This window comes from Heterocephalus glaber, unplaced genomic scaffold (assembly GCF_053883595.1).
Source record: "Heterocephalus glaber isolate CG9 unplaced genomic scaffold, H.glaber_assembly_v1.0 deba00001461, whole genome shotgun sequence".
Lineage (NCBI taxonomy): Eukaryota > Metazoa > Chordata > Mammalia > Rodentia > Bathyergidae > Heterocephalus > Heterocephalus glaber.
The window spans coordinates 49,069,930-49,142,018 of NW_028258308.1; the positions used below are offsets into that span (position 1 = coordinate 49,069,930).

Sequence of the window (72,089 nt, forward strand, 5' to 3'; positions counted from 1 at the left end):
CTCCAAAATCAGAGGCTTAATTCCCAAGGTCAGTTAGAAAAAATGTTGTCAGCAGTTCACATAAACCCATGTCTATCCTCATCTCACACAGCTACTTATTTAAACTTATCAGGAAATTAAATCTTCATCCTTAATTGGTACATATATTGAAAGTATCATTTTTCTCCTTTGAATTGTTACAAATGATTATAATAATAACAAATCCAATAAGTTTATAATATTAACTTTATATAACATCGGTATAAATATTTATGTGTCTGCTCTTATGGCAATATGGATTCAATTATCATCACAATGACTCTACAGTGTAGGGTTTTTTTTATTTCAACCATATGTACAGACAAAAAACCTGAGATAGATGTCAGTCATGGACCCAGATTCACACTAAAAAGTGTCAGAAATATAAATTGGTCCCACAGAGTTTAATGAAAGAATCTGTAATTTTCCCAAAAATCTGCATTACCTTAGTGTTTAGCATAAATGAATTTAGTAAGGGTAAACCCTATCTTTATATCTCTTTTTCAAAAACTGAAAATTCATTGGACAAAGACTGTAAAATTATAGATAAGTAGAAGAAAAATCTTCCTGCCTAGTTCTAGCCTCCATGCTTTCAATAACTCAGGAAGACAAAGGATCAATAATGATAGAGAAAAGTCTATGAAGTAGAAACTGAAATAAAAAGGACTGAAAAGAAAAGAAGTAAAGGGTTAAATTGTGTTAGACAAATAATTTTGATACACACTGTGATTTAAAAAACTGATTCTCAGTACGAATTGAGACCACAGGGGTGGTGACCTCAGGCTGTGATCCAGATTCTAGATACATGAATTCTGCTATGTGGATTATTGTTCTACTGCTACTGCATGTTTTATGGGGTAGCTGCTATTTTCTGCTGCTGGAGGTGCATCGCCAGAGCCTCTCTTCTGGATAAGCCATCCTTCCTTTTAGAAAATGGCTCCTTCAAAATTCCAGGTTCCCGGCCCAGGACAACCTCACTGTAACCTGGATTTATCTTAGTCATGTGCAGGAGAGAGTCTTGGTGGTTCACCACAGGTACACTTGCCAAGGACATGGAGATTCCATCTGTCCCATAAAAGGGGAGGCATGCAGCTGGAGCAGGAAGTATTGAGGTTGGGGCACAAATGAAGTCAGAATGAGAGCACTAGTTTGTGGGAGTGAAATGGAAGTGCTGGGATTGTGGTTGAATGTCCTTGCCCAGAGTCACCAGGCTTCTCTGGTCCACAGTGGCACTTGTGGCTGGGTGGCTGATCTGTAGCCTTTCTGAGCTCCACCACAAAGCCTGGTCCTGTTCTAGATGGCTCAGCTCTGTCACTCAGGCTTCTGCCATGGAGTCATCAAGAAGGGAGATAGCAGGAACTCCAGCAGATGTGTCACATGACAAGAAGGAGACCTTGACTGTTGTAGCCTCTAAACTGTAAGAGATCATTTGTCATCATTAACTTAGCCGGTTGCCACTGGAAGGTGGGAAACTATTCCTAACTCCAATGGAGATGAGGGTAGATGTGTTCTTATGCACGGTGGTGGGAATGTTAAGTTTCACATATTTTAAAAATGGGATGTGACAATTTAAATCCATTAGAACAGAACTGTGTTACTAACATTTCTAGTAATTAGTTACTAAGTGAGCAACTGTATTCTCATACATTATGATTTTTTTAAAGGAGTATAAATGATTTGCATCCCCGTGGGACATATAAAATGCAGTTTATTTCAGAAAGAAGCCAAGATAAAGAGAGAGGTTATTATGCTTGGAATCTTGGTAAGACTTTGGTACTCTGGAAAGTAAAGAATAGACACAATGTGGCATTGGGGGCCTGCAAGGTCCGTCCAAAATAAAACATAAATTATTGAACCTTGGAACTCCTACCACTGAGAAGGAAGCACAGTGCCTGCAAAGACCTTTTGGATTCTACAGGCAAAATACAGATCCTGTAGATCCTGTTCTAGCTCATGCCAGGTGGCACAGAAGACTGCTACTGTGAGTGATGCAGGGAAAGCCACTGTGACAGGTGAGGCACAGAGCAGCAGCCCTGGCACTCGGGCCACAGGAGCACAGAGACTGACACCAGAGGTGTCTGCATGGGCGAGGGTTGGTGTGGGTCACAACCCATCAGCATCCTAGAGTAACCTTGTGCACCAGCCACAGAAAATGACTTTCCTTTTGTGAGAGCTCCATCCCTGATTGTCAGGGAAATGGAAACCAGAACGACAGTGACCCAGGATCTCACTCTAGTTAGAAAAGATATGTCAAAAAAAGTAAAGATAACAAGTGCTGTAGAGGGTGTGGAGAAGGAGCTCAGGCACATCACTGCTGGGAGTGTAAATTGGTGCAACCACTATGGAAACTGTAGGTTCCTCAAAAAAATTAACAATTAAAATGCCATATGATCTAGCAACTGTGTATATCCACAATAAATAATCACATTGAGGGGACATCTGCCAGCCATGGTCATCACAGCACTACTTAGGACAGCCAAGAAAAGGCCTGGGATTTAGCTCAGTGGGTCTGCTGCTTGCCTTGCAAGCACAAGGTCCTGACTTCAATCATCAGTACCAAAAAACAAAAAGGGCTGTCTAAGTGCTCTGAAACTGAAGAATGGATGCAGCCACAGAAAGAATGAAACCCTGCATTTGTAGCAATGCTGATGGAAATAGAGCTCATGATGTCAGGTGGAATATGCCAGACACAGAAAGATAAATGCCATACATCTCATGGAAGATAACAAAGCTGATTTTGTGGAAGTGGAGAGGGAAATGGTGGTTACCAGAGAGAGCAGAGGAGGAAGGTGCAGGACAGGTTGCTCGATGGTTACTAAGTTATAGTTAGTATGAGAAACTCCATGGTGCAACAGCACAGCAGAGTGACTGTAAATTATTACATATATTGTTATATGTATCAGAAATTCAGAAGAAGATTTTGAACATTTTCATCATAATTTCTGTGTCTAAAGAGTTCAATGTATTTATACTGACTTGAACAACACAATTTATACATGTATCCAAAATATCACACAGTGCCCCATTGATATGTACAATTTTATGTTTTTATGTATCAATTAAATCTGATTAAAATTTAAGAGATCTAAGCATGTTTGTGTTTGCTGGTAGAGACAGAACACTAAGGACCTTTGAGTGACATACTCCTAGATCTGCTCCCTGTGCCCTGTGCAGTTGGATACATCACATGAAATGGGGAGCAGCATCCCCTCCTAAACTGGAAATGGCCATTGGGGTAACCTCAGAACACAGGTTGTAGGAGGGCCAGCCTGAGGTATGACAGCCTAGGGAGAGAAGGAAAACTGAAGGTATTTTCTCTCCACACTCCATGAGTCCTAGTGGTGTATTAACTGCACCTGGAGAGGGTTGGAAGTTATGTAAATGAAGCAAGAAAATTTTCTAAAGTCATTAAAGTGAAACTATTCTTGTAGCTAAACATGAACAGGGGATTTTGACTATTTAGTGGGGGAATCAGCTGTGGAGATTTCCTAAGAGTTTATCCAGGGGAAAGGGAGAGGCATATAGGAGAGAGCAGAGGGGAGAAGGGAAGGATCAAATTATCCTGTAGGACCCACCAGCCCCAGCTGCTCAATGTACTACTGATACTGTTTTATTCTTCACTTTGGAGGCAGAAAAATTAAGTTTACTTGTGGATCTTATAATAACTAAGTATAGCAGACAAATACACAATATAATAATACTCATACTGACAAATATTCAGTTATGACATTTAACATATTCAAATAAATGGACCCTACAATTTGGTAGTTCAACAGACTCCGTTCCTCAATACTTTGTATTACAAAAGATGCCAAATAATCTTAATATTTGACTTTTGAATTCACCTAATATCAGTTAACTTTGAATTTCTTATTTTTACTTATTTAAAATTAATTTTATTGGCACATTTTCATTATACAATATAATGACATTCATCATTGGAAATTTGCACCTTTACATAATCTCTCTTGATTCTTATATTTTCTCCATTCCCCTATCCTCCCTTCAACCCCTCCATCCCTCCCTATTTACAAAGCTGAATTTCAAATGGTATTCCTATTATAAGTATCAAGCAGACTCAAGAAATCTATGTTGTTTGAAATTCAGAAATGAGCTTTTTTTTGTTGGAAATGTCTAATAACTTCAGAGATTTCAGACTAAATTTAATGTTAAAAATGAATACAGAATCTTATGAATACTTTCTAAACTTAATGGTGACCCCATGATATTTAGAAGAAAAACATGTAAGTCTCCACTGGAGATTGGAAAGTCATAACTGAAAAGTTCCATTTACATAAAGTTATCCTGGTTTCCTGAATGAACACAACACATGCTTTGTGTTCAGACTTTTATTTGCAGCTTTGCCTAAGTCACAAGCATGTCATTGTCACACAGAAGGGCCACTCATCTGCTCAAACACTGCACACCTCTGGGCCAGCATCCTGAGAGCCGCCACCACCTCCTTGTTCCTCAACCTGTAGATGAGGGGCTTCAGCATGGGAGTAAGGACATTGCTGAAAACAGAGAGTGCCTGGTCCTGCTCCCGACTGTGAGAGGAGGTGAAAGTCATGTGGATGAAGATGTTTGGTCCAAAGAAGAGACTCAGGACTGTGAGATGTGTAGAGCAAGTGGCCAGAACCATTCTCCCACCCTTGACCAAGTTCATGCAGAAGACAGGAAGATAAGCATGTAGGAAGCTATGACAAGAATGAAAGGGATGAGGAGCCAAACAGTGCTTATCACCACCATACTGACTGGAACACAGAGCCGTCCTCACAGGAGAGCTTGATGAGCACTGCAACCTCACAGAAGTAGTGGATCTCCCTGGAGCCGCAGAAAGGAAAGGGCATGGGATAAGTGCTGTGGATGAGGGAGCTGCCTGAGCCTGCAGGACAGCACCCAGCAACAATGTGCAGGCAGACATGGGTGTTCATGAAGGTGGGGTAGCACAGAGGGTTGCAGACAGCCACATAGCATTCTTAAGCCCTGAGAGTCAAGATGAGGCACTCTCTCATTCCCAGCCTGAGGAAGAAGAAGCTCTGTGTTCCACAGCCAGTCCACGAGATGGTCCTCTGGCCTGTGAAAAAGTTGAAGGCCATCTTTCAGATGATGGTGGACATCAACATCAAGAGAATAAGGGAGAGCTGGCTGGGGAGGATGTACATGGGCATGTGGAACCGAGAATGGCCCCAGATGAGGACGATCAGGTGCCTGTTTCCCAGGAAGGTGAGGGTGTAGAGCAAGAGGATCACAGATTTGAGGATGATGGAATGACTGAACTTGGGGAAGAGGCCCAGGAGGAAAAGTCCATCCCACAAACTTGTTCCTAGGCATCAGACAGGAAAGGCACTGGGTTGGAATAGACAGGCAATGGGTCCATCCCATGAGGTGGGTAAATGAAAAACAGGGATGAGATTCTTGGGTTTTGCAGTTACAACCTGGTCCTGGGAGGGTACAGGAGGACTGGCCCACCTTGGTGATGCAATGCACTCCATCTGAGAGGAGGTTTAAACAGGAGGAGGGAGGCTGTGCAGAGGGCAGGACACTGAGGGCATTCAGGTCTGGGACTCAGTTTCTCTGATGCAGCAGCTCAGGTCTTTTGCTGGGAGAAAATTCAGCAACAGTAAGGGAGGGTGTTGAGGAGACAAATGAGGTGGTCCTGGGGGAGACAAGTGAGGTGGTCCTGGGGGAGACACTGTGGGGTTGTTTCCTCCTCTGTGCCCACCCTACACCACCCTTAAAGCACAAAAATAATTTTAACATAAATCAAATAAAAGCTTCATTTAATTGTAACAAGGCTGCGGAACAAACAAAACGGATTGGAAGCGCTGACATTCAGCACAGGTTTTGTGTCAATCTGTGGGTCAAACAGTTTAACCTTCTCTCTCACTGGGGATTCTCAGTAAGTGCCCCTGTCACATCAGAGGCATTTTACCATATATTGCAAACAGCTGCCTAAACTCTTATTAAAATGGAGAATATTGAAAAGAATGATCAACTTCTCTGCCTCTTCACATCCATATAGTGTGATTTTTTTTAAATTGGAGAACCTTGTAAACTATGGGTCCACTTTATACAATTATAAACCTAAAATTTTAAAAACCATTTGAAATCACAATATTCAATGAGATGATGAACTTACAAATTTTTGGAATTATAACTTTACCTTCATAAGGTTATGAACTTGTAACTAAAGAATAAAACTAACAAAATCTCAAAACAGATAAAAGTGTAAAGAAGCTAATGTTTAAACATTAAAACCTAAACTGCAAAAAAAAATCAAAATGTGTTTAACTCATTTGTTTTCATTTAGTAGTCATTATTTTTAAAATTTCACTAAATATTTTGCATAAATGTTAACAATGAAACAAATGTCCAAACTACACTGCATGTCACTTTTTTGGAAATAAAAGTTTTGAATCATAGAGAAAACTATAAACTGAAAATATTATTTGAGTAGAAATACAAATTGTCAATATAAAAAATTCTCAATTATCTATTAAATTGTGCCCACAAAATTAAGAAAATTTCATAATTTAGTTTGATGGAATAAACATGCATTCAGGGCCAACTTTGAACATATTTCCATTATTTCCTTAGTAGATATTTTGAGTAGGTGGGTCTACTTGTCTACTCAAAATGAGGAGAACAGTGTTATGCATACTAATTTATAGGATTTTACTGACCTTTGAAAAGTCTTCCAGATTAAAATGATCTAGTTCATTTTGGAGCACCATGTGACCTTATTGTTAGAATGAGTTGAGGTTGTGCCAGGTGTACATACAAGGCAGTTTCAAATACACTCATCATCAGAGTCATAACTCAGTAAGCAGACAGGTTTTCTAAATTCAAAAGCACAAATTCAGGGTAGAGTGCTGCTTGGTTACTGAGTTTATCTACATGGTGGTGCCTACTCCTTATTATACAAGGTTTGATCAGACAAAAATCTTATAACACTTATTTAATTGCTGTGACTGGTGTAGATAGTCAAACAGAAATGAGCCTTGCAGTTTTCCCACACACCTGAATTCTGAGCATCCTAGCAAACACATATCAAAGACTGCCATGGATTGTTTTTTTTTGCCAAACCACCAAACTCCAGCATCTGTGAGAATTAACAATAGCCATAGAAATTCTCTGCAGAATCAACTTTACCAGGAAAAGTACAGGATGTGCTGTACCCCAGTTTGACACCTAGCTTAAATTCTCTTAATCACCACTCCCTCCTGTGGCTTAGAGTTGCTGATGGCTAGATTTTCTGTGATCAGGAGTAATCTCTCCCTACTCAGCATTAAGCCTTTTTTACATTAAAAAATGAATGCAGTTGGTTAAGGGTAGGTGGGCAGTCATAAATTTTTGGAAATGAGTTCAGTAGCTATGATTCACTATTACTATTGAGGTGTAGAAACTGGTTTGTATGTCAAGTAAGATTTAACTTTGCCCACTGCTTAGTAATCCATCATTAATGATTTAGAAGTCTTTGGAGCCAAAGACCCAGAAAGACAGAGTCCCCAGACTTTAATTAGCTTTGATCTCAGACCAAAATATTGCACCTCAGAAATTAGAGGTAATTGTGTGATGCAGATGGTCCTCACTACAGAAAATATTGAATTGTTTCCAAATTCCTAGTCCTATCTCTAGAGTGCAATGTTGACAAATGACAAGGAAAATGACCAGATGCTCTCAGGGACATGTAATCTATTCAGCTGTGCGAAGACAGATGTCCCATATCATGTTAGATTTTTTCGCAAATTCTGTTTTTATGTTGTGTCAGTTGCTTCTTTTTTGTTTTATAAGTGTGTGTGTTTGTAATATGTAATAGTTGTATTTGTTTTTGGAAATTGATGTGAGAACATATTTTTATAGTTTTCTATTCCTTTGTCATTCTCCATTAAATTCCTCTCCCCTGAGATCTTTCCCCATCTCAAAAAAGCCTGATTTTTTTTTACCATCTTTATTTTACTCTATTTGTATCTTGGATTTCTCATGTAAAAAATTGTTGGGAGAAATTCTATATAATTTTGGTGAAAAATCATTTGATTAGGCCTTGTTCTTCTGTCTACAGGTCAGCTGTGGGATTTCAAGACAAAACTTCATTTTGGCCTCTGGTCACAGCTGAGACCTCAATGGTTCAGTGATGCTGTGATGCTTCAGGACAAGATTACACCAGCTGAAGTCATCCTGGGAGGAAGAAAATCCTCATCCACTCAGTTCCTCATTGTTCTTGGATTTCCACTGTCCCCCAGTCATTTGTTACACTTTGTTTATCCTGTTGTACTGAACTCTCTGCAAGTCATTTGTTACACTTGTTTCTCCTGATGTACTCAATAAAGGTTCAGTAAGTTGGGTGGGGGTGGGGGTTCATCTTTGCCATCCAGAGCAGCCCTGATCAGGCCCAATGCTCAGCTTCTTGTCAAAGTCTCATTTTTTTGTACCTTTCCTATATAATAAATTAAATTGCCTTGTGCTGCCTTGGCTTGCAAGAGACTAGGACTTATTGCAGTGGTTCTGGTTCCCTACATTTAGTGCCCAAAGTGGATGTGAATCAGTTTCGGGGTGAACTCCCCTGTGAGACAAACTCGGATTAAAGAGACACCACTTGGTTCTCAGATGATTTCTGGACTCAGAGGAGGGACACTGGCGGTAAGTGTGTCTAGCTGGGGGTAATTTTCTATCTTTGTTGAGTTACAAATATGTGTCAGTCTCTGTTATCAGAGCAGTTTACCTTCGCCAAATTACTTAACTTGCTGTTAAATCAAGCTATGTGTTTGGTAATGAAGGATGGTGGATAGATTTGTTGAAAGACATACCAATGTACATCCCATCTTTTCCCCAGGAAGGGACAACTAAATAGCATGGGAATGTGGAGGTACCATTTTCCATGAAGCCAGGTGAAGGGGTGATCATCTTTCCCCCTACACGCTCCCCACTTGGGTCTTAGTCCACTCTGCTGTCAATTTCTCTCAGTCAGTTCAGGAGACCACGGTTACCCCTTCCCCAACCCGCCCTTCTGCCCAGGCTCCCCCTTGTTTGGCTTCCTTCCCCTGTTGTCTTTCATCTCACTTTGGCTTCAGCTCTACCAGCACAGCAGGCTAAAGGGACTCTAATTCAGTAGCTCCTCAGCCTCCTTGGAGGTCTTTGAAAGGTGTTGTTGTCACTCTTTTGAAGCCCACTTCTGGGGCCACTCTGTATTGCTGTACCATGCATAAGGCTATGACATCGAGCAAGTTGTTTGGAGACACTTTGTGCTTTCCTATCTCAATTTTGCCTGATCCTGAGAACTCAAAGGTGGACAGGTATGTTCATGCCTCATTTACTTTTAACATCCTAAAGGACCTCAGGCAGAGCATGCTAACTAATGGCATCCAAAACCCCTAGACAGTGAGTGGGCTTGTTGGACATGTGCCTGTCCCCCTCTGAGTATCTATATTTTGAGGTAGAGCTGCATTCATTAATCAGGGAACAGGCTCATAAGAATGCTCAGGGAGATACTCAGTGGAGAGAAGTTACTATTGATATGTTATCTGGCATGGGTGACTTTTTGGTTTAACCAGGCAAGACGGTTGCCCAGTGTTACTCATTCACCAGTTAGAGGAACCTCCTGCAGATAGTTGGGATTCTGTGCCAGATGATGGTGTGCTGATGCAATCTTTTACTCAAATCATGCAAGGGCTATTAGAAAATTACACAGATTTTGTAGTGAGATTACAATAAATTATTAGAAGGCAGATTTCTAATTCTCAAGCACCAGACATCTGATTTTACAGCTAGACTATGAAAATGCTAATACGGATTGCAAACAGGTGATAAATCTTGTTTGCTCCTCAGAAGATCTTGGAGCGTATACTAAGGCATGCCAAAATATTGGGTCTCCTATATACAATTTGGCTCTGATGGCTCAAGCCATCTCCCAACGTGGAAACATGGGCCATCTCAGAAAAAACTGCAAAGTGAAAGTGGCTTTACAAGCTGACCCAGAGCCACTGGGTCAGACATTCAGTGAAAATAAGTTACCACCTGGCCTTTGCCCTCGATGCTGAAAAGACATTCACTGGGCTAAAGATTGAAACTCTAAATATGATAGGGATGGTTAATTGCTGCTGGGAAATGGAAAACGAGCCCTTCTCCAGGCTTGGGAAACAATAGGGGATTATGGCAGGGGGCTCCAGTCCCCTTGAGTCAGCAGTACCTGTTTCAGACCCATGCACAAGTACAAAATCAGATGACATGGGTGTCCAGAGGGACATTTCTTAACCAGTCAGGGGAACACTTGGGAGCTCAGGAGTAGATCTTCCTACTGCTCAGAGAGTTCACTTGATGACAGGTGAGACTATTATATCTGTCCCCACAGAAATTCATGGACTCCCCCCCCAGAACAATTTATTTGATACTTGGAAATTTCTCTCTAACTTTGAAAGGCATTACTGTTATTCTGGCTATTGTTGATTCTGGTTGTAACTCTGAATTGTGTGTTCCTGTTAGTTCTACAGGATGTTAGATAATAGAACAAGGAGATTATATTGCACAATTGTTGCTCTAGAAGGGTTGGCTTATCATGTGTTGGGGCCATTGATCAAACCAAATGGGATCATTTGATTTCCACTGCAAAGGCAAGGCTGCTTTGGGTGGAGAGACTTCTTCAATAGCTCCAACTAAAAATTTTAATCATATCAAATTCCAAAGCAATAATTTTTCTTTTGCTGTTTTATAGTCTGTATTCTGCCCTGAAGTTGTTTGCCTAATCCTTTTACTGGTTCATATCCCATTTTAGACATCATTTATTTACCCAGTGGGGTTTCAGGGGGCAAAGTAGTCACTATAACTCTCCATTCTTCCAATAAATTTCTGCCCCATAAATTTACAGGTATGGGAGCTATGTTAGGACAAATATGTCTCTACTGACAACCAGACCCTTCATAAGGCAGGGGAATGGAGCTTTTCAAAACTTGTTGGGGGGGCGCCAAGGCCTACCAGAGATGTTTTAGTTGGTTTTTTGCCCCAAGATGATGGATAAAACATGTGCCAATCAAGGACAAGTCTGAACTCATGTCTATCAGCCCTGTAAAGAATTAGTCATTTAATTTAATTTTGCACATGCAGTGGTTTTTGGAAATCTTTTAGATGAAATACACTTCTTCTTGAGGAATTTCTGGCTGAAGATCCCCTCAGGAATTTTTAAAGCTGATGATACTCAGAGATATGAAGCCAAGCAGGGCAGCTGAGGAAAGACTAAAAGCACCAGCAGGCACTGTGGAGCTCTGTTATGTGGGCTCACTGTGTGCTGGTCAGGGCTCTCCCTGGAACATGATGCTGCATCTGCCTCATTGGAGAGCAGCCCTCAGGCTGAGTCTGCTGTCACCTTGGTCCAATGGAAGACTGTTTGTCATTGCTTAATAGAAATTCTTTTCAGACATAATTTGTAACTGATCAGTATTTTGTGTGCAGGGGAGACAGTATGTTTTCTGTATATTGTATAAATTTTTTTAATCTTTTACCAAAGCACTAAGAAATAGTACTTTGAATGAATAGAACATTAATTCCTAGGCTAGATGACTACTACTATATCCCTTAGACAGTATTCCATATCAACTATTTTAAAACATGAAGATGTTATTCCACACATATTATGTCTTTTCACTGCTTGATTTCTGCTTCTCTTGTTAAATTGCAGTGCAGCTGACTGATTGACAGTAGCAGGAAGCTTTTTAAACAAGTTACTTGGCACCCCAGTAAGTCTGATACTTGAAATTTTTATGACAGAACTAATAATGATTGTACCAAGTAATTCATTGCCATTGAAAGTTTATTAAAACTTCAAAAAATTACAGTAGTGTTATCATGCAACTTGTAGGTATTCAAGCAGTTGTACTATCACCAAAGATTTCCACATAAAATATTTTCCAAATGTTTTTCAAGGGGAGGCAATTTCATGCTTTATTTTCTTTCATTGGTGTTACAGTTAAAATTGACTTAAATAAATTTTACTATTATTATATATATATTATATGATTATAGCAGAGAAAGTGGATAAGCTGAACATGAAGAGTAGTAGGGTTCACAGCAGAATGACCCCTAGTTAAAACAGAATTTAATGTGCTTGATATGCTTTATCCATAAAATGAGATAACTCTAGTAGAAAATATCTAATAATGGCCAAGTTAATAAATAGAATGTTTTAAGCACTCACATAACTGCTAAATGTTTGGCAGAGTTGGGGTGTGTGCAGGCCATGGTTAAGGGGCACACTAAGAGGTGAGAGTGTGGCTGTGTCTACAGCTAGGACTTAAAGCAAAACAGGGCTGATGGTTAATGCAGCATTTGCACTGTCCTAGCCAGGACAGCTTGATTCCCTAAGTGGAGCAGATACATTATGTCCTGTGTTGTTTCACCCATGGGGATCAAACAATGCAGCTCCCTGAACAAATCAGCTGAGGAGATTGGCTAAGTAGTGAGGAGAGCCTAAGTCAAACCTCCTCCCTCTCTCCTCCCTCTGTCCCTCACTGTCTCTGTCTCTGCCTCTCTCTGTCTCTGTCTCTCTCAGTCTCTGTGTCTTTCTCTCTCTCTCACACACACACAAACACACACACAAATATTGAAACCAACACAGTCTTTTGAACAATGTGTGATATGTTTAGAAAAAATAATTATGATCTATTCAGCTTCATTCTATTAAACTTTCATAAAAATTCAAATATCAGACTCCCTACAGTGTGATTGAATTAAAAGCATATCAGTGGTAATTCTTTCAGGCAGATCACATTTTAGTGAGAGAAGCAGAAGTGCAACACTGAGTTGACATATGATGCATGCAAGAAAGTCAGCATTTCCTGGGAAGTACTTTACAAGACTGTGATGTAATAGATGAAAGAAGGGATGTGTAGTCTTGGAATTGGTGTGCAATTGGCTCACATTATATTTAAATATAGTACATTGACATCCTATATTATCATTTTTCTCCATAATACAAGCCTTGTTTTCTTAAAATAAATTGGCATTGTAAGTTCAAATAATTTACATGGAGAATAATACACACTAATATAACTTCAGACTGAAGTGAGTGTTTCTTCCAAGTGATGAATCTTAAGATTTACATAAATAGATGGACAGACACTTTGAAAATGCAGGTATACAAATTTCTTAAAAGGGAAGCATTCAAAAAATTCTTGAAAAAGTTAACACTTAAAATTATATGGAGGGCCTGGGGTGTAGCTCAGAGGCTCCATGCCTGCCTGGCAAGTGCAAGGTCCTGAGTTCGACCCCCAGTACCAAGAAGAAAAGGAAAACAGTATGGAAAGCACATTCTCTGATTAGCCTCTAATCATAAAGTGGAGAATGCAGGGATTTTCCAACATTTATACTAATTACAAGGAATATTTGCAACTAGAAGGAGAGAAACAAACAACTCAGGAAAGAGTTGTACACATGCTATATGACACATTTTCTTTACTTTTAAGAATTAAGCTCACTGCTTAATATTTCTCCTTGGCCTCAAGTGCAGATTTTTTGTATTCTGGGAAATCTTTTATTAGTACATCTTTGCTTCTACATAATGTTGTCCTTCCTGTGGGCAGCTGGGGCACATACATACCTCATCTTAATGGCCCTTTCAGCCCCTTTTGCTTCCCTCCCTCTCTCCATCCTTCTCTTAATCCCATTCCATTTTTTATACATTTGAAATACATAATGTTTACCTTCCTTGGGTGGAGTTGGCACATGTGCATAACACATTTTATTTTCTGTTTTTATCCCCTTTCCCTCTGTTTACCCCTCCATCTCTTGGCCCTTTTTGCAAAAACCACCAACTCCTGGGTGGCATAGAACATCCAGTGTAATAATTCTATCATCCTGGGAGTTTATTCCAGATCCTTAAAGTCTGATTGTGTGAGGCCATAAAGGAAATTTAGCTGCCTCATGAGAGTGTGGATCAGGTGGTGGAAGACACCTAGAGAAGTAGAAAATACATTATTTGTTTCTCAATAAAGAGGAAATATAAGCATGTAGACAATATGAATTCTGTAAAAGTGTAAAATTAACTAAAGTAACAGAAAGAAGAGGAATTAATGAATAGTTGAACTGCTGTTATAGCTGAACCCATAAAAATAAATGAACTGTTCCTGTATTAAGCATTTAATAAAAATTACAATGGGCCAGAAATTCTGCTAAACATCAGGAATCCAGTACCAAACATCTGAAATGACTACAATAAAGAAAATAATTTATTGAGAAAGGAAAACCAGAAGGATAATATGGATTCAGGGAGTAAGAGAAAGTTAACAACTTTGAGTAAAATATTAGTTATAGTACCATAAGTTAAACATTTATATGTGAATTGTGCATGGATGTAAGGATATATTTGTTTTAAGGCAGAGATCAAAGACACAATGTGTGAAGAAATTAAGTAAAAATTTTAGGAAATACTATTCAGCTATAAATAATATCAACACCTATGATTCTCTATAAAAAGAACTATCACATTATAGTTTAATTTTGTAAGAGAACAGAAAATAGTAACGTATTCTTGAACATGTGTTGTTTATTTTGATTGAATATAGATGATTTATTACATATAAAACATGGATATTTGAAAGTATAAACATTTTACTATAACATTTTATTACTTTTCACTTTTCAAAACTTAGATATCCCACATTTCAATGTCTTTAAGTATAGGTTTGAGTGCTGTTAAGAAAAAATTAATCTTTTTTTTTGTACTGGGGATTGAATTTGGGACCTTATGCTTGCAAGGGAGGTGGCAGAACCACTGAGCTAAATCCCAGGCCCAAGAAAAAATTAATCTTCTTTCTTCTAATTTTTACTTATTGCTTTGTTATAGTGGAAGTAGAGCTGGAGGGAATGATAGCACAGGCTCAAGAGGAAATTCTCCCTGGTATGAAGAACTTACTTTTTTTCATTAATTCAATAAATATTACTGAACAACTCTTAGGAACCAGGCAATGCTCTAGGCATTTGATTTCCACCAGTGAATAAGGCGAAGATATTCTAAAAATGTTGGTGGAGAGAATGATAGTGAAGGATAGACCCAATTTGTGTGTATTATTTAATATGATGGAAGGTGGGATGAGATAGGCAAACTGTGAAGTGGAAACAGGATGGAGGACCAGGAAAGTCAGGATTCAAGACTTTTAAAGGTGTGCAGGGTTGGCCCACTACAGGCCACATGTGAGAGATAACTGGAGCAAAGCTCACAGAATTCAGTATGACCTTGAGACTCAAAGTAGAGCCATTGGCGCATTCAACATGCTAGCTCTCCCCAGGTGAGGGACAACCATAAACACCCATACTGTAAAACAAAGGAACTCATAAAGTTAGCTGAGAGTCTTGAGGATGATTAGAAAATATTTGTCACTAGCTCTTATTTCATTTAATAGATTTATGTAAAAAAGGTTGACACTTATGTGCTTTTTCTTCTTTTTGTATTCATTTTTCAATTTATACTTTCATTTTGTGTAAAACACGGAAATGGAAGATGATCCCTGAGAATCAGACTTCCAGCAGTGATTTCATTCTTCTGGGATTGTTCTCTTCCTCCCACACCAGCCTGGTCTTCTTCTCTCTGTTCATCATTTTCATCCTGACTGTCACAGAAAATGCCCTCCTGATCCTCCTCATCCAGAGACTCCTGCCTCCACTCTCCAATGTACTTCCTGCTCAGCCACCTCTCCTTTATGGATATCTTGCACATTTCCAACATCTTCCCCAAAATGATCACCAACTTCCTGTCTGGCACCAGAACTATCTCCTTTGCAGGCTGTGGATTCCAGATCTTCCTGTTCCTGGCCCTGCTAGGTGGCAAGTGCCTTCTCCTGGCTGCCATGTCCTATGATTCCTATGTGGCCATCAACCACCCCCTATGCTATGCCATGCTCACGAGTGACAGTGTCAGTGTGCGCCTGGCCATCAGGTCCTGGCTGGTGGGGATCCTGAACTCCATAGTCCACACAGTCTACATATTTCACTTTCCCTTCTGCCAGACTAGGGTGATTGATCACCCCTTTCTCCATGATCTCAGTATCTTATGTCAAAATTCTACATACAGTCTTACAAACCAAATCCTCAGAGGCCTCGAAAAAGTCCTTTTCCACCTGTTCCTTCCACATGGTTGTGGTTGTTGTGTACTATGGGCCACTTATTTTCACATACATGAGACCTAAATCCTACCACACTCCAGGACAGGATAAGTTCCACTCCATATTCTACACCATCCTCACACCCACCCTCAACTCTGTCATCTACAGCTTCAGGAATAAAGATGCTCTGAAGCCATTGGAAAACATGCTCAAAAATAATTTTCATCATAAAAAATAGGTAGGGGGCTGAGGTGGTAGCTCAGTGGAAGAGTGCTTGCTTAGCATGCACAAGGTCTTGGGCTCAAAGCCCAGTATCAAAAATAAAAATTAGATAAGAAAGATACTTGAACTTGTTATATTCACATTTAATGCCCAGAGTGTAGTTATTACTTGTTTTGAAAGAATATAAATGCTGTATGTCTACACTATGGGGAAGAAACATATTCTAAATCACTAATTGATGAAAAAATAATTTGGAAGATGTTTTGGATATTGAATGCATGCTTTTAATATATACCATGACATGATATGAAACAAACTCATCTTGTATTTATAGGCACTAAAAGAAAATAAAACAATGCTTTGAACTTCTAATTAAATGGTAAAAATTTAAGAGAAATACCTTAAAACACTAATCCTGTATATATTACCTGAGAAACATATATCTATATTTCTGGTATTTTTTTGAAACAGAGCAAATTATTTTTTTCAAATTTTACAGTCTGCTATTTAAATCCACAAATTGAAATCCCTTCTACACTGCTTGCTATGTACTAATAATTTTATTTATTAAAGTGAGAAATACAAATATACACATATAAATCTTAATATTCAGGAGAAATATTAGACATATGAGTTAGGAATTAAGCTAGAAAAATAGAAGCCCTTATGCCAATACAGAGAAAATTCCAATTTATGTTTTCCCCATGAGGGGACCCTGAGTTAATCTAATGAAACTGATTTATTAAGAACACTATGACAGGATAAACTTTTGAGTTTGGGAAGATGAACAGTGAGATGTGGATTGAGCATCATGTTATGAAATATTAAAGGATGTTTCAGAACATGCACTGCAGGCTCATCTACATCTGCTCCTTCCCAGTGCTTTGCTCCATCCCAGATCTCTGCCCCAAAGCTCCCTCAGAGTCTGCTCCCTCATGAACACTGTCACCCTGAGGAGATAACTTCGATCATGGGCATATCACTGCCCTTGTGCCATTCCCCACTCCTGCCCACCCGGTGTGAGGGTTTGGCTTAGGTAAGGTCTTTGTCCCTTATCCCAGGAGTCCAGTCACTCACTTGCAGATGCAGAGGGTTCCTCCACTTCTTCCCGCTGAGCTGCACTGTGAGGAAGGACATTAGCCTGGGCACCAAGTCTGGATGTACTGCTCATTCCCTGAGACCTTGGGGTAGGAGGGCAAAGGGAGGGTGAAGAGAGCTCAGGTCCTCCAACCAAGGCATTGAGGGAGACTGCAAATAATCACTTCTCCAGACAAGGTCAACATTTTAGAGACTTTTTTGTGGATCTGTATGAGGTTCATGCAAAACAGTGACCTTTGATGGACTTTTCTCAAATGAGCAGATCAACAGCTTCAGTTTGGTGTGGCAAGAGAGCCCAAGAGGCTGATCTCCTGTGGAGCCCAAGACCCTAAGCCATCACATGAGCTTTGTTAACTCTTAAACTTGGACTTGCATTATTTTGTAAATAATACAATAATAAGTTAAAATACAATAAGGGGAATTTTGTTACTTATATACTGCACATATTCCATATCTTTTATGTGGCTCCACACAACTTCTCTTTACTGTGACTCAGTCAAAACATTGAATGCACCTGGAAACACAGCTGATGTGGATGATATCATCAACGTGAAACTTATGGGAATGGAGTAGCACCTTTAGGAAGAAACTGGCTGCCTGGTGTTGAAACATTTCCCTGAAATTATAGAATTAACTGATTGTCAGGAAAAATAAGACATTTACTGAATAAGGTTAATGGTCAAATACTGCATGGAGCATCTCTGTCTCCTATCAAGTTTACAAATGAATCAAAATGATATTAGGAACAGAATCACTGTGCATCTTGGCTAAAATCACATAAATAAACTCATCTACTGTGAACAGAAAGTATAATATTGACAGCAAATGATGGCCAGTCTTGGGGGCACATGCCTCTTTCCAGAGACACAGGTGGCTGAAGAAGGAGGATTGTAAGAGCTAAGCCAGTTTGCACAACTTAAGAAGATCCTGTCTGAAAATTTAGAATTAATAAAAATAGTAATGCATAAGGCAGCAATGTAGCACACTGTAGAGCACTGTCCTAGCATGTGCAAGGTCCTGGGCTCCATTCTTAGCACTACAGTGACAGCAGCATTAAAAGGAAGGATGGCAGGAACTCCCTGGAGTATGGAGAATCCAGTCTGCAACTCTCTGAGCATGCACAATGTCCAGTGTGTCCCTGAGGACCAGTCCTGCAAAGAGGCCACTGGTGCCCCACTGGGTGTCACAGCAGGGCCAGGAGGACACTTGGTGACCTTGACCCTGTGGTATCCATGGATCTTGGGTGGATGTGTGCCCTTGATTCACCCACTAACCCCTTCTCAAGTGAAAGTCTGGCATTAAAGCCTCTGGTCATGTGCTTAGGCTGTGGCTGAGACAGGTAAGAGATTATTTGAGTCCTAACAAGGTACAGGAACTTCTACAGTCTAAGATGTGGCTAAAGAGAGAGGAAATATGAAATAAAGTTAAATGTTCTACATTCCCTCTGCTGAATCAGGTCTATGTCCTTTATTTGGGGGCCACTATGAGTAAAATTTGGGAATCTATGAGAAGTGTCACTTTTAACATAGATGCTGATCATTTACATGTGTGATTTAGTGAACAATGTAGGTCGACTGAAGACAAAAATTTTACCCAGTTGTAAACACAAACACACTTATATATATACATGTGCACTCACACTCACACACACTGTCATCATATTTATTAGGTCCCACACCCTTTAGGGAACAGAATAGACCCATTAGGAACAGAATAGACAAAATATATGATTGTAATTAGAATGTTGTCCTTCTAGTCTGAAGGTTTTAGTTGTGGGGATGGGATTTGGGTTACTCTGACTTTAGAACTTAGGCTTTGGGCAGACTCACTTGTATAAACAAGCCCATTGTGGGATTAACTCTTCACAGCCTGACTTGGGCATAATCAATATTATGGTCTTCTGTACCACTTCTCCTTAAGTGTTACAGAGCATAGGTTTCTTTATTCCTTCAGTTCACTGTTTTTGTTTTGTTTTGTTTTCCTATGAGTACAACAAGATCTCAAGGGAAATGCATTTTTATCTCCACAGTATTTTAACTGATGTAAATCTGTTGAATATAAAATATTTTTCATGTATGTTTTGTAAAACACTATATGATGAAACTCCACTAAAGCTTTTATGAGTTATTAATTTCTAAATACCACATTCAGATGAAATAGTAATGGAGTGAGAATGAATTTTTTAAATTTAAAAATAACTATTGAAAATAATTTAGATTTTCCTAGGAATCATGGATGTATCACAGTCATCCCTCTTTCTCCACCCACCACTGCCTGATTGTATTGCTTCACAGGTCACATTAGCAGTTTGTGGCCTTCACTGCTCCACAATCATCTCAGTTGTCAGGGAAATCATAGCAGCACCTGCACAGACACCTGTAGGTGTGGAGAGCTGATGTAGGCCACTGCAAGCCTGAGGCCAGCACTGGGCATACAGCCCCACTAGGGACATGCAGACTCTCCCCACATGGACAACCCCAGTTCAGGGTCACCCACTGTGCAGGCTGGGAGGAACCTGCAGGTCCTGTCCACCAGCACAGTGCACTTCCGTGCTGAGTGGGAGAAGGGGAATTATGTCAGACTCTGTGCCCAGATTGTGCAGAAGGGCAGCGTGAATTCATCCCAGCCTGACCCACATTCACAGGAGGAAACCCAACACCTGGCTGCCTGCTTAGGTTCCACCTCTGGCTGATGCTGATCCATCCTCCTGGGGTTTCCTGGGTGTTTATGACTTAGAAGGACACAGTAACATGCACCCTCACTGCGCACTCCAAATCCCTTCAACTCCTACATTCTCTGTATGGTCTCTGTATGTTCCTACATGGCTGAAAAAAACCTGCTTATCATTCTGAAGAGACTATCATGATATATAATAAAACCATACTAGAAATTACATTCTTCTTTTTTTACTAGAATCTGGTATAAAAACACTTGAAGGAAGGAGTCATCTCATGAAGGACTCAGTTCCAGGACACTGAAGAACAATGCTTGAATATTCTGCAGAGGAGATTTTCTTGGGTCACTTGGCTTCAATTTTATAAGACTGTAAGGTCACATACCTGCTGACAATTTGACTTCATTCTTGTAAGTGGGCATGCAGACACAGGCATGGTCAGAGTTTCAAAGCCGAGACACATGTGCTGGGAACCAGTGGGTTCCATGTCCTGGGAAGGCTGATCTGGGCCTGGGGTTATAAGGTTTCTGCCTGCCCTGACTAGGAATGGTCCCTCTGCAAATCTCTGAGTCATTAGGAGAAGCTGCAGGGCATGAAAACAGAAGAAATGAGCTGTTGGCAAAACAGGATGGAGAATTTTCTTGGTTTTTTATGCTGTTTTCTTTTTTGATATTTATATTCTTTTAAAAGTCTAACTTTGAGTTCCTAATAAAATTTTTAGTGAACCAAACTTAAAAATTAGTATATAAATGCTAAAAGTATATAAAAATCTGCTCTCAAATGGGAAGTAAAAGCATCACTAGTGGTCATGAACAAGTATTAAAATTTGGGTCTACAATTGAGATATTTCCATTCATTTACATATGTGCACCTTTCATGTAACTTTTCTTCTTGATGAAATCTGATTTTATAAGTGGACAAACTATCTGAGTTTCAATAAAAGCATTAGAGAAATATGTTATTTTGATAAATATACAGATTTAATATATTTTGTTAAAATATGTTTTGCTATCCTCAGGCAAATATGTGAGGTAGAAAATGGAAATCTTTTTTTCAAAAATTTGTTCTTTATTAAAGAGCTATAATAGTTGAATATGTCAGTCTTAGTAAAGTAATGAATTGAAATAACTTCTTATTTATATGTACCACAGCACTGCAGGCACTCTCAGGAAAAGCTAAGCAAATGCCTGATGGAAAATTACAATGAGACCTCTACTGAATTCATCTTCTTGGGCCTGTTCCCCTCATCAAGCCTTGGCTTTTTCCTCTTCACTCTCACCATCCCCACATTCCTGATGGCCCTGTCTGGTAACCTGAGCATTGTCCTGCTCATCCTCCTGGATGCCCAGCTCCACACACCCATGTACTTCCTGCTTAGTCAGCTCTCCCTCGTGGACCTCATTTGCATCTGCACCACTGTGCCCAAGATGGCTTCTGCTTTCCTCTTTGGAAACAAGTCCATCTCCTTCATTGGGTGGGGGGTTCAGTGTTTCTTTTTTGCCATGTTACCAGGTTCAGAAGGACCTATTTTGATGTCTATGGCCTATGACCATTATGTGGCTATTTGCTTCCCTCTGGACCACCCCATCCACATGAACAGAAGAGTTTGTGTGCTAATGATCCTGAGATCCTGGGGAATGGATGTTGTCAACTCCTGTGCTCACATAGTCTACATCCTCTGTATCCCTTACTGCAAGTCCAGGGCCATCAATCATTTCTTCTGTGATATCCCAGCCATGGTGACTCTGGCCTGTGGGGATACCTGGGTCTATGAGTACTCTTTGTTCCTCAGCACTGTCATCTTTCTCCTGTTCCCATTCATGGCCATAGTGGGTTCCTATGTGGGAAATTGCTCCTTGCTGCCTACCCCATATGCTCATAGGAAGGCAGGAAGAAGGCCTATTCCACCTATAGTGCTCACCTCACAGGGGTGACTTTCTATATTGCACCCTTTTCTTACACATCTCCACCCAATGTCCTTCTGGTCTCCAGCAGAGGACAAGGTGGTGGCTGTCTTCTACACCATCTTCACCCCAGTGCTCAAACCTGTGATCTATAGCCTGAGGAACAAGGAGGTGCTGGGGGCCCTGGGAAGAGTGGCTGGGAAGTTCCATTCTACAAAAATGTAGTTAAATTTCTGCCTCAGTGTTATTGAGCAGTGGATAGGAACAAGAAAATTGTTTAATGTTGAGGCCTCAAAAATTAGAATTAAGGTTTAAGTTTTTTAAATTTTGAGGTATGATATAATAATTATGTGTTCTAGTATATACAATTTTGCCTTCTTATCTCATCTTTCCAATAAAAATATTGGGCATGAAGTTTTTTCATTTAGGGGCAATATTTTATTACTACGGACATATTGAAATGGAAAATGTGGAAAACTTTGCCCTCATTTTGAATGTGTTGCATGATTGAAACCTTTGTTGAATATTTTAATTTTAAAGTATTACTGCATGATCAGGGATTTAGCTAAGTGGCACTGTGCCTTCACAGAAGCGAGGTCATGAGTTGGATCCCCAGTACCAAAAAGAATTTAATGTAAAATACACATTGCTGTGAATCCCACTCAAAATACTCACACTCCTTTGAACCCACTTATCCCATTGTCCTTGCTACTTTTCTTACTCTGACCTCTCATAATTTATGTGATCAGATAAATCATGATATTGAATTTTCTTGTGTGCAGTGGAATATATAAAGGAAAGCTTCAGGAGTTCACATCTTCACCTACACATATCAATTACTACTGTACATCCAGAATTCACACTGACAGAGTATGATGGCACAGAGGACAGAAACTTCCTCTACCTCATGATTACCTGTAACTCCCATCACCTGCTGACCCACAGGATCTGTGTTCTCAATGCCTTACAAATCTAAATAATAATTCCCATCAGCATATAAGATTCCCACCTAAAATGCAGTGTTTTGAGTGACAATGGATAAAAATGGAGCATAATCCATGAAAAAATAGAATATTACCTGGGAATTCTTGATTCTTCAATGAAATATAACTGCACGGATGACCATTCATTAATCACAGAAATCCATCCATGTCCTATTCAATCTATGTAGGAATGGTTTGTCTTTATTTCACATATTGTCCACAGTGTTTTTGAAATAAGGTGTCACTGTTTTGCCCAGGGTAGCCTTTAGCTCCTGAGCTCAAGCAGTCCTCTTGCCTCAGCCTCCTGAGTGTCTAACCCATAGGCATGTGCCACTGCAGTATATAAACTTTTGTCACCCAAGTCTTGCTCTTTACGATGCAGAACAGGCTTCCTTTTAAAAATGGGTATTATTGTTCATCTAAAGAGCTGTGTGCTGTAGTAAATAATTCCTGTGTGTGAAAGCAAGACATTCAGAGATGATTAAGAGCAACAGCTGCATTTTACTCAAGGTTTGACTCCCAATTTCTTTCCACTTGAGCCCAAGCCCCTGGCCATCTATGCTCACTGCAGTCACAGTGTGGAAGGTGAAGGCTGGGTCCTGGCCCCTGCACAGCACCCTCAGGATGACAGCACCCTGTGTCTCCTGGGACAGGTGGGCCTCAGAGGGTGCCCTGGTCCTCCCATGTCCTGGCTGCCTCACCCTGTGTCACCCACACAAGAGTTTTGGCTCCCTGGAGACACTGCTGCCATGGTCAGACTGAGGCCCAGGGTCCCACATGCTCAGCTTCAGCTGTGTCTCCTCCTCAAGCTCCAGGCCCTGGTTCAGGGAGCTGGGTACACCACTGAGAAAGCCCCAGGTCATGGAAGCCTCCTCAGGCCCTATTCAACATCCAAGGTCTCTCAGCTCCTCCTCCTCACAGTTCAGTCTCCAGGGTCCTGGAGGGCCAAACAGGCCCTGCTGTAATACCCAGGTCAATTTGCTGAAGGTGACAGAGAGGAGCTTCAGCTTACAGACACCAGGGCAGTCAGTCTGTGAATTTTAACTTCAGGAATCATTTTGGCCTGGAATATCAACAATTCAAATATTGTTAAATTCTTATACAAAAATTTGGTGTGATGTTATTCATTTCTGAAGAAAATGCATAAATAACTTCTTAGAAGTGAGAAATTTGTGAACATGATTAAGCTTCTTTGTCACAAAAGCTAATTATTGAATATTTTGTGAATAATTCCCTACAATCTCCATAATAATATTTTAATTACCAATTTTAATAAGGATAAAATTGTTTCATAATTCAATGGACTTTTCCAAAGGAAATAATTGGAACCTTTAGAATAATGTTTATGTGATACTCTAAGATTTTCTACTTATATACTTTTATTAAATAGATTTCATTTCATGCAATTTCTCCCAATACAAAGTGAGAAATAATCAATACATGCAGGCACATCATACCCATGCATGCACTGAGCTACAGCATTAATACAGAGGCTGCCATGATAAACCAGAGCAGGACAGCCCAGAAAGATCCCCAGGAACCTGCCTGGTCCTCCTCAAGGGAATTTGGAGAGATCTCAGGGCCCCACTGGGGCCACAGCCTCAGGCCAGGCTGTGTCCTCCATGACTGGCTCCCTCCTGTCTGTCTCAGTGGACATTTCCCAGGGAGACAGCAGTCCTGAGACTCAGTTGGCAGCTATAGGAGGACAGAATCCTGGTGGATACTCAGTCTCCTGGAGGTCCCTGAAAAGCCAGGTGAGGAGTGAGAGGTTTATAGGTACACTTGTCAGGACAGAACTCAAAAGTTTGACTGAGAAACATGACTGTGTTCTCCTGTGACTGTGGGCTCATTGTCCACTGAGTGGATCAGGAGATCTGAGAGAGGTGGTCAGGGCATGAGGTGAAAGAATGCAGTTTGGACTGGCCCACTGATGTTCAGCTGAATTCTGGCAGAGGGAGGGTCAGTTGGAGGTGGCACTGATAGAGCTTAAGTCTCTTGCTGATTCTCCTTCCGACCCATTCAGCTCCCTGGCCACCTTGACCTGAGCAGCTTTGTTTCTCCTGGCCCCTCCTCTATGAGCTTTCTGACTTGTAGCTGGCTGCCCATCAAATGCAGTCCAGAGCCAAACTAAACCTCTGTTCTCTATGACATGGGTATTGAGTGTGTCTTCCAGCAAGTTGAAAGCTGATCAGTGCAACAGCTAACCGAGGAAGTGAGTGGTTCAAAGTGGGGAGGAATTTTGGTAGGGATCCTAATTTTACTTTTATTTATTTTATGGAAGGAGAAATTCTGTTGTGTGCTTGAGAGAACTTAGCTTTAGAATCAGATTGGTATTTGAGTTTGAGGACCAGCCCTTGTGCAGCAGAAATCCTAGGTTATGAGGTGCAGACACCAGAAGCTAAATCAGCTCATCGTGACCTGTTCTCTGGATGGGGTGGCAATTATTTCATTATTCTCTACTGCTTTCTGTTTTACTTTACATGAATCCATTATATTGTGGTCAAATACCTGGAAATTATAAACCTTATTTCAATATGAAAATATGTAATGAACCTTATGGTAAAAGGAATATAGTACTGGTTAAATTACCAAAATGTGAAATAATAACTTAGTTTTCAAAATTTATAAAAGCCTTTTGGAAGTGATGCAGGCAACATGTGCATAGTAGCTGTATAGTTATCCAGTTTGTATTTAAATTCAATTTGTGCCAAATTGAGTGCTTATAATATTCATTTACTAAACTTATTTATCATTTTGCTTTCTGGACAGAACACACACTTTCAAAAAAACAATAATAGTATCTGCCTTAGGGACCAGCAAAAGCTTTTTGTAGAACCAAATGGGCCTGGTTCACAGAGACAATCTGAACTCGATGTCACTGTGCAGTCATAGTTGAAAACAATCACATTATATGGATGCTGATAATTTGGTTATGGAGATGGCAGCATTAGTGGGTGGAGACTCTAAACCCTCACCACTGTCCAGTGCTGTCCTCAGCCAAGTCACGGCCTGAATGTGCACACTGTGTGTTCCCATGGGCAGCCTGTAGGTGTTCATGTTTGTGTCTCTGCACACTCAGAGAGACCTGAGCACCCCATGTTTACCTTTCGGAAGGTCAAGGCCTGGATTACATGCAGATTTAAAGCTCATCTTTCTGCTGTGAACATGTACAATAAAGCAGAAGTCATTCTCAGTCCAGAACAAAATTCAAAGCACATATTAATGCAATTGATTTCTGTGCATCAAAAAGTGTCTTTCCACCTATTTCCATATTTGTTTTTTAAATACTAATTCATCCTTGTGGAACTTCTTGGAAGTATATAATTTAGAAACATCCAAGTACACACAAAAAATAATTACCAGGTATTGTAATCTTCTTAATACGATAAAAATAGTTCTTTGTCCTATTCTAGACAATGGAAAACTAGCTGTTGCAAATGTCCAATAAGATCACTTAATATTAGTCAGTAAAATGACACAGAACACTGTACACTTGCCATACCTCCTCCAGTGGAATCTGTCATGAAACTGCAGAGAAGGGGAATCACACTGGGTTTATGCACACACTGTGAGAATGCTCCTCCCTGACTTCTGAGATTCTACAACAGTCATTTTACAGTGTGGTGAATTCTAGTTCACCGGGGTGAGTGCAGAATATTTCTCAATATAGGTAGGGAGACTCAGGCAGGACCAGTGTTGTACATGGAGCTGTGGCTGGCTTTCCTGAGTCAGAAACTTCAAGGCTCTCCCCACATTGCTGCCCCCATCCTCAGGTTGACTGGTAAGCCAGGAGAGTATGGAATCCTGAGAATAGAAAAGTGATTCAGATTTCTCCAAAACAGAGTAGATGGTGTCATGGATGTGAGAAATAATATTTATTTATTCAATTAGTATTTAAATCCTTGCCAGTTTGTTTCATTTAGAGGCTTTAAATTTCAATCTGAGCTTCTTTAGAAAACTCTCTGCAATGTGAAATTGAGGAAATGTATGTTTTGATAAGTTCAGGGTCTTGCTCCACCTCTATATATGATTAGAACAAATGCAAAGAAAGCAGCATTGCTGTGTAAAGTTCTGTCTCAGAGAATCCTCTCATCAACAGGCAGCAGAGTGGGGGAGCCTTGCTACCACGGAAACTGCAGGGTACAGACCCTTGTGGGGGCTGTTCCTTGGTTCCTAGCTCTATCACTTCATCCCTCTATGGGCACCAGTGACTCAAGTGTCTGTGTTACTCCTATTCCTGCTATTACAAGGTTGTTATGTTTCAAAAACTCTATGGATTTTATTACAAGAATCACAAAAGGGATTTTTCAGTATCTTATTTTCAACTCTAAATGGAAGCATAATGAAGGGATGCAATGCAATGATGCATGTGGACTGTAGGGAACAGGGAAAGGGGACATTACTAGAACCCCTGCAGTGAGTCATCGTCCCCTGGGAGCCAGTGAAGCACAAGTTGAATTGACTTATTATACAGGAAAGGTAGAAAAACATCAGACTTTGAGAAGAAGCTGAGCTTTGGGCCTGACCAGTGCTGCTCTAGGTGGCAAAGACGAACGCCCTCAAGCTTGCCACACATTTTATTCAGTACATCAGGAGAAGCAAATGTAACAAATGACTCAGGACAGAGTTCAGTACTTGAAGAGAAACAAATGTAACAGACAACTCAAGACAGAGAGTTCAGTACATTGGGAGAATCAAATGTAACAAATGACACTGGACAGAGTGGCACAGGAAATGTAGTACATTGGGAGAAACATATTACAGATGACTGGGGGGTGGTAGAATTCCTAGATCAATGAGGAATTATGCAGATGAAGGTTTTGTTCCTCCCAGGATGTCTTCAGCTGGTGTAATCTTGTGATGGAGCATCACAGCATCACTGGACCATTGAGGTCTCATTGGGACCAGAGGCCATAAAATGGATTTATGTCTCAAAATACCATAGCTGGCTGGTAGGCAGGAGAACTAGGCCTAATCAAATGATTTTCCCCCCAAATTATGTAGAATTGCTTCCACCCATGGACTACAGCACATAATTCATTGTAATGTGTGGGCAGAACTTGGAGAATTTCACTCATGATGTTGAATATGTACCTGTTTTATACTGGAGATCATGAGGATGACTCTCTGCTGTCAAATTATCCTAGTAGGGACATTTTGTCATGGGAAATAATATATAAATTCCCATTTAGTTTTGAAAAAATATTTTTCTATGACAGTATTTATATTTGTTCCTGGGTCAAGTGGTAAAACAGTAAAACCTGGTGATGAAACACAAGATGCCCACATGCTTAACTTTAACAATAAAATAGTGTTTGTGTTTAAAGAAATTTTAACACTCTTTTAAATAATTTATCACTTGCATAAAATTTATGTTTTAATATTCTTTCTACTTTTTGTTTTCAGTTTTGTTTTGGGTGATTAAAATGTGAACATCCCTTATTTTAGGATCATTAACCAAAGATAATTGAAAAATAATTTGACCAGGTAGTTTTGAAAGGTTTAAATATGTTTGTACTTATTTCTATAAATACTGTACAACCGCTGTGTGCATTAACATGTACACATTACAATTGCACATGCACTAAGTTATACATTATGGAATCTTTATATATGCTTCCATACAAGTGCATGGACATTTTGATTGCTGGCATTCTAGGATGGTTCACTTAAAATCTCTGAATCTGAGCTGCATCATGGTAGATAGCTACCTGAAGAGACTACCATTAGGGTTAAATTCACCTGTGTCCTGGACAAACCTAGAAAGTTTCCTGGTGGCAATGTGTGAGGACAATCAATGATTTCCATGCCTCCTCTCCTCTCAGGTAGGACAGTTCTGCCCCAAGGCCTCTGCTTCTTAAAGTCAGGACTCAATCCTGATGGAATAAAAGTTGCTCCAACATAGGTCAGTATACCAAGGCTTTAACTGCCTTAAAACATATTTGGAATAATTTTAGTAAGTGTGGGTTTTGTGGCATTTCTGTGACAGTAAAGATGTGTGAGGTAAAGTTTGAGACTTTACCATTGCTATAGCACAGTGGGAAGGTTCTGCGTCATCCTCCTGTGACAGTTATCACCTCTCCATCTCCAGATTGTCCCACCACACTGATCCAAAACTCTGTATACATTGGATTAAGTATGTCTCAATTTCTCTCCATTCACAGCCCATAGCAAGTGCCATTTCCACCATCTCCACTTTCTAAAGTGCATTCATGCAGTATTTGACCTCCTGTGGTGGGCTTATTTCATTTAGTGTGACATCATCAGTGCTCCTCCATGTTGTAACATGTGTCAACATGCATCCTCCTTAAGAGATTCAATAATATACCCTGGAAATGCATATCATATTTTTTGTGGATACACTGTGGATGAAGAACTAAGGTGTTTCCACCTTTCCTGTGGCTATTGTGAATTATGCAGCTATGAAAATGGGCATAAAACAGCTAATTGAGTGTCTGCATTACCTCCTAGCCATACACAGCAAAGGTGGAATTACAACTTCATATTCAAATTTTGTTTTATTTTTGAGGCATCACAACATTATTTTCCATGTTGGCAGCATCATTTGAAATGACTACAAAAAAGCACAAATATTTACAAGTATTCCATATTCTTGTCATAAAATATTTTGTTTTATTTGTTTCATTAATGAATTTTTCCATACTGAATGTACAAAAGTATCTCATTGTGATTTAACTTTACATTTGCCAAGTGATGAATGACCCTGGCATCTTTTAAAGTCCTTGTTATCCACCTTTCAAATCATACAGAGCACTATTCATGTTCTGATATTGAGGGAGTTGTGGAAAGTGAACGGATAATGGTCAATCTTTAAACTCAAGAGTAGGAATTACTATGACTTTGTCAAAGAGGTATGTGACAGTAAAATTACATTCCGGATTTCTAAGCAAAATAACATGATAATGACATTTGATGTCATCCACATGTGAGGAAGTTTCACATGGGGATTATTGGACAAGGATCTCTAAAAAGGAAATATCCTTTTTTTTAAAATAGTGAGTTTGATGAAATATTACAATCACGTATGAAGAAGTAAATATGAATGCAAGAGACATACCATGAGAGAATTAAAATTTTATTCATGATATGGATCTTAATGTACATTTACTTTCATTTTCTATACAGGTGTTTTGAAAAATGTAACATCAGAATTTGATGATTTCTAAGTTCACATGGGGAAATAAATTATTTACACCTTCTTGAAGGTTTAATAGAAATATTATTGTTCTGCAAGTTTGTATATTTAAAAAAATATTTTCGGTAGTAGATGCTTCATAAAATATTAATTTTTCAGGAGAAAAATAACATTTATTTTTAAATAGGTGAGAATGAGTATTATTTTTAAGTTTTACAATTTTAAGAATGATTTTCATGATTATTACCTTAAGGAGTTTTTCAAAATTGGCTAATGATGATGCCTATCACTGTTGTGTTTGTCTTCAGACAAACCATATGAGTGCATCATAGAAAATTACCGTGAGACCGCTATGGGCTTCATCCTGGGCCGGTTCCCCCATCAAGCCTTGGCCTTTCCCTCTTCACTCTCACAGTCCCCACATTCCTGATGGCCCTGGCTGGCAACTTGTGCATGGTCCTGCTCATCCTCCTGGATGCCCAGCTCCACATACCCATGTACTTCCTGCTCAGCCAGCTCTCTCTCATGGACCTCATTTACATCTGCACCACTGTGCCCAAGATGGCTTCTGATTTCCTCTTTGGAAACAAGTCCATCTCCTTCACTGGGTGTGGTATTCAGTGTTTCTTCTTTGTGACCTTAGCAGGTTCAGAAAGACTGATCCTGATGTTTATGTCCTATGACTGTTATGTTGCTATTTGCTTCCCTCTGCACTACCCCATTCACATAAACAGAAGAGTGTGTGTGCTGATGATCCTGGGGAATGGGTGTTGTCAACTCCTTTGCTCATACAGCCTATGTCTTCCATATCCCTTATTGCTGGCCCAAGGCCATCAATCATTTCTCCTGCCATGTCTCTTCCATGCTCACTCTAGCATGCATGGACACCAGGGTCTATGAGTACACTGTGTTTGTTAGCACCGTCCTCTTTCTTGTGTTTCCTTTCCTGGGTATTCTGTGTTCCTATGGTCAGGTCAATCTCACTGTCTACAGCATGTGTTCTTGGGAAGGCAGGAGGAAGGCCTATTCCACCTGCAGTGCTCACCTCACTGTGGTGATGTTTTACTATTCACCACTTGCTTATACTTTTCTCTGGCCAAAGTCCATCCAGTCTCCAGTGGAAGACAAGGTGGTGGCTGTCTTCTACTCCATCCTCACCCCAGTGCTCAACCGTGTGATCTACAGCCTGAGGAACGAGGAGGTGCTAAGGGCCCTGAGGAGAATGAGTCAGCACATCTGCTCTCTGAAAGTGTATGCAAATATCTGTCCCAGGACTCAGGTGCATGTTGATGTTGTAATGTACAGACATTAAAATGTTATTTTATACCTAATATTTAGAAAGTAAAATTTAGAAGGTAAATTTAAGAAGTTTAGAAAGTAAAAAATTGCTCATTTCTGGAAAAAATGCCTTACAGAAATGAATAACTATACATAACCATCTTGTAGTGTATTTTCTACCAATTTTGAATGTATTTATTTTTTGCTAATCTGTTTTCATTGAGAATTTTTTTTAAATAAAAAGTAAATTATCTATCTCGAGTTGCATTTTGGATAATAATTTTACTATGGTCACCTTGTAAGATTTTTTAGTTTTTTATTTTTTACACCAACAATAGAAAAAATGTGTTCTGAATGAGAATATCTAATCAGATGCCATATGATTTCTCTTTTTTGGTCATTATTTTAGAACTTTAACTACTTTGTACCAGATCCTTCTCCTTTCATGTTAGTAGAGTGTTTTATCAGAGCCCTTAAGAGAAATTCTGAAGTCCTTACTCTGGATGGCATTTGACAAATCCATACTGCTTTTAGTGGAAAGAATCCTAAAGGAGGGACCAATGGGAGGACTGAGGGTTTCCAACAGATATCAGAGATAATAAGTCACTTATAAAATGAATATGTCAATTATTTAGTCTAAGGGGCAGGAATTAGGAATAAAAATCATCCTCCCCCATGCCCATCACACTCTAATGATACCCATGCAGCCATTGCTGTGTATATATTAGACAATGTCTGCCCAAGTAGGTTTGGTTTTCCACTTGCTGCTTGTCCACTCTCTATGAAAATAGATTACAGAAGTACATCTGTGAACCAGTTTTATTCACTTATATTACTTCTTTATCATATCCTTAATCAGGTCTGACCATGAGATGCTGTAAAATGTTTCAGCATAGGGCATTTCCTGCACAGAGTGCCACTGCTCTTCAGCAATGAAAAGAACAGAAGGATGTTACTCTGGAGTGGTAGAAGAGAAAGGAGATGGAAAGTTCCCAAAGAATTTGAAAGATCCATGATAAACTTAAAATATGAAGCCATCTTTTTCAAATAGCACAATGTACCATTTAATGTACCATTAAATATAAAGTGTATTGTCTTCAAAGTTACTAGCTATATATTAGAACTGCAAACAACATTTTGCTATTCTCAATATATACAATAACTAGTAACATTTTATCATATAGTACGTTTGATTTTAAGACCTGTGTGGCTTATTTTCCTCCAAATTTACTTACCAGATCACACAAAGTTTTACTTTGAGCACCTTCCTTTTCAGTCCATAAAACTGAAAGTAGAATCTCATATTTAGAACATGTGATGACACTATTAATTTAAGAGAGTTTAATACGAGGATCATGGTGATTGTGTTTCTGGAGCTTTGAGGAATATGTTCAGCTGCAGAAACATGGGGCTAAGTTCTGTTATGTACCTATGAATTCACACTATCTGGAGTTGTTAATTCTTGTGAAGCAGTTTTGTTGAAAGAGAGTCACCAAAAATGTGACTCTTTACATAAATGATTTTTCTTTTATTGTGAACTTAAATTTAAACATTTGTATATGAGTGTATTTTTTTCTAAGTTGATAGGAATCCAACGCAAGATCTGTTACATGCTAGGCAAGGTTTCTACCACTGAGCTTTACCCCAGGCCAAAATTTGTATATAATTTTATTAATAACATTTTGCTCATTGTATCCACATTTGTGGTAACTTGTGAATTTTGTTTAAAAAACAGCCCATTTTGGAGACAAGCTTTAAATCTCATGTATGTTTTCCAGCATTTTATATTAAAGTTAAGGGAAATTCATTTTAAATTTTTGTTTATTGTTAGTAATTGGTTTATGGGACTCTTCATAATAAAATATTGTTTCATATATGAAATGATTAGTTTTAATTTTCAAACTTTTAAAAGATATTTCAATTATCTGTCTAGTTTTGACCTACAGATGTTCTGCTTATCATGGTGTAGCAATTTTTAAGGCCAAACATTCTGAAATTAATAAACTTTTACAAATGCCTGTTACTTTTTCTTGCAATGATCATAAATACAGATTTATTTTGTAATAATTTACTGATAATGTGTCATCCCTAAACTCCCAGTCATTTCAAGACAGGCAGTGAATGCTGCGTAGACCTCAGAGGGCTGGGCTCAGAACAGCTGTGAATCCACTTCCATAGCTGCTCAGTGGTGCTCCAGCAAGCGCTCTGCCTTCTCACCAGGAAAGACCCACATTCACCCCTCCAATGCACCTGTGGTTGCTGCTCCCATCACTACACTGATGCAACCCATGTCCGGCCTAGTCACTCCCTGGGGATGCTGTGGTGCCAGACTCTTCCAGGGTAAATGTATGTGCACATAAGGAGGACACACCAGTTTCTGTGTAGTTTCTATTCCACTTGAAAATAGATGTAAAACTTTGTTGCTGGACCAAAACTATGCTAATCCTCTCATCCTGCATAGTTTCTTGGTTTCATGTCTGCTCTGGGACACAATTATTAAGAATTTCAGTATGCTGAGAGCAGAGTCTGTAACTGAACATGTGAGATTTTTGAGTGTGGCACCCTGGGCAAGTTCACAGGTCACATGATGTGAGACCAGTTCTCTAAAGGATGGGATGCCTGTGCAGTAAGGGAAGGATGTCACACAAACATGGAAAATGAAGAGAAATTCAGATGGCAAAATCCTAACTTTCCAGTCATGGTGTTAAATATAGAATATCTGGGTGTGATTATGAAGTCATGAGGGAGATTTTTACCATGAGTGGGATTGTTAGTTTGACTTTATTTGACTGTGCAGTTCAGAAACCTTTGGAACTCGTTTGCAGGAAGAGTTTGGAAAGGTTTATATGCACAGGCTCCAGAAGGCCTATAATTCTGTGAGCAATGTTTGATGGGTGATGCTGGTCAGAACTCAGAATATGAGAATGCTGATAAGCAACAGGTACAGTACAGGTCAGGCTGAGGAATTTTCAGATGGAAACAAGGACTCCAGTGGCAGTTAAAGTTGAGGGCATGTTGTTACTCTTTGGCAGAAAATTTGTGTAAATTTTTCCCATCAATTGATACCTGAGGGAGCCTGGGACTAAAGATAGTGGACTACATAATCTAAAGTAGAAAATTTCAAGGCATTCCATCACTGAGGCTGTGGCAGGAGTACTGCGGGCCACTCTCACCCTGAAGAACAGTGAGAATCAAGAGCAAAAAGCAGAGAAGAATGATGTGAAGCTTGGGCAGAAAGGAAATACCTATAAAGTTGAGGCAAAGGTGGTGTGATTTCTTAAAAAGCAGCCAAGTATTTGGCATCAAAAAATAGGAAAGATGGCTTGAAGGCATCTCAGAAATTGGCCAGACCTTCACCACTGTAGGCTCAAGGTGGAAAAAAGAAAACTCCTTTGAAAGACTTAACTTTGAAAGGAAAATATCAGGATCATTAGAACAGCACATCCTAGTAAACATTGCACCAAGATCAGCCATTCAGGCACTTGGAAGCTGCTGAAGATATAGTCCAAATGGGAGCAAGTACAGGTCAAGCTGAGAGCAGATCTTTGTGCCATCCACATTACCATGGATTTTCAGGAGCTCTGAGTGGAAGAGATGTTGAATCACAGAGATTTCCACCCAGATTTCAGAAGAAGGCTCTGGAACTTGTGTCTCACCACAGATTGCCCTGCATTCTGGGCATGCAACTACATAATTGAGTGATTGCCTTGCTGGGTTTTGGTCTTGTTCAGTTTGATTCTTTTGTATCTCCCTACTCAATCTTTTGATAGTAGAAATGTTTACTCATTGATGTTATAGATTGGAATCATATAATTTTTTCACATTTTACAGAGATGTTCATAGATAAGAGCTGGCTTGAGTCTCAGAAGAGACTTGGGCTTAGGCTTTTGAAAAATGATGACATTTTTGAGACTTTGAGGAATAGATGATTTCCATTTCTGGTTGTATACCTGATAGGTAGAACTATAAACCTTTGATTGTCTATTTGGCATTAAATGCAGTTTAAGATGTGTCCAGACTTGCATTTAAGATGTTTTTCAGACTTGTGAATGTCAGTTGTCAAAGAAACACCTCACAGATTAGTAAAGCTCAGTCCCAGGTGTGTCTAGGTACATCAGGGAGGTAACCTTGGGTAGTATATAAGGTCCCTCACCTAGTTTCCTATGCCACCACTCCAATGTTTGCTTTCATTCCTCCAGGAAATCTCTCCACACCACCTACAGTCAAATGCTGGTTGATTGCATGTCATTATTCATGTCAGAACACTCTCCTGGGTCCCTTTCAACTGAGCAGGGTAAGTATGATCCTAAATGCCTAGCATCCACTGTCTCCCTTTTCTTATGCTCTGGTTTGATCCATGCTGTTGCTATTTCTTGGCCTCCATATGTGAGTGGTTTTGCTCTAATCATTTGCTTGCAACACAGTAGATCCTGGCTACATGTGGATTTTCATAATTGAAATGTGTATAGTACAGCTTTTAATGTATTCCAACAAATAACATATGCAAGAATGATGAAATATAATAAAAACAAAATATATGAGCAGAATATTAATTCCACATCAATTATATAGAAATCACAATGTCAATATAAGCATAAGTAATCTTACATAAGAATACTATATGCACAAACATATGATAAAATATATTTAATTATAATTGTAATTATAATATAACATATATTATATAATATAATATAACATTACACAATTCTTTTAATGTTAATATGATTATAATATCATTTTGAATAAAAATTACTACAGTATTATAGAGGAACTAACACATTATTTGAACTAACTCTGTGTTTTAATGTGTCACTAAAGATTTTAAGTCACACAGGTACAACATACCATGTTTCTATCAGACATCACTCTTTCACAGTGTTCAGCTAAGCAAAAAAATGAGAAGTAAAGGAATCAAAGTAGGGCCTGCAGGATCATTTCTTCTTGGAAGAAAATATCCCAAACACTCTCTCCAGGGCCCCCAGCACCTCTTTGTTCCTCAGGCTGTAGATAAAGGGGTTCAGCATAGGGGTGAGGATAGTGTAGAAGATGGCCAGGATCTTGCCTTCTGCTGGGGAGTGGAGAATCCTGGGCCGGAGATAAGTGTAGACAAAAGGAGCATAGTAAAAGGTCACCGCTGTTAAATGCATGGAGCATGTGATGAAGGCCTTTTTCCTTCCCTCTTTGGAGTACATATGGAAGATAGCAAAAAGGATCTGTCCATAGGACACAGGGACTCCAAGGAAAGGGAGGAGGAAGAACAGGCTGGTGCTCACAAAAACCATGTACTCATAGACCCAGGTGTCCACACAGGCCAGGGGCAGCATGGCTGGGACATTGCAGAAGGACTGATTGATGGCTCTGGATCTGCAGTAGGGAAGATGAAGGGCATAGACTGTGTGTGCCAGGGAGTTGATGGAGCCCAGTGTACAAGATGCTGCAATCATCTTTGCACACATCCTTTTGGTCATGTGGATCGGGTAATGGAGGGGTTGGCAGATGACCACCAATTGGTCATAAGCCATGGAGGCCAGGAGTAGCCCTTTGGAGCATGCCATGGTCAGGAAGAAGAAACTCTGCACCCCATACCCCAGCAAGGAGATGCTCTTCTGGACAGAGAGGAAGTTGACCACCATGTTGGGGACAGTGGTGGAGATGTACATCAGGTCCATAAAGGAGAGCTGGCTGAGGAGAAGGTACATGGGTATGTACAGCCAGATGTCCACATGTATGAGGTGAATCATGACTGAATTACCCATGGAAATGAGGCAGAATACAAAGATGATAAGCAACAAGAGATGTAGGCCAGTGTGATTAGAAGAAACAGCCCTAACAAAATAAAATCATGTGATGTTTGATTCCATTTATCTGTGAAAATATTCTTCTTTAATTTTTTTTGTATTAAATTCTTTTATTGGTACATTGTAGGTATACAACACAATTACATTTCTCATTGGGAATTGTACCTTTACATAATGCATCTTGGTTCTTATTTTTTCCCCATTCCTAGCCCTCCCTTCATGCCCTCCACCCTTCCCTATTTACAAAGACCTTATTTCCATTTTTTCCATTTCTCATCATTTTTCCTTTCCCTTCTTTCCTTTCCCCTGCCCCTCCCACTACCCCTACCCTTTGGACCTTTTCTTCCTATTTTACATTATTGATTATTCATTCTAATAATTGGTACATTTTAGGTATACAATATAATGACATTCATCATTGGAAATTTGCACCTTTACATATTCTCTCTTGGTTCTTATTTTTCACCCTTGCCCAGCCCTCCCTTCAACCCCTCCAGTCCTCCCTATTTACAAAGATTTTGTTCCTATTTTCCATTTTCTCATATTAATCCCATTCCCTTCTATCTTTTCCCCTAGCCCTCCCACTTCCTTCCCCTTTGCCCCTTTTCTTCCTATTTCACATGACCTATTATACATTTAGTCCTTATTTACACTTTCAGTTTCTCACACCAGAGAAACTATTCGGTATTTACACATGTGTGTCCTATTTATTTCACTTAAGAGTATCGCCTCAATGTGCATCCACTTAGCTATAAATGTCTCTAATTTCTCATTTTTTATGGCTGAGTAGTACTCCATTTTATATTCTTCTGTAAATTCCTTGAAACAAAAATAAAAATACAACCACTAACCATAAACATGAAATGAAACAGAAGAGTAGAATTAAAAAAGAATGTATTTTACTAATGTTTGAGTAGAATGAATTGTTTTTCCTCCAACACTTTGTTGTTTGTTAATTTGAACTTAATATCTGAATTGAAGGTTTGTTTTGTGATTCTTTCTGGTAACCATCAGGAAAATATATATATTATAAAGCCTAGAAGCATGGGCAGTAATCATCAGTCACAGACCTCCCTTCCTTCCTGGAAAACTCTTGGCTAACCCACTACTCAGGATCACTACTAAGTCAAAGAGATCAAGGAATGGGAATTCCTAGTCACTTCATTTCACCATGGTATATCTACAATAGCAACTCATGTGTGTGACTCAGAATCTTTTGGTGTACAGAAATTCTGAGGTGTCAGATATCTTGTTTTCCTTTACTTTAAAAAATTCCTTGTGTTTCCCATTCCTATGATCAGAGCTTGATAAATCTTGATCCTCTCTTGGATTTTCTACCTATCAGATTCTTTAAAGACTTTCTTCTGACCTTTGTGAAATGTGTGAAATTTGTCCCCCACCAAATTCCGTCCTTGATCTGTCAGTGTATTGTATGCCCTACAAGATCAGTTCTACTTTTAGCATATTATTTCAGTATGCTGTCATTCCTAATGATGTTTCTATTTTTGAAGCCCTAAAATCTCAAATTTGTTTGCATAGATTTTTATGCTTATTTTTCTTTTTTATGTAAGAAATTTATACCATGTATTTTTCATTTTTTCACAGGTCCAAACTATAAGTACTATAATGGTAGAAATATGACATGGATATGGGGGTTAAATAAAATACAGACCAATGTGTGTGTTGTTCTTTCAATGACTTCATTTGTCATCATCAATCCACAGCACAGATTCTGCAAATTTTGGCATAAATTGCTTCTTTTCCCAAGTATGAAGGCACTGTTCTTTAATGGAAAGAAAATTTTTCTGAATTACAGTTAGGGCTGGAATGAGACTGGAGCCTGTGTGGTGGCTTAAGTTTCCAGTATTTCTGGTAATTTCTGGGTGAATGCATTCCTTTCCACTTGTGTGAATGTGATGCTTCTGCAAAGATCACACGTGATTCCGTACATCTGTCCAGGTCTCTGCCTGTGGACATGGGGGCACTGTGCCTGTCCTGCTCAGCACACATCTGCACACATGGAGGCAAGACTTGGGCACAAGGCAAAGCTCCTCAACTAGAAAGGGAAGAATGAGCAGTAGCACACTCTCAATGCATAATTCTCCTACTCAAAAAAAAATTCTCCTACTCAGATCTAATTAGTTAAATTGAAACAAAATAATCATTAATAATTTATAGTAAAGTAAGAGAAAGAAAAAAATGAATACATTTCTTCCTGATAATTTTTCTCCTTTCTATGGCCTGGGTTTTCTTGGGAACTTTTGTCTGTAACTTAATTCCTGGTAGCCTCTCTTTCCCCTTCTCCCATCTCAAAACTGGTGATCCTTTCACTCCCCATGCATGCACCAGCCCTTGCTGCCTGGGTTTGACTTCTCCTCTGGTTCCACCTCAGTCTGAGGTTTCATGCTGACTATACACATGCCCTGATCTCCAGAGGAAAACCTGATGCCACCCACGTCCTGGCCAAGACAATGATTTAGGGAGGAATCAGGCATTGATGATTTTTCAGCAGGAGAAAAAAGGCAAGAACAGTTTGTTCCCATTAGATACTTGTAGTAATGTGAATCAGCTGTTACCTCATATGTCTTTGCTAATCATGCACCCATGCATGAAAGAAAGTTCCACAGGAAAATGGAGATGCGTCTTTATTGCTGTTTAATACAAAAGTACCACCACTGAAAAGCACATGATCAGAGAGCTGACAAGTACATGATGCCATGGGACATCTAAGCTAGCTGAGGTCATAGTCATCCTCTGCTTCGTACCATATTTGGGAAATAAAACTCATGACCTGATGGGTAAAGAAAAAACATAGGAGCACCATCACCATGACATATTTATCCCTTCAAATTGTATTCAGTATTTGTTTCATGTAACTAATGCACAAGTGCATATGATGGGCTGTTAAAATTTAGTGGGTAACTCAGAAGATACAACAAAATATTCACATGTACAGCATGATGTTGTGTGGTCATTAGGACCACAAAGGAGACTGGGGGTAGGGGCAGGGAGATGTTGGAGGAAGTCTCTGTAATGGCCATTGTGTGCCAATGTTTTGTAGTCTGAGTCTGGTTATTAAACATTCTACTTGGGAAGAACAACAAGAGGGAAGTCATGAAGCAGCTTTTCTGGGCACAAGGACAACAGTGATGAGATGAGGAGAGTGTGTTTATAAAGCACAAGGCAGAAGTGGTTTTGTGTGGGAGGAAGTAAGGCCTCAGAACTTGACCCAGGTATGATGAGCAGCCAGTGGTGTGCCATGGTCCCGGGCCTGTTTCCAGACCTCACACAGTACACTCAGCTCAGTGGGCAGAGCTGGCGAGGGGTGCATGGAGAGCAGCACTCAGCAGACAGAAAGAGCAGCTGGAGATTGCTCTGGATTGAAAGGATAAAATGGCCATGTATCCCGGGCCCCTAACCCCAAGGTCTGTGCACATCACCACAGCCGGCTTCCTATGAGGCAGGGGCAGTGTCCCATGATCATTCTCTCTGTTCTCCCTTGCACAGTGACTCTTGCATGGGAAGCTCACAACAAATCTACTGATGAAGAAAACCAAATACTAGCCTTAGGAAAACTTAGCATGACAGTTTAAACTCACAAGCTGTGACAGTAAAGGTTCAGAAATCAAACTTTTGCATAATTGCCCTGAAAATTTAGGATTTAAGATTGGGGCACTTTCTATATTTCCTTCTTTGATTTCAATTTTAATTCAAACAATAAAATGTTCCAGAAGTTCTTGCCAGAGGTGCATTTCCGATAACAAACATGAACACAGAGTGTTTTGAGTTAATGAACTCAATGGGATGCTCATCTTGAAGGAAGACAAATGTTTGTATTTACATTTTCTGCAGCATAGGTTAGAACTTAGAATATCAAAACAATTGGCTGGCAGCAATAACTACAGATGCTTCATTTCATATACTGAAAATGGTCATTCTGTCAGGCAAGGCAAGGTAATACATCACTGATTGCAAGATCCTATACATCTGGGATATTGGAGTAAGAGCAAAGAGTCTGATTCCACTGTTGCCTAGCAGCTTCCTTCTCTAGGCATGGGACCTTGTTTAATGCACCAGGAATATTCAGAGCATAACTCTCTTGGTTACATTATAACTTGGAGAATATTGCTTCTATGGTTAAAAATCAGTTTAAGATTAATGTCTTCTTTGATTCTCATAAAAGACATTGTTAAAACGTATAGAGTTTTAAAGTCTCAAATTCAATCCCTGGTAGCAAAAAATATATACATAGAGAGAGTTTAAGAATAACACTCATTTGAGAGAATCTAATTCAACTAAGTGTAGCAAGTAGAGGGTGATGAATTTAATTTGCACAAGTTACTATTAGTCCATACACGCCTTTAAAAGTATTAGAGATAATGATCCCATGGTCAATAAGCAATAGTTGATCTTCATCTATCTCAATCCCAACAACATCAAAGGACAGCACAGAGTGGATCTGCAGTAAAGTCAATTGCCTTTGTCCAGTCATATTTATAGGTTAGAAATCATTGGGCCCCAGAGAGATCCACTATCTTAACTAAAGCAACAACTCTCCAGAACAGCACACTGCAGCTCTCTAAAAGTTTCATGCTACTTCCTGGCACAGTTTAAGTTCACACTTAGCATTTTCAATTTGTTGTGAGACTCCTAATTCTCTGTGCTGCAGAAAAGGCTTCCTTAAGGTAGGAAAACCACATCTCCAAAATATCCCCCTTAGTTAAAGCTGACCCAGAGCCACTTGGGTCAGTAATGGCATTTGGACTCACCTTGTCTGAATTCAGTTTGTATTTTTAGAGAGAAAGTATGACCACCAGTCCCTGCTGAGAGTCTGGAAGCACTCTAAAAATTTTAGACACAAAATTGCCCATGTGGGCTGTGCAACAAGATTGTGTCACTCGTTAGCCCACCCTGCACCAAAATTCAACTCCTCTGCTGACAGGAGAAGGCATTCTTCACCTCCCCACTCACTAGAAAGAAGTTCTCAGGTGTAAGCTGTGAGATGCATTCCTCACCACTCCTGTAATAGCTCTCTTTGTATTGAAACCAGGAAACAACCCCACCTTCTCTTGTGATATATTGCATATATTTCTTAACTAAAGCATCTTGCACTATTATCTGGTTTGAGGGAAAACTGAGAATGACATTTCACAGTTCACTCCCTCAGGTTCTACTGATGGAAAACAGAAGGACAAGCTGGTATGTTTTAAATGTTCAAGCTCATATCATCAAGCCTTAGATATCCCCCTCTTTTTTCTAATTGATTCCAAATGACCATGGCCAAAGGGACAAAATCTTGGTCATTTCACTTAACTGCTAATTTGGAGATAACTCATTTCTATTTAGAGCAAATCAACAAAATCAATCAAATTTATTCTAATAAATTCTTCTGCATTTACCTGTCAACCAGAATTAGGCTAAATAGGGATGCTTTTGATTTTACAGAGTATGATTTAGTAAATAATGTGAGGTAATTTTTTGAAATCCCCTTAATTAGTAAATTAGAAGCCTAAGAATTAATGAAATTCTAGAGTCACTTATACATGTTCTATAATTAGTACAAGTACTAGTACAAGGACCATTTCTTCTCTACTGTTATCAAATTTTAAAAGAAAATTATTGGTGATTGTGGATAAAATACATTATGCAATGAAAAACACTTCCTTCTGTTTTTCAAGGGCTACAATGATCTCTCCCAAATTAATCCAGTCAGCAATTCTACTGCAGGGCAGACTTTACTCAAAGGAGTTGATTCAGTGAGAAAAATCTAGCTTGCCCGTTACACCTTGAGGTGCCCATCAGTTGTCAGAATCTATTGAGATATTAGTCAGTTGCTAAGTTTTTAAAAATGGGCAAATTTGAGGGTGACTCTAGGAACTATGTAGCAAGAGGTACACTAAATGTTTACAACATGTCTGTTCAAGACACTGAATTTGTAAACATTAAGAACTCTAATGATGCCATTTGATGCAGAGTGATAAAGCCATTTTGGATAATTATCCGTGACCTGCGGTCTTTTATCATAGGAAAAAATGACAGAATATTAATTGGTGAGATTTTATTCAAGGACTATGACCTACAATTCCTAAACCCATGGCATATGTCACCAGTGGGCACATACTATAATTACTGTAATTTGGAAAACCTGACAGCAGAACAGTGCTTCTAACCCAGGATCCCATGTCCCAAGGCCTGTGTTCTTCCATCACCAACGTAGGAAATGAAAGCTGAAATGAAGAGCTTCAAATGCATAATTAATCAAGGAGAAAGAATTAGAAGAAAGAAGTCAGGCAAATTGAAAATAAACAGAATTGGAAAACAGGATGCCTGTTCATAAGATATTTTCATGAAAAAGAGCACCTTAGGAACTTCATGAATATCAAACCAGCACTCCAAAGAATTTTGCACAATATCCTAGGAATAAACATTGAGGACAACAACCCCAGGAAGCAAAGCAGAATGAACCCATCTGGCATGACAAGAAATTAAATGTAAAGGGGGAGAACCCAACAAAAAGAAAAGTCATAACAATGACAAGTCAATATGTTTCATTTATAACCATCAATGTTAATGGTCTCAATTCACCAATCAAAAGAAATAGACTGGCAGAATGGGTCAAGAAGCAAACTCCAACAATATGCTGCATACAAGAAACACACTTAATTCAAAAGGAAACTCATAGACTGAAAGTTAAAGGGTGGAAAACAATACTCCATGTGACAGAAACCTGAAAAAAAGCAGGAGTAGCTATCCTCTTGGCAGATCAAGTAGATTTCAAATCAACACTGATTAAGAGAGATGAAGAAGGACACTACATCCTTGTAAAGGGAAGAATCCAAGAGGAAGAGATGACAATCATAAATATCTATGCACCAAACACTAGTGCACTCAACTATGTAAAACAAATACTAATGGACATGAAAAGTCATATATGCACTAATACAATTATAGTGGGGGAACTCAACACCCCACTGTCACAAATAGATCAACTAGACAAAAAATAAGTAATGAAGTACTAGAACTCAATCGAACTCTTGAACAAATGAATTTAACAGATGTTTACAGAGTCTTCCACCCCACAAAATCAGAATACACATTCTTCTCAGCTGCACATGGGTCATTCTCCAAAATAGACCACATACTCACACATAGAACATGTTTAAGGAAGTGCAAAGGAATTGAAATTATCCCCTGTATATTATCAGACCATAGTGTGATGAAATTGGAGATCCATAGCAAAAGAAACTCAAAACATTTCATAAACATGTGGAAATTGAACAACACACTTCTGAATAACCAATGGGTCACAGAGGAAATTAAAGAAGAAATCAGACAGTTCCTTCAATTAAATGACAATGACAATACAACATATCAGAATCTATGGGACACAATGAAAGCAGTCTTATGAGGGAAATTCATAGCAATGAATACGCATATTAGGAAAACAGAAGGAGCCCAATTAAACAACCTGATGCTGCACCTCAAGCTTCTAGAAAAAGAAGAACAGGACAACCCCAGAGCTCATACAAGGGAGGAAATTATAAAGATCAGAGGAGAAATCAATGCAATGGATACTAAGAGAACAATACAAAAAAATCAATGAAGCCAAGAGTTGGTTCTTTGAAAAAATCAACAAAATTGACAAGCCTTTAGTCAACCTTGTCAGAAAAAGGAAAGAAAAGGCCCAAATCCATGCAATTAGGAATGAAAAGGGTGAAATTACAACAGACCTAGCAGAAATCCAGAGGATCATCAATACCTACTTCCAGAACCTATATGCCAATAAGATGGAAAACATAGAAGAAATGGACAGATTCCTAGATACATATGAATTACCAAAGTTAAACGAAAAAGATCTAAAAATTCTGAACAACTCAATGTCAATGAAGTTGAAAACATAATTAAAAACTTATCAACTAAGAAAATCCCAGGCCCTGATGGCTTCACTGCTGAATTCTACAAGACATTTAGAGAGGAACTGCTGCCACTACTGTTTAAACTCTTCAGTGAAATCGGAAGGGAAGCAATAGTCCCAAATTCATTCCTGGAAGCAAGCATCACCTTGATCCCCAAAGAAGAGAAAGACCCAACTGAAAAAGAGAACTATAGTCCCATCTCACTAATGAACATAGATGCAAAAATCCTTAAAAAGATAATGGCAAACAGAATGCAGAAGATCATCAAGAAGATCACAGACCCTGATCAAGTGGGATTCATCCCAGGATGCAGGGATGGTTCAATATATGCAAATCAATCAATGTAATACACTATATCAATAGAGCCAAGGACAAAAATCATGTGATTATCTCCATAGATGCAGAAAAAGCATTTGACAAAATCCAACATGCATTTATGATAAAAACCCTACAAAAAATTGCAACAGATGGTCTCTACCTCAAACTGATAGAAGCCATCTATGAAAAACCAACAGCCAATATCATACTAAATGGTCAAAAACTGAAATCCTTCACACTAAAATCAGGAACAACACAAGGATGTCCACTATCACCACTCTTGTTCAATATAGTTCTGGAAGCATTAGCCATGGCAATTAGACAAGAGAAAGAAATAAAAGGAATAAAGATAGGAAATGAAGAAGTCAAATTGTCATTATTTGCAGATGACATGATACTCTATATAGAGGACCCCAAGAATTCCACCAAAAGTCTTCTAGACTTAATAACCAAATTCAGTAAAGTAGCTGGTTACAAGGTCAACACAGAAACATGAATAGCTTTCCTCTACACAAATGACAGACTCACTGAGTGAGAAATAGGGCAAATAATTCCTTTCACAATAGCATCCAAAACCTGAAATACCTAGGAATCAACCTAATGAAATAAATCAAAGACCTCTTCTCTGAAAACTATGGCACTCTGAAAAGAGAGATTGAAGATGATATCAGAAAATGGACAGACATCCCCTGCTCCTGGGTAGGAAGGATTAATATAGTGAAAATGCCCATACTTCCAAAACTGCTATATAGATTTAATGCAATTCCAACTGAGATCCCAGCAGCATACTTCATAGACCTCGAGAAAAAAATCCAAAAATTTATTTGGAACAAGAAAAGACCCAGAATAGCAAAAGCAATTCTAGGTAACAGAGACATGGCAGTGGGTATCACAATCCCCAACCTGCAACTATACTACAAAGCTACTGTGATAAAAACAGCATGGTACTGCCAAAAAAACAGACTTGAGGACCAGTGGAACAGATTAGAAGATGCAGAAACAACTCCAGACACACTCAGCCATCTCATCTTTGATAAAGGAGCCAAACCCCCTCACTGGAGAAAAGATAGCCTCTTTAATAAATGGTCCTGGAAAAATTGGGCTTCAACTTGCCAAAGATTACAACTAGACCTATATCTCTCACCATGCACTAAACTAAAATCAAAATGGATTAAAGATCTAAATATTAAAATAGAAACTCTGAACCAGTTGGAACAGAGGTTAGGTAAAACCCTTGAAAACATCAGTGCAGGAAAAAATTTTATGAACAAAACCTCAGTTGCCCGTGAACTAGCACAAACAATCAACAAATGGGATCTCTTCTTATTAAAAGGCTTCTGCACAGCAAGAGAAACCACCAGCAGTGTGAAGAGACAACCCACTATGTGGGAAAAAATCTTGACCTGCTCTTCCTCAGACAAAGGTCTACGATCTCGAATCTATAAAGAATTTAAAAAGATCAGACCTCCCAAATTTAAAGACCCAATCCAAAAATGGGCATCTGAAATGAACAGACATTTCTCACACAAAGAAGTAGAAATAGCAAATAAATACATGAAAAAATGTTCAACGTCACTGGTCATTCGAGAGATGCAAATGAAAACAATGCTGAGATTCCACTTCACTCCAGAAAGAATGGTTGCTATCATGAAATCAACCAATAACAAATGCTGGGGGGTCTGTGGGGAAAGAGGAACCCTTCTCCACTGCTGGTGGGAGTGTAGACTGGTGCAACCACTATGGAAATCCATATAGAGATACCTCAAAGAACCAAGACTGGAAGTCCCATTTGACCCTGCTATTCCACCGCTGGGGTTCTTCCTCAAAGAATTAAAAGAATCATACCACAGTGATATATGTGCACCCATGTTCATAGCAGCGCAGTTTGGAATAGCTAAAACTTGGAAACAGCCCAAATGTCCATCAACTGGAGACTGGATAAAGAAAAAGTGGGTTTTTAAATAAAATGAAGTACTACTCAGCCATAAAAAATGAGAAATTAGAGACATTTATAGCTAAGTGGATGCACATTGAGGCGATATTCTTAAGTGAAATAAATAGGGCATACATGTATAAATACCGAATAGTTTCTCTGGTGTGAGAAACTGAAAGCGTAAATAAGGACTAAATGTATAATAAGTGACGTGAAATAGGCAGAAAAGAGTCAAATGGGAAGGAAGTGGAAGGGCTGGGGAAAGGATAGAAGGGAATGGGATTAATATGAGAAAATGGAAAAATAGGAACAAAATCTTTGTAAATAGGAATGGAGAGGTTGAAGGGAAGCCTGGGCAAGAGTGAAAAATAAAAACCAAGAGAGACTAGGTAAAGGTGCAAATTTCCAATGATGAATGTCATTATATTGTATACCTAAAATGAACCAATGATTAAAATGAATAATCGATAATGCAAAATAGGAAGAAAAGATCCAAAGGGGTAGGAGTAGTGGGAGAGGCAGGGGAAATGAAAGAAGGGAAAGCAAAAATGATGTGAAATGGAAAAAATGGAAATAAAGTCTTTGTAAATAGGGAAGGGTGGAGGGCGTGAAGGGAGGGCTAGGAATAGGGAAAAAATAACAACCAAAATGTATTATGTAAAGGTACAATTCCCAATGAGAAATGTAATTGTGTTGTATACCTACAATGTACCAATAAAAGAATTTAATAAAAAAAGTTAAAAATAAAGTAAATGCAAAGGGGGAGAATCCAACAAGAAGAAAAGGTCATGACAAGGCTTTTAAAACTTTTAACTTCATCTCCCTAATGTGTGTATAATTCAGTCTTATTATTGTACTCATCAGTATTTTTCTGATTCTAGAGTTGCACACCATTCCTTGTGCTATACTGGCTATTTATCATCTTCTTATGTCTACATTTTAATTGGGTTGTCTATTAATGAGCTCTAAGAATTCTTTACATATTATGGTTGTAGGTTATATGCATTGTAAATGTGGTCTGTTTAAGGGCTACTTTTCATTTTAATGATGTCATTTAAAGTTCTAAATTTTGACGGAATCTCATTTATCAATTTTTTTCTTTTATACATCATGTTTTTTGTATCCTAGGTAGTTCTTGCCTACCCTGAATTCATAAATATTTTCCCTTATAATTTCTTCTTAAAGTTTTATACTTTTAGGCTTTCTTATTTAGGTTTGTAGATTCCTTCAAGTTATTTTCATTTATGGAAAAAAAGCGTTGACGCTAATTTTTTATATACAGATACCAGGTGTTCTAGTGTCGTTTGCTGAAAACACTATCTCTTCCTCGGCTCTTGAATTGAGTTTATATTCTATAAAGTGCTAATGTTACATAATCTTTCAAAACTCAGTGGACCATATATGTGTGGTTCTATTTTTAGATTCTCTGTTTTATTCAAATGATCTCTGTGTATTTCCTTACACCAATACTGCCTTGATTACTGTAGCTTTAGAAGAAGTCTTAAAATTAGGTACTAAATGTCTTCCAATACTGTTTTTGTTTTTAACTTTTCTAGGTCCTTTGTACTCCTACATAACTTTTAAATTTCAATATCCAATTCTTCAATCATAGCAAGTATACACAGACCTGAATTTTTATGTATACCTTGTGTTTTCTAATCCTGCTAAATTCAAGTACAAGTTCTAGGGGCTCCTAGAGATTTCTTAGTATTTTCTCTGTAGATGATTGTTTCACCTACACATAAAGATTTTGCTTCTGCCATGCCAATCCTATCCTAGTTGTGTCATTTTATTGCCAGACTACTTTGGTGGGGACCAGGTTTCAAAGTTTAATGGACAGATAAAGAGCAGGCATATCTGCGCTTGTTCCCCACTTTAAGGAGAAAGCATTGTATCTTCTCCATTCATATAAGGCTTTTTCGCCGGAAGTATGCAGTACATGTCTTTAATCTGCTGAGAAGTTTCTGTTCTACTTCTAGTCTCCTGATAGCTTTTACCATGAACAGCTGTAGAATTTAGTCCAATACTTTTTCTCCAACTGGTGACAGGATCATATGGCTTTTTCCTTTCCTCTGTTAAAATGATGACTTTTGGGGGTGGATCTTCCAATGCTGAACCAACACTGCCATCCCCATAGCAAAACCACTTTCTACATCCTGCCAGATCTGACTTCTAAGAGTTTGTTTTGTTAAACAAATTTCTATCTATGTTCATACTTTTTCTTCTATTATCTTTATCCAGTTTTAGGATTGTCACAATGTTGAGTTCCTAAAATGAGGGGAGAAGTGTTCTTTCTTTTCTCTGCTTTAATTGTTTGATATAATTTATCAGTTAAAATGTTTATGAGCCTGCTGTTGTCATAAAGGTAGGTTTTCAAGCTAGGAATATACTTTATTTAATAGGTGCTATTCAAATTTTATATTTCCTCCAGAGTTAGTTTCATTAATTTGTCTTCCAAGGCACTTCTTAGAAGTTGTCAAATTTATTTCAAAAAAGATTTTTGCAATATGCTTTCTATATCCTTTTATATTCTGTAAAATCTGTGGTAATGTCTCCTAGATCTTGATATTGTAATTTAAAAAGTGTATAGCTGATATTGTGTAACAGGAAGAAAAGGCCTAAAAGACCAGGGGAATTGGGAGGGGTAGGGGAAGGGAAAAAAGAGAAAGGGAAAACATATGAGAAGAGGAAAAAAATGGAAACAAGGTCTTTACAAATAGGGAAGGGTGGAGGGGGTGAAGGGAGGGCAAGGGAAGAGGAAAAAAATAAGAACCAAGGTACTCATGTAAAGGTACAAGACCCCAGTGATGAATGTAACCGTATTTTATACCTAAAATGTACCAATAAAGTTAATGGGTAAAAAAACAAGAAAGTCCTCTGTGATTCTAATAGGTCTATCTTTTTGTCTGATTAATTGTATTTCTATAAGATCTTTTAAGATTGTGTCCCTGTGATGAGCTTCTGGTGCTTAGAGTACAATGTGGTACCTCACTTATTTGTTATGTTTATTTTTTCCTCTATATTCAGGGAGTTTTCTGCCATTATTTCTGTGAATAGGTTTTATATGCCATTTTTGTTGCTTTCTGATTTTTCACTTATTCCAAATAATCTTAATCTTCTTTGAATCATCTAGCAGCTATTAGATCCATTTTCATGTTTTCTTGTTGCTTTAAACATTTATTAGTATGAATGAATCATTGTCTTATAGTACAGAAAAGCTCTCTTCACACTGGTCACTTCTGCTGCCTTTATTTTCAATATAACTTAATCTCCTGGATTTCTGATTGTAATCTTTTCATGGGCTCTAATTCTTTGCCAAACTGGTCATTCATGTTTTGTATTATTTTATTTTGCTTGTCTAGCTATTTATTAGTGTCTTCTGAAAGCTTCTGGGTTTTTTAATTGTTTCCATTATTTGTTTAGTTATTTTTTCTACAATCTTATTGAGTACTGCCTGGATCTTATTATTAACCTTCTCTGTTATCTATTTGTGTAATTTGGGTGTGTGGTTTATTCCATTCTCTCCTTCTTTCCATTCTTCATTAGCTTTCAGAGACTTGAGTTCTTTGGGATGCATTTTGTTGACCTACTTTCTCGTGCTTTTAAAATTTTTGTTTGTTTGTTTTGTTTTGCCCTGAGGTTTATGGATGGATAGTGTAAAGATTTTGTTGATAGTATAGAGATCACTTTAGTTGCTTTTCAGTAAGGTATTTGGGGCATGGCTAACTATTTTCCTCTACCTCAGTTCCAGGACCTGACTACCTTGGTTAAGATAGGATGGAAGAATACAGTGTAATTAAGCCAAGAACCATGATTTCTGGGAAAGTACTCTAGTATTGTTATTACCATAAATGTAATCTGAGTGTTGGCTTACAGAAAGATAGCAACAATTGTGTTAACCTACTAATATTAAACAAATCAGGTACAGTAATATTATCCCAGACATACTGAATATTAGCAAAAGGTAAGAGCCAATTAGATACTACCATTAGCTCTAAAGAAGAAATTAATAATTGTGGTGTAAAATTTAAGACAACCTAGGTATTGAGTTAAATCTAATATGTACAAATATGACAGCTACATCTCTATTAATAGTACAAAATAATTAAAAAGTAATTTTACAGGTTTATCCAACTAGCAAAAGATTATGACATTTTTATGCTTATACTAGTGAAGATATAGGATTTGAGAATGGGGGAATGCAAGGAGAAAAATTTGAAACCTTAAAATATATGATATGAAAAGGGAGAGAGAAAAGTTGAACAAAGGATCCTATTGGGAGTAGAAGGATTTTTATAGAATTGTGGAAAGAGAAGAGAAAAAACTTATGAGAAATAGAAGATGAAATAAAAAGAGGAAGAAAAGCAAGGGATTACATAGGGAGTAAATTTAGAGAAAAAAATTAAAGAGTGAAAAATGAAAATGGAGAAAAGAAATAAAAAAGAAAAACATTAAGAAAACAATAAGAAGCAAGGAAGAAAGACACAGAAACATTTCCCAATCTCTAATAAACTCATGAAGATGAAAGCAGAAAAAGAAAGAAGAAAATGAAAGAAAAAGAAAACAAAACAAAGAATGAAACCAAAGAAATTTAAAATAATGCATACACTCACAAAAGATAAAACAGCAGCAAAAATAGAAAATAAATGCACAAAAAGCAAAAACCAAAAAAAGCTCAAAACATAAAATCTAAATCAAAACAAAAAAATGAAATTTCTCTGTGATTTTGATTGTGTAGTTTTCTTCTGGGATCTACAATTTTGTGGAAATGTCAAGTTGGGGACATAAATGTCTTTGCTCCCACAAGCTGTTAAAGAAAGCAATCAAACATCAGATCCATTCTAGATGTAGTCATGAACAGTCCATTATATTAGGGTAAGGACATCCATGACTTTCAAATTCAGGAAACTTTCAGCTGTCCTTGGCCTCTGGTCATGGTTGTAGGGACTGTGACTTTTAGTTTAAAGCCCTCAAGGTATATTTTTTCAGCCTGACCACAGCTCCATTTACCATTTCCTTTGTCTGCTGGGGCTGTTTCTCAAGCAATCACTATGGGAAAGTAACACAGGGAGCTCTGAATTGAAGGCATCCCATGGTTGCTGGGTTCAAAAAATCAGCCGCTTCTCAGAATGATACCTTCAGGAGATATGATGGGCACTTGAGCAGGAGACATTCACCAGCTCTTCCCCCTTGAAAAACTCATATAAGAGCAGTATCCTTTGCTCTCCCTGCAGCTCAAGCATCTGCCAATCTGTTCCAGCCCAATGTTTTTCTCTGAATCCTTCTGGGATTCCCAGCTTTTACTTTGTCTCTGTAGATTCAATCTCTGCTTCCCTTGAGCCATGAGCCAGGGGTCTGGGAGATAGTGCAGATTGTTCCCTCCTTTCTCTACATTGTGCACTTTCTCTTTAATGTCTCTATAGGTTTCTGATTTCTTGTCAGTTCTTTCTTGTTTTCTATATCTCAAATCATACAAGGAGATGCCAAAGCACTGGGAATTAAGTACCATCTCCACCTTGTGCGGAGGTCCCAATCATGAAGAAAAGTTCACCAAGCCAATCAAACTTTCATGTGAACCTTAGCCAAACTATTTCAAGTAACCAACCATAAGTTACTGGATCTGCTTCCAATTGCCTTACAGAGGCCTTGGATATCTCCCTAATCCAAACTAAATCTCATCCCATTTGAGATTCATTCTGAAAGACCCTTTATAACATCTGACTTACTCACTGACACCAAAACTTCCCAGCTCCTTCAACATATGACCATCTGGAAATATTCCAACAGCTCCTGCAGGAATATGGAAGCAAGAGCCTTGCACTCTGGGGGACTAACAATAATTGTCAACCCAAAGTCCTCCCTAGTGACCAGGTCTTAATCAAGGTCTTGAAGAAGGGTGGGCCCCTGGAATGACTTATCCCTAAATAAATAAATACTTATACACCCTTCTAATCACTCTTTCTGCCATTAAGGTACAAGAAACAGATAGTTGGATTCACCTCTCCATGGTAAAACCCAAGCTACCTGCTATACTAGAAAATAAAGAAGGGAGACCACAAACCTTGCACATCTCTGATCCAGTGGACAACTTCAAGTTCTGTTTATTTCAGAAAAAAACCACACCAACCAAACTGTAAAACCATACAATTAAAAATTTGTCCCCTTTAAGTACATTGTGTGGCTAGTCTTGAAACATTTTTGTTTGCTACACTTGATGTCCTTATGACACACCCCTTTTTCCCATTTTGTAGGGAAACCAAATAGATGATTAAAAAATAGGCTCTAGCCCAGGTAATAAACAGTGATTATTTATATACCTTTAGCTAATTACATATTTCTCCTTCATTAATAATTACCTAAGAACATGACAGGTGGCCTAGACAAACTTGCTCAAGTTTGTCTTGCCATCCTTCAAGATCAAAAAGAATCACTGGCAGTGGTGGCCATGCTCCATTGTAGGGGACTAGATCTGACTCCTGAAACAGAGGGTTATGCTTGTCTCTTAAAGAGAAATGTAGTTACTGTGTCAGTCAGTCTGAAATAGTACAAGATACTTCACAAAAGCTGGCTGACCATGCTTCCAAGATCTACAAGAAACTACCTGAGTCATAGATACCCTGGTGCAATATCTGGAATTTGGGACCTGGTTACTGTCCCAGCCATGGCCTTTATTAATGCTTCCATAACCTTACTATTTAGATTTACATACTCAAACATGTTTCTTCTTCTTTGATAACCATTAAAGTACTGGTAATGACTCAAGCCCAAGATCAAAGCTTGGCTCCACATCCATGTCTCATCAATAAATCCTCAGAAGAGGAACAGAACTCCCCTGATCCCTTATGTCAGACAGGGAGGAAGCTCCTTGGTGTCTACATAGGTAGAGCCAGCACCCAATTCAGCAGGAGATAGCCATTGAAGATGGATTTTCTTCCTTTTCCACCCTTCATCGATATTTAGGGATAAGGTCTTCCAGCAGGGACTAGTAGAGATAGCACAATTGGGGCCAGGAGACCTCTTCCTCCACTCACCTGAATTTGGGCAACATTCCAGAGCCACTCCTCCTCCCATTGTTATCAGAGAAGCAAAAATAAAATAAAAAAGGCCCAGGAAATCTCTAAAGCTCAAAGGCAGAGCACATATGTGTTATATCTCATGCTCAGACCTTCAGTAACATTTTGCCATTCTAATCTTGTTAAAAGTTCATGCATATGGACTGCATCTCATGTAATTTAATCTGCAAGGATTCTGAGTAATGAATGTGTGTATTGTGCTGCTGAGATGATTCAGCAGCTTGTCAGTCATTTCCATCAATCTAATCCATAGCTTTTCACAAAACCCTCAGAGGAGGATCATCCAGAGACCCAGTGAGAATCATTCAAGCTGGGATGCTCATCTCTTAAAATCTGAAAGCTTGCTTTATCTGTATACTTTTTTCCCCTGGCATCATGACACCACTTTACTGTTCATGCCATATTCTTGATTTTGTTGGCAGAGACCTGTCCTGAGCACATGTTCTCATGATCTTCACTAAATATAGCGACTTTTTTATTCTATGCCAAACTCACAGTTCTTTGCTTGCTGTACACAAGAGCCTAGAATCTATCTGTCAGTTCCACCATGAAGTATCACTTCTTCAAGACTTTCATCCACTTTGTAGTATTCTATTTTCTGTTTAAATTGGAGTGAAATCATTTTTCAGTTTTCACTTAAGAAATTTGGCTGATAAGATCAATTTCTAAATTCCATTTACATTCAGTTGCTAGAAAGAAAATGTGAAGAGAATGAACTCCTGGAGGAAGGCAATGAGTGACTATAAAAGTTGAGAGTAATGAGTGGGTCTTTAAAATGTTAAAATAAAACAAAATAAGAAAATATTAGGGCTAATTGGATGTATTTCAGTGAAAACACATATGGAAGAAGTTAACTTGCAACTATCCCATTGTTTCTCCATTTGAGTGGAATGAGAGTGTTGGTGTCCAACACGGTGTGCTGCATGTTTAGTAAGTACTTGGACAGTAGTCTCAAGGAGCAACTACCAAATTTTTGATTTTCTCCAAATTTGATCATCACGAGTGATATATCATTTTCCACAAGGAATATTGCCCTTTACCATGTTATTCTGTTGTCAGTCAAAAATTCCATTTGATGACAAATAAATTCCAATTCATAATTTTTGAGAGAAAAAGGTCACACTCATTTGGGACTTCATAATCAAAGGTTTTACTTAGTCAGTATCATAAGAGACTCTAACTGTCCATTTCCATGTTCATATCATCTATTCAAGTACAGATCTTCCAGTCTGAGAAGTGACTGTGCTCATGGCCATGGTTTGTGCTAGCCAAGACTATACCCCAGTAACATTCTGTTTACTTTTTTCCATCTGTCTTTGGGCAGTGACAATTTTACCAGAAATATTCACTTTTGAACAGAAACAACATTTCACTCACAGTAAAAAGTAAAAAAAGAAATTGGCATTTTACAGACATTATTATTGAACTGTAGGCAAACAGGGTATGTATCTCTTCAGAATGCTTTAATCATGTAAATCCAAGGTTTGTCTCATGGAAAATACATAATTGTTCCACTTCATTCTGAGGGTAATCCCTCCATAATTCCTTGAGGATAAGCTTCTCTGAGTGTTTAGGAAATAAAGAGTAATTTTACAGCATGCCTAAGAATATGCTGTGAGAGTAAATCATTACAAATTAAGTAAGTTGCATAGAACTCGTGCAGTATGCATGTAAGTTATTATTAAATAAATGAAAAATTTTCCGTTTTCAGTTAGACCTACCCATTACAGATACTTATTTTAATTTTGTGGTAATTTAGTAAAATTAAAAGAAATTACAGAATTGACACACCAACATATGATCACAATATACAATGAATGCTTAAATTTTTAAAGGTGATTACAGTAAAAGACACATTTGCACTGAGACTAAAAACATTTCTCACTTTAAACATACTTTCATTATTCTATTATGCTTGCCTCTCTCTGAAACACTTCTGCAAGTCCTCTTTTATAAGTATCTTTATGAAATGATAAAAATTATAGTGCATGCTGCTGCCAATTCCCATGAATGAGAGTAGTAGATTCATAAAAACTTGACAATGTGTCTTCATCTGCCTGATTTGCCAGATCTAGCACTGTGTTAACTCTGGCTCTTCCTGAAAGTAAAAATGACCATGTAAGGTAAATATTTTTAATGTGTTCTGGATACGAGGATAGCCACAATAGCACAGCTACAGGCCCTCATGAAATGAGACTTAGAAATGCTTCAGGAATTGGCAAGGACAGTGGGATAAGTGTGTTCAAATGTGGGGGAGGATTGTGAGAGGGAATCATGACAATGTGTCCACTAAAATACTAGTTTCAAAAATTTGAACATTCAACTAAGTTGTTGATCTCACTCTAAAAAGGTCCAAAGATGTAGGGGTGAAGGGAGGGGAAGGGGAAAGGAAAGAAGGGAAAGGAAAAACTATGAGAAAAGAAAAAAATTGGAAATGATGTCTATGTAAATAGGGAAGGGTGGAGGGGGTGAAGGGTTCACAGGTAATGGGGAAAAAATAAGAACCACATCATGTACAGGTAGAAACACCCAATGATAAATGTAAATGAGTTGTATATCTAAAATGTACCAATAAAAGAACTTAAGAAAAAAAAGAAAAAAAATATTTGCAAAGGTTTCATTATATTCTCTTTTCTCTTTCTATGTCAGCAAATTAATTCACATTAGTGAAAAACACATGGCCATTATTAGATGGGAAAGAAGCAATAAAGAAAGATTAATATGAGGGTGGAGAATATACAAGTATTTTGCCACATTGGATGATTTTTGCAATAGTACAGATTAAATTCAGTTTAAGTGGTGGAAACTAAATATTTTTCAAGTAGTGATACACTGCTGCATATGCAGAGGCACAAATTTGCCTACAATTTCCCAGAATAGATTCTCTGAGTCACTCTTCCCAGGGCTCCCAGGACCTCCTTGTTCCTCAGGCTGTAGATCACAGGGTTGAGCACTGGGGTGAGGAAGATGTAGAAGACAGCCAGAACCTTGTCCTCTGCTGGAGACTGGAAGGACTTTGGGTGGAGATAAGTGTAAGCAAATGGTGCATAGTAGAAAGTCACCACAGTGAGGTGGGCACTGCAGGTGGAATAGGCCTTCTTCCTGCCTTCCCGTGAGCGAATGTGGTAGACAGCGAGAAGGACCTGACCATAGGAACACAGAATACCCAGGAAAGGAAATACAAGAAAGACGATGGTGCTAATAAACACAGTGTACTCATAGACCCTGGTGTCCATGCATGCCAGAGTGAGCATGGATGGGACATGGCAGAAGAAATGATTGATGGCTCTGGACCTGCAGTAAGGGATATGGAGGATGTAGACTGTGTGAGCAAAGGAGTTGATAACACCCATTGTCCAGGATCCCAGGATCATCAGCACACACACTTTTCTATTCATGAGGGTGGGGTAGTGCAGAGGGAAGCAAATTGCCATGTAACGGTCATAGGACATAGACATCAGGATCAGTCCTTCTGAACCTGCTAAAGTTGCAAAGAAGAAACTCTGCACCCCACACCCAATAAAGGAGATGGACTTGTTTCCAAATAGGAAACCAGAAGCCATCTTGGGCACAGTGGTGCAGATGTAAATGAGGTCCATGAGAGAGAGCTGGCTGAGCAGGAAGTACATGGGTGTGTAGAGCTGGGCATCCAGAAGAATGAGCAGGACCATGCACAGGTTGCCAGCCAGGGCCATCAGGAATATGGGGACTGTGAGAGTGAAGAGGAAAAGGCCAAGGCTTGATGGGGGGAACAGGCCCAGGAGGAAGAAGTCGGTAGAGTTCTCATTGTAATTTTCCATGGTGCACTCATATGGTTTTTCTGAAGACAGCCACAACAGTGATAGGTAGAGATTGCCATTAGCTAATTTTGAAAAATTCTTTAAGATAATAAGAATGTGAATCATTCCTAACATTGTAAAACTTAAAAATCAATACTTAATCTTACCTATTTAAAAAGATAAATATTATTTTCCTCCTGAGAATTTAATATTTTATGAGGGATCTACTTCTGAAAACATTTTAAGAAATATGAAAACTTGCAAAACAATAATATTTCTATTAAAACTTCAAGATGTGAATAGTTTATTTCCCAATGTGAACTTAGAAATCATCAAATTCTGATGTTATATTTTTCAAAACACTTGTATAGAAAATGAAAGTAAATGTACGTATTAGGTCCATATCATGAATAAAATTCTAATTCTCTCATGGTATGACTTTTGCATTGTTATTTACTTCTTAAGCAAACTGTCACTTTTTAAAAGCATATTTTCTTTTTAGATATCCTTGTCCAATAATCCATTTGTGAAACTTCCTTACATCAGTTGTCCTTATTGTGTTATTTTGCTTAGAAATCTGGAATATAATCTTACTGTCACATACCTCTTTGACAATCATAGTAATTCCTACACTTGAGTTTAAAGGTTAACCATCACCTGTTCTCTTTCCACAACTCCCTCAGTATCAGAACATGAATAGTGCTCTGTACGATTTAAGAGGAGACATAAAGGTGGATAACAGGGACTTTAAAAGATGCCAGGGTCAGTCATCACTTGGCAAATGTAAAGTTATATCACAATGAGATACCTTTGCAAATTCAGTAGTAGAAAATTCATTAATGAAACAAATAAAACAAAAATTTGTGACAAGAATATGGAATACTTGTAAATCTTTGTGCTTTTTTTCTTTTTTCTTTTTCTTTTTGGTACTGGGGATCGAACTCAGGGCCTTGAGCTTGCAAGGAAGGCACTGGAACCAGCAAGCTAAATCCCCAGCAAAATGTTCTTTTCTTTTTTATTTTTTTGGTACTGGGGATCGAACTCAGGACCTTGCACTTGCGAGGCAGTCGTGGTGCCACTGAGCTAAATCCCTGGCCCCTCTTTGTGCTTTTTTATAGTCATTTCAAATGATGCTGCCAATGTGGAAAATAATGTCGTGATGCCTCAAAAAGGAAACAAAATTTGAATATGAAGTAGTAATTCCATCTTTACTGTGTACATCTAGGAGATAATACAGACACTCAAATAGCTGTTTTTATGCCCATTTTCATAGCTGCATAATTCACAATAGCCACAGGCAGAAACACCATAATTCTTCATCCATAGTGAATCCACAAAAAAATGTGATATGCATACTCAGGGAATATTATTCCATCTCTTTTTTTTTTTTTTTTGTACCAGAGATTGAACTCAGGTCCTTGAGCTTGCACAGCAGGAGGCCAAACCACTGAGCTAAATCCCCAGCCCCAGGGAATATTATTCCATCTCTTAAGGAGAATGCATGTTGACACATGTTACAACATGCAGGAGCACTGTTGACATCACCCTAAGTGAAAGAAGCCCACCACAGGAGGACAAACACTGTGTGGATGCACTTTAGGATGTGGAGATGGTGGAATGGTGGTGCTATGGGCTGAGTGAACAGAGAGAAGCTGAGACAGACTTAATACAATGCTTACAGAGTTTTCAATCAGTGTGGTGAGATGATCTGGAGATGGAGAAGTGATAACTACCACAGGAGGATGACTCAGAGCCCCCCCCCCGTGCTTTAGAAATGGTAAAGTCCCAAACTTTACCTCACACATCTCTACTGTAACAGAATTGCCCCAAAACTCACACTTATCAAAGTTATTCCAAATATGTTCTAAAGCAGTTAAAGCAGTATCCTGAGCCATATTGGAGCAACTTATATTACATCATTGTGTGATCTGTGCTAATTTGCAAAGAAAAATTTAATAGAAGAAACTGTTTTCAGAAGAACCTTAGAATCAATATGACAGCAACAGATTAGATTAAAATTGTCCTATTTAATGTCTACAAATAGTTTTATTAAGAAGTAGAAAAATGATTGAAATATGCACAAATACAGATCAGGTCTGATATGGATAGTGTATCTCATGAGTGCCATTTCAGCATCTATTTTCTCATCTGAATTCCCCTGTGCTAACATTAGAATACAGCCCTATATCCTGTTGTGTGCATAACATTCCAGCGCTATCCCTGACAAAGAAGCAACCTCAGTCATCAAGTTATTGGTTTCACTAGTACAGATGAACATTTTTCTTGTGTAAAAATAACTTCTGTTTTTATTATTTTACCCTTTTATTCTTTAGTGAAATAAGTATAAATAAACTATCCAGAGCATATTTTAAGCATTTCCACTTACTTTGATTTTCTTATATTCCCATAAAAATGTGGAATGCAGAAGTCAGCAGAGCCAATATGGAGGAAAAAGGGGGCAGGGAGACTCTGGGAATGAAATCCTGACCTTAAGAAGTAGAAGCCTTGGAGTAGGACTCTCCTACCTGAGAGGAGAGAAGGAGGCATGGAAATCACTGATTGTCCTCACACACTGTGACCAGGAACCTGTCCAGATTTGTCCAGGATGCAGGTGAATTTAATCCTAATGGTAGTCTCTTCAGGTAGCTATCAACCATGACACTTTGTGCATGAGAAAGCTTAGATTCAGAGATTTTAAGTTAACTATCCTAGAATGCCAGCTAGGAAAATGTCCACTTACATGTATAGAAATATATATAGAACTTCCATATATGTATAATATAGTGTATATGTAATTGTAATGTTTATATGTTAGTGCACACAATGGTTGTACAGTATTTATAGAAATAAATACAAACATATTTAAACCTTTCAAAACTGCCCAGTCAAATTATTTTTCCAATATTTTTGGTTAATGATCCTATATAATAATAATAAGGGATGTTCATATTTTAATCACCCAAAACAAAAACAAAACTGAAAAGAAGAAAAAATGTTAAAATATAAATTTAAACAACTAATAAATTATTTAAAAGAGTTTTAAAAGAGTTTTAAAATGTCTTTAAACATAGACAACATTGTTTTACTATTAAAAATGTCCAAATGGGAAAAGGAAGTGGGAGGGATTGAGGAAAGGAAAGAAGACAATGGAATTAATATGAGAAAATGAAAAAAATGGACACAAAGTCTTTGTAAATAGAAAGGTGTGGAGGGGTTGAAGGGAGGCCAGGGGAATGGGGAAAAAATAAGAACCAAGATGGATTACGTAAAGGTACAAATTTCCAACAATGAATGTCATTATATTGTATACCTAAAATGTACCAATAAAACTAAAAATAAGTTACCCATGTGGGCATCTTGTGTTTCCTTTATCACCTGATTTTACTGTTTTTCAACTTGGCCCAGCAACAAATATAAATATGCTCATAGAAAAATATTTTTTAAAAGACAAAATGGAAATTTATATCTTATTCCCCATGACACAAGGTCATTACTAAGAGAACTTGATGGCAGTGAAACATCCTCGTGTTCTCCAGTTTAAATCAGGTACATATTCAACATCATGAGTGAAAATTCTCTAAGTGCTGCCCACACATTTCAATGAATTCTGTGCTGTAGTCCACATGCATCTTTACATTACATTGCTTCATTATGCTTCCATGTAGAGTTGAAAATAAGGTACTGAAAAATGCCTCTTTTGTGATTCCTGTACTAATAAAATATGTAGAATTTTGAAACATAACACCTTTGCCATAGCAGGAATAAGAGAAGCACAGACATTTGAATCATTGGTGCCCACAGAAGGACCAAGTGATAGAGCTGGGAACCAAGGACTGGAGCCCCCCAGAGTCCACACCATGCAGTTTCCACTGCAGCACAGGCTCCCCCACTCTGCTCCCTGATGATCAGAGGATTCTCAGAGAGGGACCTTACACAGCAATATTGTTTTCACTGCATCTGTTCTGATCATTTATGGATGTGGAGCAAGACGGAATTAACTGAAAAGGCCTCCAGTCATTTTGTACAAAGTTTCCAAAGAACTGTTACGCTAGAGTTTTTAAAGCTTTTAAATTAAATGAAATGTCAAAGATTTAAATAGAAATTACATAAATAAATGATTATTTCTCACATCCAGGACACCATCAACCTGTTTTGCAGTAATCTGAGTTACTTCTCTCTCCTCAGGACACTTTACCTGTCCTATGCTCTTGATCTCTCAGAAAGTGACCCTCCTGGATTACAGGTCAACCTGAGGATGGGGTCAGGGGTTGGGAGGGCCTTGAAGTTTCTGACTCTGGAAAGCCAGCCACAGCTTCGTGCACAAATCTGGTCCTTTCTGTGTCTCCCTCCCTATACTGAGAAATATTCTGCACTTACCTCGGTGAACTAGAATTCACCACACTGGAAAATGACTGTTGTAGGATCTCAGAAGTCAGAGCAGAGTCCAGGTCAAACAGAGCATCAGAATGAGATATAAGCTCCAAAGTCAGCCATCAATGCCACCTCCAACTGACCCTCCCTCTGCCAGCACTCAGCTGGACATCAGTGGGTCAGACCACCCTGCACTGTCTCACCCCGTACCCTGACCACCTCTCCCAGATCTTCTGATCCACTCAGTGGACAATGAGCCCAGTCACAGGAGAACACAGTCGTGTTTCTCAGTCAAACTTTTTAGTTCTGTCCTGACAAATGTACCTATAAACCTCTCACTCCCCACCTGGCATTTCACAGGCCTCCAGGAGACTGAGCAGCAACCAGGATTCTGTCCTCCTGTAGCTGCCAACTGAGTCTAAGGACTGCCGTGTCCCCAAGGAATGTCAACTGAGACCGACGGGAGGGGGCCAGTCACCAGGGACATGGCCTGGCCTGAGGCCAAGGTGAGGACAGAGCAGGGCACTGAGACTCTCCAGGCTTCCGTGGGGAGGACGAGGCAGTTTTATGGGGACCTTCGTGGGCTGTCTTGCTCTGGTTTGTCATGGCACCTTCTGTGTCAATGCTGTAACTCAGTACATGCATGGATATGCTATCCATTCATGCATTGATTATTTCCCACTTTTTACCTAAAGTATAAGAAAATGAAATGAGTTTGATAAAAATACATAATTAAAAATTCAAAGTGTGATGAAATGATATTAAATAGGTTCAAATTATTTCTTTGTTTTTCCATTAAGTTTATTTTTACATTTTAGGCATACAATACAGTTACATTCATCATTGGGAACTTGTACTCTTATAGGTTGTATCTTGGTTCTTGTTTTTTCCCCATTCCCCTGCCATCCCTTCAACCCCACCATCCATTTCTATTTACAGAGACTTTGTTTCATTTTTTCCTTTTAGTTTCAAAATGCCCATAAATTTATTGAACAATTTTTCTTACTAAAATCTATAATCCAATGATATTATAATGGATATGGTAGTGAATTATTCAAAGAATATGATGAAATTAAATTTCTATTGCATATTTTCCCTTAAATGTTCACCTACCTCTGAGACTTTCTCAGAAATGAATTAATTTTGCCTCCTCTTCAGGAAGTTCTAATGTTGTTCTTTTCATTTTGAAGGACCTAAAAATATTTGCACTTTTGAATTTCTTGACCAAAAATATTTCAGAAACTAAAATGCACAGACATTCAATATCCTTACACATGAGGATTATTGAAGTTATTGAATTTATTGAATTTATTTCTTTTTTTAAACATTTTATTTCCAAATTCTTTCAGTATGTAATTATTACATTCATTGTGGGAAGTTGATACACATAGGGAATGCACCTTAATCCTTTTTACATCCACTTCCCCTTGCCTTCCTGTCCCCTCCTTCTGTCCTTTGTTTTCCTTTCTATTCACACAGAATCTCTGTTTCTTATTATCTATGTTTTATTTTACTCTTAATTTATTTATAATTTGGATTTTAATATAAGAGAAACCATATCATATTTAAGATTGTGTGTCTGATTTATTTTGCTCAATACTATGATTCAAACTACATTTATTTTTCTACAAATGACTCAAGTTTATCCATCTTTGTGGAACAGTAGTACTCTATTTTGTATAAATTCTCTATTTTCTTTATCCATTCATCTGTTGGTTAACAACAATGTGCTTCCCAGATTTGTAGAATTGTATCATAACTTGAAATCTGGAATTGTTTTTCTTCCTGGTTTACTCTTTGCTCTGGATTCCTTTAATTCCTTTGACTAATCTGGGATCTTCTTCTTCTATATCAATTTAGGATTCTTTTTTCTGGTTCTGTAAGGAATGCTATTGAGAACTGGGTTGCAGTTGCACCAAATGCATGTGTGAGTATTTTTAGAATGGACATTTAGGCATCACTGGCTCTGAAGATCCAGGAATAGGAGAATATATTCCCATTTTCTAATGTTCTCTTCCATCTCCTTTTTCCAGAGTAATATAGTATTCACTATAGAGTTCTTTCAATTCCTCAGTAAGATTAATTACTAAATGTTTAATTTTTGAAGCCATTGTGGATAGTACTGTTTCCCAAATTTGTTTCTCAATAATTTCATTACTAGTGTACAGGACCACTACTGAGTTTTGTAGGTTGATTTTGTATCTTTCTACCATGCTTAAATTCCTTGCTATTTCTAGAAGTATTCTTGGTGTAATGTTGTGTATTCTATTAAAGGATCAGGTCATCTGAGAATAAAATAGTTTTGCTATTATATATATATATATATATATATATATATATATATATGATGTTTCTGTGTCTGTGTATGAGGGAATGTGTGTGTGTGTGTGTGTGTGTGTGTGTGTGTGTGTGTGTGTGTATTACCTGATTGTTCTGGTTGAAGTGTTGAGAACTACACTGAGCAGGAATGGTGATAATGGACAGAATTTTCTTGTTCCTCCAGAATTTAGAACAAAATCATTCAGCTTTATTCAATTTGATGTAGTATTGGCACAAGGTTTCAAATAAATATTTTTATCTGATTGTGATGAGGTCCATCGATTCCTAGTTTTTCAGGATTTTTATTATGAACAGCCATTGGAGTTCATCAAAGGCTTTTTCTGTGTCTATTGAGATGCTCGTGTGGTTTTTGTCCTTGCTCTCTGTGTGTTGCATTACATTTACTGATTTGCAAACACTGAACCATGCTTGCATTCATGGGATGAAGCCTACTCAGTCATAATGTATGATTTTTAAAATGATTTCTATTCTGTTTGCTAGTAGCTTGTTGAGGGTCTTTCCATCTACATTCATTAATGAGATTGGCCAGTAGCTTTCCTTTTCATTTGAATCCTTGTCTATCTGTGCAACCAAGGTAATTCTAGCTTCCAGGAATGTGTTTTATAGTACTCTTTTCTTTGCAATTTCTTGGAATATATTGAAGATTATTTGCATGAGGTCTTCCCTAAAGTTCTTGTATAATCAGTGGTGAATCCCTCACAACTTGGGTTGCCTTAGCAGGTAGCTTTTTATTAGTGCCTCAATATTTTTGCCTGTTATTAAGGTATTCAGAGATATCCTATCTCCTTGGTTCCCTTTTTGTAATTAATACATATCTCAAAATCTATCCATTTCTTCTGGATTCTCCAATTTGTTGAAATGCAAGTATTTTAAATAACTACTAAGTATCTCTCAATTTCCATGGTGTGCATTTTGATTTCACCTTTCTCATTTCTTATTGCCTTGATATGCTCTTTTCTTTCACTTTATTTATTGAGATTAGGTAGGCCAATTCATGCTTTGACATGCAAATAGTTATTTATTGTTTTTGGTACCAGGGATCAAACTTGGGACCTTACGGCTGCAAGGCAGGTGGCAGAATCACTGAGCTAAATCCCCGGGAACATGGAAATAGTTTTAATGCAGATCAGATAGTCAGCAGACAACATCCAGTGACCAAAAAAAAGAAAATCAGTAATTCATGAAGGGAAAAAGTAAATGGGTCCATGAGGTGATATTAAAAGGGAAGATCACAAAGCTCTGCAATAACACATTTTATTATTGTGAAATCTTGGATGTATACAAATAGAGTAAAAGGTACAGTTCAAGATGTGAACTCACAGGTGCTTTCTTATAAATACTTATAATAATCTTGAGAAAGGAGAAAACATGATTTTTTTTAGTCATATAACTTTTCAGAGTCTAGAGTGCCAGGTAAGGATGTAAGCAATTGCATACCTGATGCATGAAGTGTTAACACCTGAGGACTCCCTCAGGGAACTGTACTCCATTTAGAATAAATATACAGAAAGTGTCAGGAGGAGAACTGAAGGAAACCGTAGATGTAGTGTCAGATCAGCTATGAAAATTGCATGTCATATTGAGGGAAGTGATTTCATCACCATGATTTTAGTTATATAACTCCAGACACAATTTCAAGCTAGCTGGGTTTCTTTATTATTTTTATTGTATATGTAAGATAAAAATTATCATGTTTAGATATATGCAAAGAATTGATTAGTATAGTAACAAGTTCTTCTATATAACACCTTCCATACTTCCTGCTTCTGTGTGAGCATAATGAGCACACAAAACTCTTTCCAAAACTTAATATGCAATACAATATTATAACCTATCATTTTTGACTATATTTTAGATTGCTAAACTTATGTGTCCTACTTAACTGCAAAGTGGTACCACTTAACATACTTCTCTCCATTTCCTCCCAATCCGGAACCCTGGTGACCACTATGTTACATTTGTTTTGATGTCATTCACTTCATTTTACATCAAAAATATGAGTGATATCATGTAGTATTTATTTTTCTTTTTACAATGTTGAGCACTGAACCCAGAACCTTGCATAAATTAGGTGAGCAAGCTCCAGCTGAGGTACATCTCCAGGCCTTATACAATTTTATGCTGACTCAGTCTCCTCAAATTGCCTAGCTAGCCTGGAATTTGTGGAAGATCTGCCTCAGTTTAACCAGGATGTGGGATTAGGGGCACATGCCTCCAAGCCTGGCTAGCATAGTGATTTAATTCACATTAGAAGAAGACAAAGAGAGCTGAACTCTCATATTAATATAATTTCAAGATTCTACCAATGAGAGAACAGATGAGAATTGCCATTGGGATCCTCTTTGGGAAGTCCTCTTGCCAACATGTGTGAGAGACATCAGGCATTTGAGGTGAGAGAGAGGGAAAGGCTGCCCCTAGGCAGTAATGAAAGCCTCCTCCTTCTCTCTGGTGGGGATCACACTCCTGCAGGACAGATACACTTGGCCACAGACTTCTTCGTGACTGTTCTCTGTCATGACCCCTGCTCTCTCATGTTTATTTCTCCATGTCTGTCAGAATGTGTATGTCATAGTTTTTGCCCCCACTGGGAAATAGAGATCATATCACTTCACATTTTCCCACCTGCTGTGTTTACTTCCTCAATCACCATACCTAAGCCAAACTTGTCACACATCTCCTGTCTCCTTCATACACAGAGAAAAGAGTGCTAGTGGGACTCCTTTGTCAGCACAACTTCTGTAACATGGTCACTACCAGTTATGTGTCTGAACTCTCTTCTGCAATGTCTCAGAGAGAAAACATGGCTGGATTGACCACACACCTTCCATCCTACGCATCCTGCCTTCCTCAGGGGTCCATGCATTTGGTTCCAATCCACACAGAGCACCATCAAAGGGACAATGAATGCAGTGGAGGTAAACATCACCAGTGCTCTGAGGCCCTCAGCTCTTAGTCCTGGGCCTCCATCTCACACCCATGTGGGGAAGAACATTGCCTTTCATGGAGTCAGTCTCAGATTTGCACTGGGAATTGCCTACAGTAGCATCTTCAGACCAGATTCCCCTCCATCCTGGTGATTCTTCATGGCTTTAAAGCATCAGAGACTTTGGTCTCATTTCAGTCTTCAGCTTGTGGAAAGCCAGTTTCTCCAGCACCATTTATGAAAGAGGCTACCGTTCTTCCAGTGAAGGTGTTTGGCCCCTTTGTCAAAGATAATGTGGCTGAGTGTGTTTTGGATTCTTGCTGCATCATCTAATCTGTTCCATTGATCCTCAGGTCTGTTTTTTTTTAGCCAGTACCATGCTGTTTGTAACACAGAATCTCTGTAGTATAATTTCAAATCAGCGATTGTGATGCCCCCAGCCTTTCTTTGTAGCTCAGAATTGTTTTTGCTATTCTAGGCCTCTCTCATTCCAAATAAATTTTAGGAATGATTTCTCTAGTTCTGTAAGGTATGCTAATGGTATTTTGATTAGGATTGCGCTAAATCTGTGTAACAATTTTGTCAGCATGGGCATTTTCACTATGTTGGTTCTCCCTACCCTGGAGCAAGGTAGGAATTTTCTGATATTCTCTTCAATCTCCTATTTTAGAGTACTGTAACTTTCAATGTAAAGATCTTTTACTACCTTTTTGAGATTGATTCCTAAGTCTTCCTTTTTTTTCACTATTCCCTTCTGAATACCTTCCCCAAAGAATGCATCAAACCACAATGATATACATGCACCCATGTTCATAGTGGCACAATTTACAATAGCGAAAACTTGGAAATAACCCAAATGTCTTTCAACTGATGAATGGATAAAAAAGATGTGGTTATTTTATATAGTGGAGTACTATTCAGTCATAAAGAAGGATAAACTTGAGACATTTCTGGGCACATGGATCCACCTTGAGAACATATTCTTAAGTGAAATAAATTGAACACACAAGTGTAAATATTGCATTGTCTCTCTGGTGTGAGAAACTGAAAGTATACGTAAGGACCAAATAAAATAACAGAAGTGGTGAAATAGGAGATGCTTTATTAGTAATTAAAATGATTTATGTGAAAAAAGTACATATAATATTATTAGAAGATGAGCTGATAGATTGGCAAATGAAAATATATTCTTTTAAAATTATGATATACAGTATATTTACTATTTTTATTCTTTAATAATTTTTGTTAAAAATTATTTTTTCATAAGTTTTTTATACTTTATTTATTAATATCTACTTGTATTACATTAAAATAAAAAACAATAAAAAGCATTGGCAGCATTCAGTTTCCTGTTTGAATTGGAATGAACTTATTCTTTCATTTTTAGATAAGAACTGAAATTGATAATACTAGATTCCAAATTCCATTTTCATCATTTGCTAGAAACAGTGTGAAGCAAGAATGTAGATTTAGAGGAAGGCAGTGAGTGCCTTTAGAAATTGAGAAAAATGGGTCTTCAAAATTTTAAAATTGGTCAGAATGAAAAAATTTTAGAACCGACTCTTCTCAATGAAAGGGAACAAGAATGAAGTTGTCCTAAAACCATCAAACTGTCTCTCCATTTTGAGTGATGTGGGAGCATTTATGTGCCCCACATTGTACTGAGTGCTTAGGAAGTGCCTGGAGAAGAGTGGTAAGCAGCAACTCTCCGATTTTTCTTTTTCTTCTTCTGCAAATTTGCTCAGCACATGAAGGAGATGACGCCTCATTTTCAAAAATAAGAAACACTGTTTTTTCCATATTATTATGGTATTAGCCTACAATTCCTTGTGATAAGAAATTTCCACATCATGAGAATTGAGAGAGATAGAGCCAGGGATTTAGCTCAGTGGTTCGGGTGCTTGCCTTGCATGCGCGAGGTTCCGAGTTTGATACCCGGTACCAAACAAAACAAAACAAAACAAATAATTAAAAACAGTGAACAGGAGAAATAAAGAAACCTATGTTCTGTAATACTTAATGAAAAGCAGGACTCTCAAATGCTGCTTCTTCCTTCAGATTTCAGAGGAGCACCCTGAGCCCACCTGGATGTGTCCCAGTGTCATTGTCCCAAACATCCTGCTCTCCCTTCAAACCCAGGGCCATATTCATAAGTTAGTCCAAAAAGCACTTTTGACTGTAAACTTGCAGTGACTGTGCCTGAAACTCTACATCAGTTTCATCTTTGAACTTCACCATTATTACACAAATTACTGCATTCAATTTCTAAAATTAGATTACATATGGAATTAAATATGGAATGGTAGATTAAATATGGGATGTTTCCAATGTAGGCAGTAATCCACAGGACCAACGGGATTCATGCCAAACTATCAACATCTGTTTCAACATTTCATGGACCTGTGTGAAAATATTCCTACTCCTGGAGAAATAATTCACCTTACCAAGTCCAAATTCAAGAATTTTCAAATTATCCCCAATGTTTTCTATGCCCAGAAGGTGGAGCACAGGTCTAAACATGATACATCTGCTCTCGCTACTTGAAGAGTATGTATTCTGAAACATGGATTTTCCTATAAATATCTTAGTTCATTTAATAGTCAATGAAATCTCACATATTGAAATATCATTCAAGTTTATATAAAATTTCAATATGTATTGTATCATAAGGTGTTATTATTTAAAGCAGCCATACTTTCAAGAACAGAGGATAATTTAATGTATACCACAGTCTTACTACATTTATATATCAAGAAAGGTAATTTATAGACAATATCAGCCATTCTCTGGATTTATCAATCAGTTTCACTATCAACTCATATTACATATTCGCAATCACTCTCATCTTTTTCTATATTTTGTGATAATTTGTTTTATATATAAACCATCTTCATATTTAAAAAATACTTTAACTTAGTTAATAAGCACCTTCATTTTTTCTATTTTAAGGAAAAACCCATCAATCATCTACATCTAAGTATTTATCTTTTAAAGTCATGTTGGCCAAATAAAATTTCTTTTAAAGTTGTCTTGTTAAAACAGTCTAGTTTAAAAATGACTTATCTCCATATTTTGTCATTTTTAGCACTTCCTCGAGAATCTAGACTCCCCCGAGAGCTGCACAGGAATGCACACTCAGAGCCCAGCCCTGTCCTCCTCTAGACCTAGAGTGCCTGAGCCCCGACCCCACTTGAGCAGAGCCTGCCCGGTCCTACCTAGTTACCGCAGCCCTCATGCACCTCTGCCTGGCTCCTCTTCAGTGAGCTCAGAACCTGGAATCCAGCCTTCCTAACACAGGTGCTTTGAGGCCTGCGTGCTCCAGGGGCAAGTCCCCGGGGATGAGGACTGCAGAGGCCGCAGCCAGCTCTAAGGCTGGGCCCGGGCCAAGGAGGGGAAGGAGCCCACGGGTCCTCAGTGCTTCCTTGGGTGGTGAGAGCCAGTGCCTGGGGAGATCCTGGTATTCTACTCAGACTCTCCCAGGGTCACTGTATCTCAGTCGGATGAGACCTGTGATTAAATATTCCTTATCCATCCGGCGCATCTCTAGAATGTGTCTCCATGGGTTTGCCAGTTTTGATTTTACTGCTCAACAAATTTACTACATTATAATTTAATATGATAAATTTAACATTAGCACACTGGAAGAAATTCTTGAAATATTTGGTATTTAAAAATTAATATTTAATTTGCCATAAGTACTATTATCAAATTTTTCACATATTGACAATAATTATTAAATCACAAAAAGTGTTTTAAGTGTTAAAAAGGATAATAAAGGGTTTGACTAAGGATTTATCAATCTGCTTTATCTTTTCAAAGATGTTGTTCTTTGTTTCATTGATTGAATTGTATTTTAGTTTTTATTTCATTAATTTCAGCTCTGATATTATTAAATATATTCTTCAATTGGTTTGGAGTTTGATTTCTCATTACTTTATTACTTTGAAATATATCATTAGGTTTCCTCTCTGATATTACTCTGATTTGCTAACACAGATGCTAATACCAATAAATATCCTCGGAATATCTTCAAGGTTTTACATTGTTTCTACGGTGTTTTATTTTTATCTTTATTTGACTCTATGAATTTTTAAAGTCTTCCCTTTTATATCTTCAAAGACACACTGCTCATTCAAAAGTGCATAGTTTAATCTCCAAATATTGCTGTATTTTTGTAATTTCTAATATTATTGACATTTTTTATCCTTTCATCA

General features: G+C 38.2%; 2 protein-coding genes and 3 pseudogenes across 2 annotated transcripts; 3 read left to right on the forward strand and 2 right to left on the reverse strand.

The window, feature by feature from the left end:
• The first annotated feature begins 15,505 nt into the window (after positions 1–15,505).
• On the forward strand, positions 15,506–16,344 carry LOC106008348 (olfactory receptor 2AJ1-like; annotated as a pseudogene).
• Positions 16,345–21,290: 4,946 nt separating this feature from the next.
• Positions 21,291–22,034, forward strand: LOC101711549 (olfactory receptor 2L5-like). The gene has a single exon (XM_013067875.2). The coding sequence runs from the start codon at positions 21,291–21,293 to the stop codon at positions 22,032–22,034; it is 744 nt and encodes a 247-aa protein (XP_012923329.2).
• Positions 22,035–26,689: 4,655 nt separating this feature from the next.
• LOC110346978 (olfactory receptor 2L3-like) lies at positions 26,690–31,455 on the forward strand (annotated as a pseudogene).
• Positions 31,456–36,355: 4,900 nt separating this feature from the next.
• Positions 36,356–39,199, reverse strand: LOC101711917 (olfactory receptor 2L13-like; annotated as a pseudogene).
• Positions 39,200–57,267: 18,068 nt separating this feature from the next.
• LOC101712268 (olfactory receptor 2L3) lies at positions 57,268–58,352 on the reverse strand. Its single transcript, XM_004870976.2, has one exon. The coding sequence runs from the start codon at positions 58,260–58,262 to the stop codon at positions 57,324–57,326; it is 939 nt and encodes a 312-aa protein (XP_004871033.1). The 5' UTR covers positions 58,263–58,352; the 3' UTR covers positions 57,268–57,323.
• Between the last annotated feature and the right edge of the window lie 13,737 nt (positions 58,353–72,089).

What these genes read in the sequence shown, in the direction of transcription:
- LOC101711549 (XM_013067875.2), top strand. Translation starts at nt 21,291, where the DNA reads ATGGAAAATTACAATGAGACCTCTACTGAATTCATCTTCTTGGGCCTG.
- LOC101712268 (XM_004870976.2), bottom strand. Translation starts at nt 58,262, where the DNA reads ATGGAAAATTACAATGAGAACTCTACCGACTTCTTCCTCCTGGGCCTG.